Source organism: Mus caroli, unplaced genomic scaffold, assembly GCF_978045245.1.
Source record: "Mus caroli unplaced genomic scaffold, Mus_caroli_1 scaffold_12, whole genome shotgun sequence".
NCBI lineage: Eukaryota > Metazoa > Chordata > Mammalia > Rodentia > Muridae > Mus > Mus caroli.
In genome coordinates, this window is record NW_028227267.1 from 102,976,421 (window position 1) to 103,048,509 (window position 72,089).

Sequence of the window (72,089 nt, forward strand, 5' to 3'; positions counted from 1 at the left end):
CCATTGGATGAAGGCCACAAAATTGATTAAATGTTTTATAGGCAGATTTAGTGCATATATAATTATTTTAAAATAATATTTTAATCACTTTTTTGAGAATTTCATAGAAGGTACTTTAACCATATTTACCCCTTTACCAACCCAACTTCATTGTTGTTTCATTTATGTTGTCTAAATATTCCTGTATTTGTCGATTCTTGACCTTATAGCACAAGCCATTGCTGTTTGTACAAAAATTTTTCCCCTGTGCCCATATCTTCGAGGCTTTTTCCCCATAAAATTACAAAGCTTCTGTAAGGCAAAAGACACTGACAATAAGACAAAAAGGCCACCAAGTTGGGAAAGGATCTTTACCAATCCTAAATCAGAAAGGAGACTAATATCCAATATATACAAAGAACTCAAGAAGCTGAGCTGCATAAAATCAAATAACCCTAATAAAAATGGGGTACTGAGATAAACAAAGAATTTTCAACTGAGGAATACCTAATGGCTGAGAAGCACCTGAAAAAATGTTCAACATCCTTAATCATCAGGGAAATGCAAATCAAAACAACCCTGAGATTCCGTCTCACACCAGTCAGAATGGCTAAAATCAAAAATTCAGGTGACAGCAGATGCTGGAAAGGATGTGGAGAAAGAGGAACACTCCTCCATTGTTGGTGGGATTGCCAGCTGGTACAACCACTCTGGAAATCAGTCTGGCGGTCCCTCAGAAAATTAGACATAGTACTACCAGAGGATCCTGCAATACCTCTCCTGGGCATATACCTAGAAGATGTTCCAACTGTAATAAGGACACATGCTCCACTATGTTCATAGCAGACTTATTTATAATAGTCAGAAGCTGGAAAGAACCCAGATGTCACTCAACAGAGGAATGGACACAGAAAATGTGGTACATTTATACAATGGAGTCCTATTCAGCAATTATAAACAATGAATTTATGAAATTCTTAGGCAAATGGATGGATCTGGAGGATATCATCCTGAGTGAGGTAACCCAATCACAAAAGAACTCAAATGATATGCACTCACTGATAAGCAGATACTAGCCCAGAATCTTAGAATACCCAAGATACAATTTGCAAAACACATGAAACTCAAGAAGAAGGAATACCAAAGTGTGGATACTTCGTTTCTTCTTAGAATGGGGAATAAAATATCCATGGAAGGAGTTACAGAAATAAAGTTTGGAGCTGAGATGGAAGAAAGCACCAACCAGAGACTGTCCTGCCTGGGGATCCATCCCATATACAACCACCAAACCCAGACACTATTGCATATGCCAGCAAATTTTGCATACAGGACCCAGATATAGCTCTGTCTTGTTAGGCTATGCCAGTGCCTGGCAAATGCAGAAGTGGATGCTCTCAGTCATCTATTGGATGGAACACAGGGTCCCTAATGAAGGAGCTAGAGAAAGTACCCAAGGAGCTAAAGGGGCCAGCAACCCTATAGGAGGATCAACAATATAAACTAACCAGTACCCTTCAGAACTGTGTCTCTAGTTGCATATGTAGCAGAGGATGGCCTAGTTGGCCATCAATGGGAGGAGAGGCCCTTGGTCTTGCTAAAATCATATGCCCCAGTACAGGGGAATGCCAGGGCCAAGAAGCAGGAGTGGGTGGGTTGGGGATCAGGGTGGGAGGGACAGTATAGGGGACTTTCAGGATAGTATTTGAAATGTAAATGTTCTGATTCTTATGTGTCAGGAGGAATTTCTTATTTAGTGCATTTGAAATGTAAACGAAGTAAATACCTAATAAAAAATTGGAGAAAAAAAAAAGAAATAGGTATTCATTTAAGGCTTTCCTCCACTAGATATGAAGCATTGTTCAGAAAATAGACAACCAGATAAAGTATTCCTCAACGATTCTGCTCATTCTACTTCCAAACCAATCCAGATCCTCATCTCATATATTTTCTTGTTGTCTAAAATAATAATGTATACAACTCCTACTTTCCAAGGTGATCTTCCCAACAAAGTTGTTTAAATATCTTGATGAATGAATAAATTAATTTTTCAAGATAAAAATGTAAATGAAGAAAATATTTAGTAAAAAAATGAAATGTAATAAATAAATATTCCTGTATGTTGTGCCTTTCTTGGAGTATAGTCAACCTCCAAAAAGTTATACCCTTAAAAACAGCTGAGTCTTGCTCTCATAGCAGTTATATAATGCTTAAAGCTTTTCAGCTACAAGTAGCTTGTTGTGTTTATCAAACCATGCTCAAGTTTGGTCTGTCAAGTTTGTTCTGTCATATGCATGCTATCACAATAATTGTGAGTTTGTATGTGTAAGTATCTTGTTCCATTTGGAAAACACGGTTTCCTTGTAATCACCCACCACCTCTGGCTCTTATAATCTTTCCACATCTTCTTCAGTGAAGACCCCTGAGCCTTGAGAAGGGAATGATATGTATGTCAGGTTTAGGGCCGAACATTCAGAAACCTTTTCTCTATATTTTAGGGTCCTGTTAATTGCAATTTACTACATGGAGAAGATTCTCTGATGAAAATTGTAAGATGATCTGATCAATATGGATAGTAATAAGTTACTTGAGATAGCTTTAATATATGCCCATTTAGTAGGAAAATAGTATTGGGTTATTCTGTTGGTCTTAGGAACTGTCTAGCCCTTTTAATAGTATGAGGCATAGGTTCTATCTCATGGAGCACACTTTGGATCCAATTAGGAATTGGGTGATTACTCCAATGAATTTATGTCACTGTTAGATTTTTTCCATCTATTTCAAAGCTTTATTATTTTTTATTTTGTAATTGTAAGGATTTTCATTATTTTTTTCTATCTTGATTGTTGTTGTAGTCTGAGGTGTTAATTGTCCAGTCAAAATTTCATGATAAGATAGATAAGGATAGAGATATAAAATGAGATATTCTGTATCTTGTCTTAGACACATATGTAGGAGATGGCTTCAGCTGTTCTCAGGTAAGCCTCCTCTTAGTGTATTTATTAGGTTGAAAATAGCTCAATGTTTTTTCTCAGATTTGTTCGACATTATCTAAATATCTCTTCTAGTTTTATTTCTGTTGTTGATAAACTATACTGATCATAGGCAATTTATGGGAAAGGGTTTCTTTTAGCTTACAGTTCAGAATAAAGTTCATCGTGTGACAGTGGCAGAGCCTGTTGTAACTAGTCACATCTTATCCAGAGTCAAAAGTAGAGAGAAATAGATATTCTCATGCTTATACACTCATTTAGTGGCTTGTGTCCACATTAAGTTATTTAATCTTTTTATTACATGTAATTATTTTTAGTTATAGGTACATGTGTGCTTCTACATGTAGAGCTGTGTACAGAGTCTACAGAAACCAGAATAAGGTAGTCAATGCTCTGTGGCTGTAGTTACAGGTGATTATTACCCATGTGGAGCCTGGGAACCAAACTTGGGTCCGCTATGAGACCAATGAAGTTCATTAATTTATGACTCGCTTCCCCACATATGTTTTTTTTTTAAAGGATAACATTTTTTTAAAACATTTAAAAAATGTTTGTGTGTGTGTCTGCATGTGTGTGTGTGCCACTTGTGTGTCAGTTTGTCTGTATGTGCATGCATGTGAGTACACATTCCTATGGTGGTCAGATGTAACAGATCATCCTGGAATTGGAGTGCAGGTTGTTGTAAACCACGTAACACTGATGCTTGAAAGCTACCTAAGATCATTTTCGAAATCAGTGCAGTCTCCTAAAGGCAGAGCCATTTCTCCAGATCATAATTTTTCCAGTTTTATACAACTAAGAAGTCCCTACTTCAGGAATGGAGCTGCCCACTATAGGCTGAATCATCCAACATCAAATAATTTATGTATCGAAATGCATATGTATCAAAAGATGGCCTAGTCGGCCATCACTGGAAAGAGAGGCCCATTGGACTTGCAAACTTTATATGCCCCAATACAGGTGAATGCCAGGGCCAAAAGAATGGGAATGGGTGGGTAGGGAAGTGGGGGGGGGGATATGGGGGACTTTTGGGATAGCATTGGAAATGTAATTGAGGAAAATATGTAATAAAAATAATTTAAATAAAATAATCCCACACAGATATGCCCACAGGCCAAAACAATCTAAACAATCTGTCATTTGAAAGTCTGTTTCCCATCTGCGGGAACCATCTTCATTCCCGGATCCTGTCAAGACTCTCATAGGTGAGAGTGTAGACTACAGAACCTAACAGCTTCTGGGACAGGCAGGAGCCACAGAGATTCTGTGGCAGACCCCATTTCAGGCTCCAGACATCAGGGCACCTTCCCTGCCAGAGGAGAGGTGTCCACCCCGCATGGGAGGGCTTTGCTGGAGCATCTGCAGGGGTCATCTTCCTTCCCGGATCCTGCCAAGACTAGTCTACACAGGTGAGAGTGTTGACTACAGAAGCTAACAGCTTCTGGGACAGGCCCTGTTTCGGGCCTTCATCTTCTGCCAGGAGGCAAGTCCGAACAACAGATATCTGTGCAGCTTCTCTGCAAGAGGAGAGCTTGCCTGCAGAGAGTGCTCTAACCACTAAAACTCAGGAGAGAGCTAATCTCCCAGGTCTGCTGGTAGAGGCTAACAAAATCACAAAAGGAACAAGCTCTAACCAGAAACAACTATAACAACTGACTCCAGAGATTACCAGATGGTGAAAGGCAGACATAAGATTCTTACTAACAGAAATCAAGACCACTCACCATCATCAGAATCCAGCACTCCCACCTCAGCCAGTCCTGGGTACCCCAACACACCGGAAAAGCTAGACCTGGATTTAAAGGCATATCTCATGATGATGGTCGAAGACATCAAGAAGGACTTTAATAACTCACTTAAAGAAATACAGAAGAACACTGCTAAAGAGTTACAAGTCCTTATAGAAAAACAGGAAAACACATCCAAACAGAAGATGGAAATGGTTAAAACCATACTAGACCTAAAAAGGGAAGTGGACACAATAAAGAAAACCCAAAGTGAGGCAATGCTGGAGATAGACACCCTAGGAAAGAAATCTGGAACCATAGATGCAAGCATCAGCAACAGAATACAAGAGATGGAAGAGAGAATCGCAGTTGCAGAAGATTCCATAGAGAATATTGGCACAACAATCAAAGAAAATGAAAAATGCAAAAAGATCCTAACTCAAAACATCCAGGAAATCCAGGACACAATGAGAAGAATAACCTACAGATATTAGGAGTAGATGAGAATGAATATTTTCAACTTAAAGGGCCAGCAAATATCTTCAACAAAATTATAGAAGAAAACTTCCCAAACCTAAAGAAAGAGATCCCCATGAACATACAAGAAGCCTACAGAACTCCAAATAGACTGGACCAGAAAAGAAATTCCTTCTGACACATAATAATCAGAACATTAAATGGACTAAATAAAAATAGAATATTAAAAGCAGTAAGGGGAAAAGGTCAAGTAACATATAAAGGCAGGCCTATCAGAATTACACCAGACTTTTCACAAGAGACTATGAAAGCCAGAAGATCCTGGAAAGATGTTATACAGACACTAAGAGAACACAAATGCCTGCCCAGGCTACTATACCCAGCCAAACATTCATTTACCATAGATGGAGAAACCAAAGTATTTCACAACAAAACCAAATTCAAGATAGATAAACCCTTAGGCAGACTCACTCGAGGGCACAGGGACAGCATCCTAATTAACAAAATAGGAAATGAAAAGGGAGACATAGCAACAGATCCTCAAGAAATTTAAAGCACCATCAGATCCTTCTACAAAATGCTATACTCAACAAAACTGGAAATCTGGATGAAATGGACAACTTCCTAGACAAATACCAGGTACCAAAGTTAAATCAGGATCAGATTAATGATCTAAACAGTCCTATATCCCCTAAAGAAATAGAAGCAGTCATTAGAAGTCTCCCAAACAAAAAAAGCCCAGGACCAGATGGGTTTAGTGCAGAGTTCTATCAGACTTTCAAGGAGATCTACCCACTTCATTCTATGAAGCCACAATTACTCTGATACCTGAACCACAGAAAGACCCAATAAAGATAGAGAATTTCAGTACAAGGAGATAAGAATGGATCAATTCACATTCTTCTGCATGAAAACTGCCAGTTGTGCCAGCACCATTTGTTTAAAATGCTGTCTTTTTCCCACTGGATGCTTTTAGCTCCCTTGTCAAAGATCAAGTGACCATAGGTGTGTGGGTTCATTTCTGGGTCTTCAATTCTATTCCATTGGTCTACCTGTCTGTCACTATACCAGTACTATGCAGTTTTTATCACAATTATTCTGTAGTACGGCTTTAGGTCAGGCATGGTGATTCCACCAGAGGTTCTTTTATCATTGAGAAGATTTTTTGCTCTCCTAGGTTTTTTGTTATTCCAGATGAATTTGGAGATTGCCCTTTCCAATTCGTTGAACAATTGAGTTGGAATTTTGGTGGGGATTGCATTGAATCTGTAGATTGCTTTTGGCAAGATAGCCATTTTTACTATATTAATCCTACCAATCCATGAGTATGGGAGATCTTTCGATCTTCCCAGATCTTTAATTTCTTTCTCCAGAGATGAAGTTCTTATCATACAGATCTTTCACTTCCTTAGTTAGAGTCACACCAAGGTATTTTATATTATTTGTGAATATTGAGAAGGGTGTTGTTTCCCTAATTTCTTTCTTAGCCTGTTTATCCTTTGTGTACAGAAGGGCCATTGACTTGTTTGAGTTAATTATATATCCAGCTACTTCATTGAAGCTGTTTATCAGGCTTAGGAGTTCTCTGGTGGAATTTTTAGGGACACTTCTATATACCATCTCCAAAAAGTGATATTTTGACTTCTTCCTTTCCAATTTGTATCCCCTTGATGTCCTTTTGTTGTCGAATTTCTCTGGCTAGGACTTCAAGTACAATGTTGAATTGGTAGGGAGAAAGTGGGCAGGCTTGTCTAGTCCCTGATTTTAGTGGGATTGCTTCCAGCTTTTCACCATTTACTTTGATGTTGGCTACTGGTTTGTTGTAGATTGCTTTTATGATGTTTAGGTATGGGCCTTGAATTCCCGATCTTTCCAAGAATTTCATCATGAATGTGTGTTGTATTTTGTCAAATGCTTTGTCAGCATCTAACGAGATGATCATGTGGTTTTTGTCTTTGAGTTTGTTTATATAATGGATTACATTGATGGATTTCCGTATATTAACCCGTCCCTGCATCCCTGGAATGAAGCCTACTTGGTCAGGATGGATGATTATTTTGATGTGTTCTTGGATTCATTTAGTGAGAATTTTATTGAGTATTTTTGCATCGATATTCATAAGGGAAATTGTTCTTAAGTTCTCTATCTTTGTTGGGTCTTTCTGTGGTTTAGGTATCAGAGTAACTGTGGCTTCATAGGATGAGTTGGGTAGAGTACCTTCTGTTTCTATTTTGTGGAATAGTTTGTGAAAAACTGGGATTAGATCTTCTTTGAAGGTCTGATAGAACTATGCACTAAACCCATCTGATCTTGGGTTTTTTTTTGGTTGGGAGACTTCTAATGACTGCTTCTATTACTTTAGGGGATATAGGAGTGTTTAGATCATTAAACTGATCCTGATTTAACTTTGGTACCTGGTATCTGCCTAGAAATTTGTCCATTTCACCCAGGTTCTCCAGTTTTGTTGAGTATGTCCTTTTGTAGAAGGATCTGATGGTGTTTTGGATTTCTTCAGGATCTGTTGTTATGTCTCCCTTTTCATTTCTGATTTTGTTAATTAGGATGCTGTCCCTGTGCCCTGTAGTAAGTCTTCCTAAGGGTTATCTATCTTCTTGATTTTCTCAAAGAACCAGCTCCTCGATTGGTTGATTCTTTGAATAGTTCTTCTTGTTTCCACTTGGTCGATTTTGCCCCTGAGTTTGATTATTTCCTGCTGTCTACTCCTCTTGGGTGAATTTTCTTCCTTTTGTTCCAGAGATTTTAGGTGTGTTGTCAAGCTGCTAGTGTGTGCGCTCTGTAGTTTCTTTTTGGAGGCACTCAGAGCTATGGGTTTTCCTCTTAGAAATGCTTTCATTGTACCAAATAAGTTTGGGTATGTTGTGACTTCATTTTCATTAAACTCTAAAAAGTCCTTAATTTCTTTCTTTATTCCTTCCTTGACCAAGGTATCATTGAGAAGAGTGTTGTTCATTTTCCATGTGAATGTTGGCTTTCTATTATTTATGTTGTTATTGAAGATCATTCTTAGTCCATGGTGATCTGATAGGATGCATGGAATAATTGCAATATTTTTGTATCTGTTGAGGCCTGTTTTGTGACTTATTATATGGTCAATTTTGGAGAAGGTACCATGAGGTGCCGAGAAGAAGGTATATCCTTTTTTTTTTTTTTAGGATAAAATGTTCTGTAGATATCTGTTAAGTCCATTTGTTTCATAACTTCTGTTAGTTTCACTGTGTATCTGTTTAGTTTCTGTTTCCACATCTGTCCATTGATGAAAGTGGTGTGTTGAAGTCTCCCACTATTATTGTGTGAGGTGCAATGTGTGCTTTGATCTTAACTAAAGTTTCTTTAATGAATGTGGTTGCCCTTGCATTTGGAGCATAGATATTCAGAATTGAGATTTCCTCTTGGAAGATTTTACCTTTGTTGTATATGAAGTGCCCCTCCTTGTCTTTTTTGGTACCTTCGGCTTGGAAGTCAATTTTATTCGATATTAGAATGGCTACTCCAGCTTGTTTCTTCAGACCATTTGCTTGGAAAATTGTTTTCCAGCCTTTCATTCTGAGGTAGTGTCTGTCTTTTTCCCTGACATGGGTTTCCTGTAAGCAGCAAAATGTTGGGTCCTGTTTGTGTAGCCAGTCTGTTAGTCTATGTCTTTTTATTGGGGAATTGAGTCCATTGATATTAAGAGATATTAAGGAAAAGTAATTGTTGCTTCCTATTATTTTTTGTTGTTAGAGTTGGCATTCTGTTCTTGTGGCTATCTTCTTTTAGATTTGTTGAAGGATTACTTTCTTGCTTTTTCTAGGGGGGTGTAGTTTCTGTCCTTGTATTGTTTTTTCTTTCTTTTTTTTTTTTCTGTTACTATCCTTTGAAGGGCTGGGTTCCTGGATAGATATTGTGTGAATTTGGTTTTGCGTGGAATACTTTGGTTTCTCCATCTATGGAAATTGAGAGTTTGGCTGGGTATAGTATCCTGGGCTGGCATTTGTATTCTCTTAGTGTCTGTATAACATCTCTCCAGCATCTTCTGGCTTTCATAGTCTCTGGTGAAAAGTCTGGAGTAATTCTAATAGGCCTGCCTTTATATGTTAGTTGACCTTTTTCCCTTACTGCTTTTAATATTCTATCTTTATTTAGTTCATCTGTTGTTCTAATTATTATGTGTTGGGAGGAATTTCTTTTCTGGTCCAGTCTATTTGGAGTTCTGTAGGCTTCTTGTATGTGCATGGGCATCTCTTTCTTTAGGTTTGGGAAGTTTTCTTCGATAATTTTGTTGAAGATATTTGCTGGCCCATTATGTTGAAAATATTCATTCTCATCTACTCCTATTATCCATAGGTTTGGTCTTCTCATTGTGTCCTGGATTTCCTGGATGTTTTGAGTTAGGATCTTTCTGCATTTTGCATTTTCTTTTATTGTTGTGTCTATGTTCTCTATGGAATTTTCTGCACCTGAGATTCTCTCTTCCATCTCTTGTATTCTGTTGCTGATGTTCACATCTATGGTTCCAGATTTCTTTCCTAGGGTGTCTATCTCCAGATTTGTCTCCCTTTGGATTTTCTTTATTGTTTCTATTTCCCGTTTTAGATCTGGGATGGTTTTGTTCAATTCCATCTCCTGTTTGGTATTGTTTTCCTGTAACTCTCTAAGGCATTTTTGTGTTTCGTCTTTAAAGGCTTCGAGCTGTTTACCTGTATTTCCTTATTTACTTCTTAAAGTCCTCCATCATCATCATAAGAAGTGATTTTTAGATCCATTTCTTGCTTTTCTGGTGTGATGATTATCTCAAATGTTTGCTGTCTTCAATATATCTGATTGTAGCCTGTCCTTCCTATAATCCCAGTTGACTCAGGACTCCTCAGAGTCCAGCTTTCTCTGTGATACTTTGCTTGTGGGCTCCTGTGAACCTGAGATTCTGGGTGTGTCAGAGTTCTTGGCCGTCAAGTTCCTCTGAGACCCTGAAATACTGGTGTGACCAAGCTCCTTTTATTGTGGGATCCTGTTGTCAAAGATCCTGGGCGTGTTACAGTGTGTCTCCTTTGAGAAGCATGGAGCTATCTTTTCAGTGGTCCTAAGATGGTGTGGAGAGTCCTCTAGGGATGGTAGGGGTGTCTGCCAACTCCTCGTACAAGGTGACCTCGTACTGGTACCAACAGGTAGGGACTTGTGACCCTGGTCAGGCTGGTTTTCTGCTTCCCTAATGCTGCCTCAGGTCCCGCACAATTGGACTGGAACAGAAGTTGTGTTCTACTCACCAGTGGTCCTAAGATCACGAGGAGAGTCCTCTAGGGACCTTGGGGGTGTCCTCCAACTCCACACTCAAGGTGACCCAGTGCTGGCACCGACCACAAGGGACTTGTCCTGGCTACTTTTCTAAACAGAATGAGTTTTATTTTTTGCAGTGTTTGATGGTTTATATTGCTCAGTTCCACAAAGGTCAGTGCACTCGCCTGTCCCTGAAGCAACTTCCTCATCTCTTTACCCAATCCAATTTGTAGTCATGTCTCTAGTTTAGAATTTGTCCAGTCTTATCTCCTGTTGTAATTACTTAGGTGTTTTTCTTAATTTCTTTACTGGATTCTTTTGAGAAAAAATGTTTATATTTTTCCTTATGCCTGTCAGAATATTTTTGGCATAGAGTCAATAATTACGTCTCAAATAAAAGTATTAAGGTAATAAATAACTGGAAAGAAACTGATTTCATATTTATTAATGAGGTTCTTTTGTTGTTGGATCTCATGGGCATTTTCAGGGCTGTTACAATGTGACTTGCTCACAACAGTCTCTAAGTGTTATTCCGGAGGGTTCTAGAATTACAATATACTAAATGTACTTTTAAGATCCTGTAAGGTGTTCCAAAATATCACAGATCCTAGACTTAAAAAACAATGTTAATGATATTAATATAGGAAACACATACAGTAATTTGGATGTTTGCCTACATGTATGCACAATGTTAGATGTTTTATTAAATTATTATACCTTTTTTCCCCAAACAATGGAACACATTTGTGTTACAGAATATTAGATAATTTGTCAGCAACACATGTATTGCTACAGGTTATAATGGTAAAGATTATAAATTAAAGCACCCATGAGTCAGTTAACTCATCTGGTACTATACCTGAGTGAAAAATCAGCATTGGATTTGATCTCCCAGCTTGTCATTTATTACTTTCTCGCAAAAGTATGGGACTCAGGTGGTCAGACACCAATGATTACATTCTTCCTGAATTGTTCATAAGGCATGCCACAAATGCATAGGATCTGCTGGATGAAATAAAAAATCCAGTAGAGTGAGAGCCAATTTTAGTAACCCACATCAAAGGCCAATCTGTTTGTGATGTTTCACAAATGCTTGACAGACTAAGCACACACCTCCTAGGAGTAACTGTTAGACCAAGGAGCTAAAAGCAGTCCTTGAGCTCTAAAGCTTCTTAACGAATTCTCCTTATGAAAACACGTAGGGACCAGGGTGCCTTGCCAGAGGAGTCTCCGGACTCCCGCTAGGACCCACACAGGATTCCCCACGGGATCCTAAGACCTCTGGTGATTGGAACACAGCTTCTGCTCCAATCCAATTGAGCGGGACCTGAGACTGTATTAACTAGGGAAGCAGGCAACCCGGCCTCTGCTGGGGCACAAGTCCCTTCCGGTTCACTCGAGCACTCGGTGCCTTGCCAGTGGAGTCTCCGGACACCCGCAAGGACCCACACAGGATTCCCCATGGGATCCTAAGACTTCTGGTGAGTGGAACACAACTTCTGCCAGGAGGCAGGTTCGAACACCAGATATCTAGGCACCTTCCCTGCAAGAATAGAGCTTGCCTGCAGAGAATACTCTGACCACTGAAACTAAGGAGAGAGCCAGCCTCCCAGGTCTGCTGATAGAGGCTAATAGAGTCACCTGAGGAACAAGCTCTAACCAGAGACAACTAGCTTCAGAGATTACCAGATGACGAAAGGCAAACGTAAGTATCCTACTAACAGAAATCAAGACCACTCACCATCATCAGAATGCAGCACTCCCACCCCACCTAGTCCTGGGCACCCCAACACAACCGAAAATCTAGACCCAGATTTAAAAGCATATCTCATGACGATGGTAGAGGACATCAAGAAGGACATTCATAACTCACTTAAAGAAATACAGGAGAGCACTGCTAAAGAGTTACAGGTCCTTAAAGAAAAATAGGAAAACACAACCAAACTGGTAGAAATCCTTAAAGAAAAACAGGAAAACACATCCAAACAGGTGATGGAAATGAACAAAACCATACTAGAGCTAAAAAGGGAAGTATACACAATAAAGAAAACCCAAAGTGAGGCAACGCTGGAGATAGAAACCCTAGGAAAGAAATCTGGAACCATAGATGCAAGCATCAGCAACAGAATACAAGAGATGGAAGAGAGAATCTCAGGTGCAGAAGATTCAATAGAGAACATAGACACAACAATCAAAGAAAATACAAAATGCAAAAGGATCCTAACTCAAAACATCCAGGAAATACAGGACACAATGAGAAGACCAAACCTACGGATAATAGGAGTTGATGAGAATGAAGATTTTCAACTTAAAGGGCCAGCAAATATCTTCAACAAAATAATACAAGAAAACTTCCCAAACCTAAAGAAAGAGATGCCCATGCACATACAATAAGCCTACAGAACTCCAAATAGACTGGACCAGAAAAGAAATTCCTCCCGACACATAATAATCAGAACAACAAATGCACTAAATAAAGTTAGAATATTAAAAGCAGTAAGGGAAAAAGGTCAAGTAACATATAAAGGCAGGCCTATCAGAATTACTCCAGACTTTTCATCAGAGACTATGAAAGCCAGAAGATCCTGGAGAGATGTTATACAGACACTAAGAGAACACAAATGCCAGCCCAGGTTACTATACCCGGCCAAACTCTCAATTACCATAAATGGAGAAACCAAAATATTCCACGACAAAACCAAATTCACACATTATCTTTCCACGAATCCAGCCCTTCAACGGATAATAACAGAAAAAAAAACAAAACAAAAAACAAACAAAAAAACAATACAAGAACGGAAATCACGCCCTAGAAAAAGCAAGAACATAATCCCTCAACGAACCTAAAAGAAGACTGCTACAAGAACAGAATGCCAACTCTAACAACAAAAATAAAAGGAAGCAACAATTACTTTTCCTTAATATCTCTTAATATCAATGGACTCAATTTTCCAATAAAAAGACATAGACTAACAGACTGGCTACACAAAAAGGACCCAACATTCTGCTGCTTACAGGAAACCCATCTCAGGGGAAAAGATAGACAGTACCTCAGAGTGAAAGGCTGGAAAACAATTTTCCAATTAAATGGTCTGAAGAAACAAGCTGGCGTAGCCATTCTGATATAGAATAAAATCGACTTCCAACCCAAAGTTATCAAAAAAGACAAGGAGGGACACTTCATACTCATCAAAGGTAAAATCCTCCAAGAGGAACCCCCAATTCTGAATATATATGCCCCAAATGCAAGGGCAGCCACATTCATTAAAGACACGTTAGTAAAGCTCAAAGCACACATTGCACCTCACACAATAATAGTGGGAGACTTCAACACACCACTTTCATCAATGGACAGATCCTGGAAACAGAAACTAAACAGGGACACAGTGAAACTAACAGAAGTTATGAAACAAATGGACTTAACAGATATCTACAGAACATTTTATCCTAAAACAAAAGGATATACCTTCTTCTCAGCACCTCACAGGACCTTCTCCAAAATTGACCATAAAATTGGTCACAAAACAGGCATCAACAGATACAAAAATATTGAAATTGTCCCATGCATCCTATCAGACCACCATGGACTAAGGCTGATCTTCAATAACAACATAAATAATGGAAAGCCAGCATTCACGTGGAAACTGAATAACAGTCTTCTCAATGATACCTTGGTCAAGGATGGAATAAAGAAAGAAATTAAAGACTTTTTACAGTTTAATGAAAATGAAGCCACAACTTACCCAAACCTATGGGACACAATGAAAGCATTTCTAAGAGTGAAACTCATAGCTCCGTGTGCCTCCAAAAAGAAACTAGAAATTGCACAAACTAGCAGCTTGACAACACATCTAAAAGCTCTAGAAAAAAAGGAAGAAAATTCACCCAAGAGGAGTTGACAGCAGGAAATCATCAAACTCATAGGTGAAATCAATCAAGTGGAAACAAGAAGAACTATTCAAAGAATTAACCAAATGAGGAATTGGTTCTTTGAGAAAAACAACAAGATAGATAAACACTTAGCTAGAGTCACCAGAGGGCACAGGGACAACATCCTAGTTAACAAAATCAGAAATGAAAAGTGAGACATAACAACAGATCCTGAAGAAATCCAAAACACAATAAGATCCTTCTACAAAAGACTATACTCAACAAAACTTGAAAACCTGGACGAAATGGAAAAAATTCTAGACAGATACTAGGTACCAAAATTAAATCAGGATCAAGTTAACGATCTAAACAGTCCCATATCCCCTTAAGAAATAGAAGCAGTCATTAATAGTCTTCCAACCAAAAAAAGCCCAGGACCAGATGGGTTTAGTGCAGAGTTCTACCAGACTTTCAAAAAAGATCTAATTCCAGTTCTGCACAAACTATTCCACAAAATAGAAGTAGAAGGAAATCTACGCAACTCATTCTATGAAGCCACAATTACTCTGATACCTAAACCACAGAAAGATCCAACAAAGATAGAGAACTTCAGACCAATTTCCCTTATGAATATTGATGCAAAAATCCTCAATAAAATTCTCGCTAACCGAATCCAAGAACACATTAAAGCAATCATCCATCGTGACCAAGTAGGTTTTATTCCAGGGATGCAGGAATGGTTTAATATATGGAAATCCATCAACGTAATCCATTATATAAACAAACTCAAAGACAAAAACCACATGATCATCTCGTTATATGCGGAAAAAGCATTCGACAAGATCCAACACCCATTCATGATAAAAGTCTTAGAAAGGTCAGTAATTCAAGGCCCATACCTAAACATGATAAAAACAATCTACAGCAAACCAGTAGCCAACATCAATATAAATGGTGAGAAGCTTGTAGTAATCCCACTAAAATCAGGGACTAGACAAGGCTGTCCACTCTCCCCATACCTATTCAACATTGTACTTGAAGTCCTAGCCAGAGCAATTTGACAACAAAAGGAGACCAAGGGGATACAAATTGGAAAAGATGAAGTCAAAATATCACTTTTTGCAGATGATATGATAGTACATATAAGTGATCCTAAAAATTCCACCAGAGAACTCGTAAACCTGATAAACAGCTTTGGTGAAGTAGCTGGATATAAAATTAACTCAAACAAGTCAATGGCCTTTCTCCACACAAAGAATAAACAGGCTGAGAAAGAAATTAGGGAAACAGCACCCTTCTCAATAGTCACAAATAATATAAAATATCTTGGCGTGACTCTTACTAAGGAAGTGAAAGATCTCTATGATAAGAACTTCAAGTCTCTGAAGAAAGAAATTAAAGATCTCAGAAGATGGAAAGATCTCCCATGCTCATGGATTGGTAGGATCAACATGGTAAAAATGGCTATCTTGCGAAAAGCAATCTACAGATTCAATGCAATCCCCATCAAAATTCCAACTCAATTCTTCAACGAATTAGAAAGAGCAATCTGCAAATTCATCTGGAACACAAAAAACCTAGGATAGCAAAAACTCTTCTCAAGGATAAAAGAACCTCTGGCGGAATCACCATGCCTGACCTAAAGCTTTACTATAGAGCAATTGTGATAAAAACTGCATGGTACTGGTATAGTGACAGACAAGTAGACCAGTGGAATAGAATTGAAACCCAGAAATGAAGCCGCACACCTATGGTCACTTGATCTTCGACAAGGGAGCTAAAACCATCCAGTGGAAGAAAGACAGCATTTTCAACAAATGGTGCTGGCACAACTGGTTGTTATCATGTAGAAGAATGGGAATCGATCCATTCCTATCTCCTTGTACTAAGGTCAAATCTAAGTGGATCAAGGAACTTCACATAAAACCAGAGACACTGAAACTTATAGAGGAGAAAGTGGGGAAAAGCTTTGAAGATATGGGCATAGGGGAAAGATTCCTGAATAGAACAGCAATGGCTTGTGCTGTAAGATTGAGAATTGACAAGTGGGACCTCATGAAACTGCAAAGCTTCTGCAAGGCAAAAGACACCATCAATAAGACAAAAAGACTACCAACAGATTAGGAAAGGATCTTTACCTATCGTAAATCAGATAGGGGACTAATATCCAATATATATAAAGAACTCAAGAAGGTGGACTCCAGAAAATCAAATAACCCCATTGAAAAATGGGGCTCAGAACTGAACAAAGTATTCTCACCTGAGGAATACCAAATGGCAGAGAAGCACCTGAAAAAATGTTCAACATCCTTAATCATCAGGGAAATGTAAAGCAAAACAACCCTGAGATTCCACCTCACACCAGGCAGAATGGCTAAGATGAAAAATTCAGGTGACAGCAGATGCTGGCGAGGATGTGGAGAAAGAGCAACACTCCTACATTGTTGGTGGGATTGCAAGCTTGTACAACCACTCTGGAAATCAGTCTGGTGGTTTCTTAGAAAATTGGACATAGTATTACCAGAGGATCCAGCAATACCTCTCCTGGGCATATATCCAGAAGATATCCCAACCGGTAAGAAGGCACATGCTCCACTATGTTCATAGCAGCATTATTTATAATAGCCAGAAGCTGGAAGGAACCCAGATGCCCCTCAACAGAGAAATGGATACAGAAAATGTGGTACATTTACACAATGGAGTACTACTCAGCTATTAAAAAGAATGAATTTATGAAATTTATAGCCAAATTGATGGACCTGGAGGGCATCATCCTGAGTGAGGTAACACAATCACAAAGGAACTCACACAATATGTACTCACTGATAAATGGATATTAGCCCAAAACTTAGGATACCCCAGATATAAGATACAGTTTGCTAAACACATGAAACTCAAGAAGAATGAAGACTGAAGTGTGGACACTATGCCCCTCCTTAGAATTGGGAACAGAACACCAATGGAAGGAGTTACAGAGACAAAGTTTGGAGCTGTGAGGAAAAGTTGAACCATCTAGAGACTGCCATATCCAGACACCCATCCCATGATCAGCATCCAAACGCTGACACCATTGCATACACTAGCAAGATTTTGCCGAAAGGACCCAGATATAGCTCTCTCTTGTGAGACTATGCCGGGGCCTAGCAAACACAGAAGTGGATGCTCACAGTCACCTAGTGGATGGATCACAGGGCTCCCAATGGAGGAGCTAGAGAAAGTACACAAGGAGTTAAAGGGATCTGCAACCCTATAGGTGGAACAACATTATGAACTAACCGGTACCCGAGAGTTCTTGACTCTAGCTGCATATGTATCAAAAGATGGCCTAGTCGGCCATCACTGGAAAGAGAGGCCCATTGGACATGCAAACTTTATATGCCTCAGTACAATGGAATGCCAGGGCCAAAAAAAATGGGAATGGGTGGGTAGGGAAATGGGGGGGTGGGAGGGTATGGGGTCTTTTGGGATAGCATTGGAAATGTAATTGAGGAAAAGATGTAATAAAAATTAAAAAAATAAAAAAAAGAAAACACATAGGTCATGCAGTACTAGTCTCATGGTTACAATATTTTTCCTCCTAGGTGTGTCATCCAAGGTGAAGCCTAGATAAATGAAAACGGGAGACATAAAAAGCAATAGTGGCATCTAGACCCTTTCCCCTAGAATTAAAGCAATCTATTTTATAGAATTTTTTTCAAACTTTCTTGAATTTTTTCCCCTATGGATAGAAATTATATCATTAGTATTTGACATTATTTAATTTATTAGAAAATTCAAATTTTTTAATGTCAAATCAATAAAGTAGTTAATGTTTGTACATTACTATTCTCATTGTTGTAACAAAATACATGACAGAAGAAACATAAAGGAAGAAAAATTGTGGGTCATATCCAAGAGTTTTCACTCTGTGTGAGGGCCTGTTAGAGTTCATGCCATCACAGTATGGTAGGTATGGCAGGTTTCAGTCTATGACAGTAGTAAAGGCCTGGTGAAGTTCAGGACATCACAGTAGGGAGGGCATAGCAGAGTTCATGTCATTGCAGCATGCTTGGATAGGGAGTACAGAGGCTATTCATCGGACTTCCTACATTTCCCTCTCTTATTCAGTCTGACACCCTACCCCTTGGCATGGTTCACCCACGTATGGGGCAGCTTTTCTCTTTTCAGTTAAACATCCTTTTCAAAGTCCTTAAAAGTATGGCAAAAAGTGATTCTAAACCCAGACAAGTTTACAATGGAAATTACCCATCGCAGTGCAGAAAAGTATTGTATACACATTTCATTGCATCCTGAAATCAAGATACCCTCCCAACATTGCTTTTGAACTCTTTGGAAAAATAGGCCCAAAAATCAGTTGATATTATAATGTATCTTTTCTATTTTATGTATTCACCTACAGTTTGGAATAATAATAATAATAATAATGCAGTTTTGAAAATTTAATGATATAAACTATACGTGAGAATCACGTGATGGACGTTATGAGTGGCAGAGTGCTGCACTTCAGCAGAGTTCCTGCTTTCTTTGTTCTGGAAACAGCAGAGGACCACTGCTTCTTGTAGGTTCCTACAGCATAATGATGCTCCTGGGCCAGAAACTGTAAGCAACTGATGTGAGCATTATGTTATCACAGAAGATTGTAAAGAATTCATTTGATAATGTAGCTATGGCCAGGAATATTAATATTTTAAGTTGTTATTAATGCCCTTTTCTAGGGTAGCTGGTCTTTCAGAGTTTCTTTGTGTATCTGACTTTTATCTTTCCACAGTTCAAAGTGTAAATGAACAAGATAGAAATAGTACTTATGTAGAAAAATGTATGTATCTTTGTTTGCTTGTATATGTACATTTATATTCCTTTTAGTGTTTGAATGAATAATGACATAAAAAGTATCTGAAGAAGAAAGGGTTTGTGTGTGTGTCCCTGTACGTGTTCATTGAATCATGCCACAGCAAGATAATGTAAAACATCTTTATTCATTAACACTGTATATTGATGCTTATATATTGATACCATGTATTTACCTTATTACTAGTATCCCCATTGCTAATATTACAATGTACTGTTTTCATGATTTTACAAAGAACCATTACTTTTCTCCTAAAAATAACTAAACTCAATATTTTATCAGAGATATACAGAGAATATTTAGACAAGCCGAATACTTATCCTATTTCAGTAAAGTGGTTGTCCAAAATTGTGGGGTACTGTAGCAAATAGATAGAGGTTCCCAGAAAGATAAGCAAAAGGAGTAATGTTAATAAGGTGCTTGCTTGCAGTGCTTCATTAGATGTCTCTGTGATTGTGTTGTTCTCCATCTTTCCATTTATACACATCTAGACAAACAGCTGTTTAATCTAAACTTGAAAGCTAATGCTAAAACTGAGTTGCCACAAAGGAAATGAGACTAGAGGACACTGGCCTGCCATCTCACTTCAGTTAGAATAATTATCAAGAAAACAAGAACAACTAATCTAATGCTGGTTGCTGGTGCTGATGAGAAGCAAGATTCTTTTTTTTTTTTTTTTGAGAATTCTTACACATAGATGGAGACATGAATTAGTGTAGTCGCATATAAGTCAGCATGGTGTTTCCTCAAAAAGCTAAAAAGTAGAATTAACATGTGGCTCAGCTATATTCCTTCTCTCTCTCTCTCTCTCTCTCTCTCTCTCTCTCTCTCTCTCTCCCTCTCTCTCTCCCTCTCTCTCGCTCTCTCTCTCTCTGTATATGTGTAATGTGTGTAACTATATCCATAGATATAGACAGATATAAAATGATCTAAATCAGCATTTCACAGACAGTTGGAAATCCATTATGATTCTATTCACAATAGCCAAGTTATAGATTATAATAGCCAAGTTAAAGATCAACATAGAGTTCCAGATAATAAAACAGATTAACAATATCTCTATCTCTATACAACAAAATTCTGTCCAGTAATTATGCCATTTGCAGGAAAAAAATGAATGAATCAGAGATCATTATGCTAAGTAAAAGAAATCAAACTCAAAAGGGCAGGTATTATATTTTCCTTCAAGAATAGAAATTGATGTATCTCTCCGTGTTTGTATGTATATGTGCATGTATGTTTCTGTTAGTGTTCAAATGTGTGATGAGACAGAAAAGTATCTTAAGAAAACAGGAAGGAGGTGTCTATACTATAGTGTCTGGATTAAAACGTAGAAGATGCTTAGTTAATGCACTTCCTTTCAAGTCTGAAAACCTGCGTTTGATCCCTGGGAACACATAATAGAAGGAGAAAATTGAATCCTGTTAGTTGTTCTCTGACCTCCATATGAATATTGTGGCATGTGCTCTGACCCAAGTAAGTGAATAAGTGTAATCATATACAATTTGGCAAACATAGAGGCTCCAGGTTTAGTGAGAGATTTCTGGTCTCTTTTTATGCACACACACAGAGAGAGAGAGAGAGAGAGAGACAGAGACAGAGACAGAGACAGAGAGACAGAGACAGAGAGAGACAGAGAGACAGAGACAGAGAGACAGAGAGACAGAGACAGAGAGACAGACAGAGAGACAGAGACAGAGACAGAGAGAGAGAGAGATTCACGTGCTGCAGCAAGAAACCATGTATGTAGGCTTAAATAAAGTTCAAGCGATTAGGATTTGTGGTAAGCCACTGCTAAACAGCATAATAATTTGGGTGAAAACATATAGTTAATTACTTATTACTTGATATCTACTCACCTACCTGTGTACTCAGCATCCACTCACCGTTTACATCTTTGCAAAATATTTGCTGTAGTCAAAGCTATTCTCTGCCTGCCTATCATTCAGCTACTTCTTATCCCACAACAAGATGCAACAAGGACATGGTGATTCTGGAAAACAAAACAAAAGCTAAAACAAAGACAACCCCCTTCTCCACCAACACTCCAAACCAAATAAAAACAAAAAACAAAAAACAAAACTGTGGAACTGAATTTGTTGTTCAGGTGTGCAGGAATTTTTACCTACAGCCTGAATGTGATGTCATCCATGTAGCTTTTCCCTAAGATTATCTGTGCATCAACATGTAGACCACACAGTGAAGGGCATTCAACTCTGTGGAGTAAGTCATACGTTCCTCTATGCAACACCTCCTTTGTAGAGAGGAGCATGCTCGCTGAGAACCATCATGTGTATTTGTAAAAGGCCAAATGGTTTGGTTAGACTTTGGCGTCTCTTTACACAGTGGGAGAGCTGATAAGACAGCAGATACTGAAAGCAATACCACAAAGTAAGAAAGCAGTAAGATGATCGTGAAGCTCAATGGGATTGGAGACCTCCTAACTTTGGGGGTTAGCGAAAAGTATGCACGTGGCTCTGCATGGGACTAATCATTGGCTGATATTACACACAGGCTTCGTGAAATTGCTTCTGAGATGTCTGCAATGGATACTGAATGAGTACCTGGAACGCTGAGAGAAGCCCCCAAATTCCAGGAAACGACCTTTGTTGGCTGTCCAAAGTTTTGCTTTCTCTTGAGAGTTTTTCTTTTCAAATCCAGTTCTTATCAGCCCCAGATGAGGGGATTTGCCTCTCAGCTGCACTATAAATCATCATTAGAACTGGTTGTGATGGTTTCTATTTATTTGCTTGTGTTCCATACTGAAATGTCTTTCTTTGCTAATTTTCTCTTCTTTCTTTGCATTGCACTGGTCATCAATCACAAAAGCAGCCTGGCCATTCCTCTCTGTCTTGCTTCAGTGAACTCCTACCTTTCCTGCCTGCTAACCCCTCACTGGAATGTGCACGGTCTCCGAGCTGGTCTGTGCCCCTATTCACCTCTCTCAATGAGCCTCCCTTCCTGGCACTGAGCTGCAAGGCAATATTTTCCATCTGTTGAATGAAGAGCATGACACAAACAGTTTGATATGGTTTCAGAGACCACAGCAAACCAGCGATGCACAACTCACTTTTATTCCACAAGCCTGTGGGAGCCCACAGGGATAAGAAGCCTTTCTGCTAGGCTGAACACAGCTTGGCGTTCAGAAACTACTACGACTCCCAGAAACTCTCAATATGTTTCATATTCAAGCCAGAAACAGTGTGGTTTAAAATAATCTAAAGATGCATCTAATCGGAAGTTATCCTGAAACATGTGTGCGAGCTTCTCTTTCATACTCCAGCTGTTTTAATTCCATGGGATGTTTACTGGATGGGGGATAATCCTGTGTTTATTATGCAGTAGCAAGGAAACAGTGTGTTTTCCAAAGGGACCTAGAAGGCTTTCGAAGAGAGTGAGATTGGGTCATCATGAGGTCAAACTTTGGCGTCTCTGATAACATCACATTCTCAAATTTGGTCATATTTTCCTTTATATATAAAACATTTTGAAAATCTGTCTGATGGCTGCCCCTTTTTGATATAGGGATGCTCGTTGGGACCCTATTAAGAGAGTGTTCATAAGGGCACAAAACAACCTTCACAAGTATTTTCTTAACACCATGGGGCTTAAGTAAATTTTAATATAGACAACTTTAAAGTTATATACTCACTGAAAATGTAATTGCTAGATATTGATAGTAGTTTCATGAGCTTTAAGGGTCAAAATACAACAGAAATGATGTTGGTAAGAGGTAACATTTCTTAATAGATAATTACCTGTTCAAAACAGTCCAATTGCTATCAATTTGTTAAGACTCAAGTGACACTTCTCCACATGGTTTAAAGACTTATAACGAACTTGTATGAGACAGTACCACTAACTCATGTTAAAATAACCAAAGATTGTAGTCTACCACGTTACCTTAACGAAACCTATTTTCTTTGTCTGAAATGCCCTTCTAGCAACTTACACATCAAAATTTCTGTATTAAAACATTACCTAAACTACTTTCTTTCATTTTTTTAATCCCCTCTTTTATTGAAAATAGATTTCTCACTTACTATATCCCAATTATGGCTTACTCGTTCCAGTTTCCCCATTCGGTCTCTTACTAGACAACAAATGCGTGACTAAGCTATAATAATAGAATAAAAATGTAAAAAAAAATTAGCACACTGGAATAGGACAAAACAAACAAAAGGGCAAGATCCTAAGAAAAGGCACGTGACATTGCCACAAATGCAGAGCTATCTCCCACTGATAACCACTTGCAAATGAAAATGTAGCTTCCTCCAATGTAGTCTCACTGGGGAAAGAAACTAGTCTTAAGTGTAAGCTGCATGGCCAGCAGTAGATGGACAACAGAACACAAAGTCAAGAGCATCTTTGGAGATCCCTTGTCTGATAATGTCATGCTATGGAAAATTTGTTTTGTTTTGTTTTGTTTTGAACGTTACATTTTAATTTTCATTAGTTTTCTAAGTCTTCCCCTTTTGGTGAACTCTTTCTTATATGTTTCCATATGCAGAATCCAAGTCTTCTTTTAAGTCTGAAGAGGAATTATACCATTAATTATACAAAATTGGTTCACAACTGCAGTATTGATACCTTTCATTGAATGTACACTGTTTTCAGACTCTCTTATTCGATCTCCATGGGTTTGGAAGCACCTGAGATTATTTTCATTTACAATTCAGAAACAGCTTAGGAAAGATTGCCAGCCGTGCTGCAGATTCCCCATCCTATCTGATATGTGGGACTTGGGTCCAAATGTGCCCAACTACTAAGGCTAGTTTTCTTTGCTCTCTCTTTTTACTTTTTGTAGATGAATAGGAATTGACTCCTGGGCCACAATTTCAGTTTTTTTTTTTCGTGCTCAGATTTCTTTAGCCTTGTCTTGGTGTTACCAGTAAATTAGATTTCAATAATTTACTTAGTTTTTGGAAGTAGGAATGAAATTTCTGTTGCTCTGTTTACATATTTGTTTTAGAGTCTACAACTGTTATAAATGAAACCATTATATGAACAAAATATTTAGCCTCTTTATGGAATTTATGTGTACAAACCAAGATGTTAAGCATAGTCATTCATTATACTACAGATCAGTTGATTTATTCATTGAAATACCTGTTGCTACCACCTTCTCTCACATGTTGACTTTTAATGCTTATTTTAGAAATTAAAAGGAATCTGAATTCTTACATGTTGGATGTGCTTTTTTTGTTACTATTCCATTGCTTTAGGGATTTTTATTTAAAAAAATTTTTTTTTTTTGAGACAGGGATTTTCTGTGAATCCTTGACTGTCCTAAAACTCTCTCTGTAGACCAGGCTAGCCTAGCCTAGTTTTGATTCTGATTCTTATTTTTCCTCCTCCTCTTCCTCTTCCTCCTCCTCTCCTCTTCTCCCTCCTCCTCCTTCTTTTTTCTTCTTCATCCCAACAAGTTGTTTCATTATTTTTTTTTAATATTTTTTATTGCATATTTTCCTCAATTACATTTCCAATGCTATCCCAAAAGTCCCCCATAAAGCCCCCCACTTCCCTACCCACCCATTCCCATTCTTTTGGCCCTGGCATTCCCCTAAATTGGGGTATATAAAGTTTGCAAGTCCAATGGGCCTCTCTTTCCAGTGATGGCCAACTAGGCCATCTTTCAATACATATGCAGCTAGAGACAAGAGCTCCGGGGTACTGGTTAGTTCATCATGTTGTTCCAACTATAGGGTTGCAGATCCCTTCAGCTCCTTGGGTACTTTCTCTAGCTTCTCCATTGGGAGCCCTGTGATACATCCAATAGCTGACTATGAGCATCCACTCCTGTGTTTGCTAGGCCCCGGCATAGTCTCACAAGAGACAGCTATATTTGGGTCCTTTCAGCAAAATCTTGCTAGTGTATGCAATGGTGTCAGCGTTTAGAAGCTGATTATGGGATGGATCCCTGGATACGGCAGTCTCTAGATGGTCCATCCTTTCATCACAGCTCCAAACTTTGTCTCTGTAACTCCTTCCATGGGTGTTTTATTCCCAATTCTAAGAAGGGGCATATTGTCCACATTTTGGTCATTATTCTTCTTGAGTTTCATGCGTTTAGCAAATTGTATCTTATATCTTGGACATCCTAAGTTTTGGGCTAATATCCACTTATCAGTGAATACATATTGTGTGAGTTCCTTTGTGATTGTGTTACCTCACTCAAGATGATGCCCTCCAGGTCCATCCATTTGGCTAGGAATTTCATAAATTCATTCTTTTTAATAGCTGAGTAGTACTCCATTGTGTAAATGTACCATAATTTCTGTATCCATTCCTCTGTTGAGGGACATCTGGGTTCTTTCCAGCTTCTGGCTATTATAAATAGGGCTGCTATGAACATAGTGGAACATGTGTCCTTCTTACTGGTTGGGACATCTTCTGGATATATGCCCAGGAGAGGTATTGCTGGATCCTCCGGTAGTACTATGTCCAATTTTCTGAGGAACCGCCAGACTGATTTCCAGAGTGGTTGTACAAGCTTGCAATCCCACCAACAATGGAGGAGTGTTCCTCTTTCTCCACATCCTTGCCAGCATCTGCTGTCACCTAAATTTTTGATCTTAGCCATTCTGACTGGTATGAGGCGGAATCTCAGGGTTGTTTTGATTTGCATTTCCCTGATGATTAAGGATGTTGAACATTTTTTCAGGTGCTTCTCTGCCATTCGGTATTCCTCAGGTGAGAATTCTTTGTTCAGTTCTGAGCCCCATTTTTTAATGGGGTTATTTGACTTTCTGGAGTCCACCTTCTTGAGTTCTTTATATATATTGGTTATTAGTCCCCTATCTGATTTAGGATAGGTAAAGATCCTTTCCCAATCTGTTGGTGGTTTTTTTGTCTTATTGATGGTGTCTTTTGCCTTGCAGAAGCTTTGCAGTTTCATGAGGTCCCACTTGTCAATTCTCAATCTTACAGAACAAGCCATTGCTGTTCTATTCAAGAATTTTTCCCCTGTGCCCATATCTTCAAGGATTTCCCCCACTTTCTCCTATATCAGTTTCAGTGTCTCTGGTTTTATGTGAAGTTCCTTGATCCACTTAGACTTGACCTTAGTACAAGGAGATAGGAATGGATCAATTCCCATTCTTCTACATGATAACAACCAGTTGTGCCAGCACCATTTGTTGAAAATGCTGTCTTTCTTCCACTGGATGTTTTTAGCTCCCTTGTCGAAGATCAAGTGACTGTAGGTGTGTGGGTTCATATCTGGGTCTTCAATTCTATTCCATTGGTCTATTTGTCTGTCACTATACCAGTACCACGCGGTTTTTATCACAATTGCTCTGTAGTAAAGCTTTAGGTCCGGCATGGTGATTCCACCAGAGGTTCTTTTATCCTTGAGAAGAGTTTTTGCTATCCTAGGTTTTTTGTTATTCCAGATGAATTTGCAGATTGCACTTTCTAATTCGTTGAAGAATTGAGTTGGAATTTTGATGGGGATTGCATTGAATCTGTAGATTGCTTTTGGCAAGATAGCCATTTTTACAATGTTGATCCTGCCAATCCATGAGCATGGGAGATCTTTCCATCTTCTGAGATCTTCTATAATTTCTTTCTTCAGAGACTTGAAGTTTTTATTATACAGATCTTTCACTTCCTTAGTTAGAGTCACGCCAAGATATTTTATATTATTTGTGACTATTGAGAAGGGTGTTGTTTCCCTGATTTCTTTCTCAGCCTGTTTATTCTTTGTGTAGAGAAAGGCTATTGATTTGTTTGAGTTAATTTTATATCCAGCTACTTCACCAAAGCTGTTTATCAGGTTTAGGAGTTCTCTGGTGGAATTTTTAGGGTCACTTATATATACTATCATATCATCTGCAAAAAGTGATATTTTGACTTCATCTTTTCCAATTTGTATCCCTTTGATCTCCTTTTGTTGTCGAATTGCTCTGGCTAGGACTTCAAGTACAATGTTGAATAGGTATGGAGAAAGTGGACAGCCTTGTCTAGTCCCTGATTTTAGAGGGATTGCTTCAAGCTTCTAACCATTTACTTTGATGTTGGCTACTGGTTTGCTGTAGATTGCTTTTATCATGTTTAGGTATGGGCCTTGAATTCCTGTTCTTTCGAAGGCTTTTATCATGAATGGGTTTTGGATCTTGTCAAATGCTTTTTCCGCATCTAACGAGATGACCATGTGGTTTTTGTCTTTGAGTTTGTTTATATACTGGATTACGTTGATGGATTTCCGTATATTGAACCATCCCTGCATCCCTGGGATGAAACCTACTTGGTCAGGATGAATGATTGTTTTGATGTGTTCTTGGATTCGGTTAGCAAGAACTTTATTGAGGATTTTTGCATCAATATTCATAAGGGATATTGGTCTGAAGTTTTCTATCTTTGTTGGGTCTTTTTGTGGTTTAGGTTTCAGAGTAATTGTGGCTTCATAGAATGAGTTGGGTAGAGTACCTTCTGTTTCTATTTTGTGGAATAGTTTGTGAAGAACTGGGATTAGATCTTCTTTGAAGGTCTGATAGAACTCTGCACTAAACCCAACTGGTCCTGGGCTTTTTTTGGTTGGGAGACTCTTAATGACGGCTTCTATTTCTTTGGGGGATATAGGGCTGTTTAGATCATTAACCTGATCTTGATTCAACTTTGGAACCTGGTATCTGTCTAGGAACTTCTCCATTTCATCCAGGTTCTCCAGTTTTGTTGAGTATAGCCTTTGGTAGAAGGATCTGATGGTGTTTTGGATGTCTTCAGGATCTGTTGTTATGTCTCCTTTTTCATTTCTGATTTTGTTAATTAGAATGCTTTCCCTGTGCCCTCTAGTGAGTCTGGCTAAGGGTTTATCTATTTTGTTGATTTTCTCAAAGAACCAGCTCCTTGATTGGTTGATTCTTTGAATAGTTCTTCTTGTTTCCACTTGATTGATTTCGCCCCTGAGTTTGATTATTTCCTGCCGTCTACTCCTCTTGGGTGAATTTGCTTCCTTTTGTTCTAGTGCTTTTAGGTGTGTTGTCAAGCTGCTAATGTGTGCTCTCTCTAGTTTCTTTTTGGAGGCACTCAGAGCTATGAGTTTTCCTCTTAGAAATGCTTTCATTGCGTCCCATAAGTTCGGGTATGTTGTGGCTTCATTTTCATTGAACTCTAAAAAGTCCTTAATTTCTTTCTTTATTCCTTCCTTGACCAAGATATCATTGAGAAGAGTGTTGTTCAGTTTCCACGTGAATGTTGGATTTCTAATATTTATTTTGTTATTGAAGATCAGCCTTAGTCTATGGTGATCTGATAGGATGCATGGGACAATTTCAATATTTTTGTTTTGGCCTGTTTTGTGCCCAATTACGTGGTCAATTTTGGAGAAGGTACCATGAGGTGCTGAGAAGAAGGTATATCCTTTTGTTTTAGGGTAAAATGTTCTGTAGATATCTACCAGATCCATTTGATTCATAACTTCTGTTAGTTTCACTGTGTCCCTGTTTAGTTTCTGTTTCCATGATCTGCCCATTGGTGAAAGTGGTGTGTTGAAGTCTCCCACTATTATTGTATGAGGTGCAATGTGTGCTTTGAGATTTACTAAAGTTTCTTTTTTTTTTATTTTTTTAATATTTTTATTACATATTTTCCTCAATTACGTTTCCAATGCTATCCCAAAAGTCCCCCATAGCGCCCCCCACTTCCCTACCCACCCATTCCCATTCTTTTGGCCCTGGCATTCCCCTATATTGGGGCATATAAAGTTTGCGAGTCCAATGGGCCTCTCTTTCCATTGATGGCTGACTAGGCCATCTTTCGATACATATGCAGCTAGAGACAAGAGCTCCGGGGTTCTGGTTAGTACATCATGTTGTTCCAACAATAGGGTTGCAGATCCCTTTAGCTCCTTGGGTACTTTCTCTAGCTTCTCCATTGGGAGCCCTGTGATACATCCAATAGCTGACTGTGAACATCCACTCCTGTGTTTGCTAGGCCCCAGGATCGTCTCACAAGAGACAGTTATATTTGGGTCCTTTCAGCAAAATCTTGCTAGTGTATGCAATGGTGTCAGCGTTTAGAAGTTGATTATGGGATGGATCCCTGGATATGGCAGTCTCTAAATGGTCCATCCTTTCATCACCGCTACGAACTTTGTCTCTGTAACTCCTTCCCTGGATGTTTTGTTCCCAATTCTAAGAAGGTGCACAGTGTCCACACTTTGGTCTTCATTCTTCTTGAGTTTCATGCGTTTAGCAAATTGTATCTTAAATCTTGGGTATCCTAAGTTTTGGGCTAATATCCACTTATCAGTGAATACATATTGTGTGAGTTCTTTTGTGATTGTGTTACTTCACTCAAGATGATGCCCTCCAGGTCCAACCATTTGGCTAGGAATTTCATAAATTCATTCTTTTTAATAGCTGAGTAGTACTCCATTGTGTAAATGTACCATAATTTCTGTATCCATTCCTCTGTTGAGGGACATCTGGGTTCTTTCCAGCTTCTTGCTATTATAAATAGGGCTGCTATGAACATAGTGGAACATGTGTCCTTTTTACCGGTTGGGACATCTTCTGGATATATGCCCAGGAGAGGTATTGCTGGATCCTCCGGTAGTACTATGTCCAATTTTCTGAGGAACCGCCAGACTGATTTCCAGAGTGGTTGTACAAGCTTGCAATCCCACCAACAATGGAGGAGTGTTCCTCTTTCTCCACATCCTCGCCAGCAACTGCTGTCACCTGAATTTTTGATCTTAGCCATTCTGACTGGTGTGAGGTGGAATCTCAGGGTTGTTTTGATTTGCATTTCCCTGATGATTAAGGATGTTGAACATTTTTTCAGGTGTTTCTCTGCCATTCGGTATTCCTCAGGTGAGAATTCTTTGTTCAGTTCTGAGCCCCATTTTTTAATGGGGTTATTTGACTTTCTGGAGTCCACCTTCTTGAGTTCTTTATATATATTGGATATTAGTCCCTTATCTGATTTAGGATAGGTGAAGATCCTTTCCCAATCTGTTGGTGGTTTTTTTGTCTTATTGATGGTGTCTTTAGCCTTGCAGAAGCTTTGTAGTTTCATGAGGTCCCACTTGTCAATTCTTGATCTTACAGCACAAGCCATTACTGTTCTATTCAGGAATTTTTCCCCTGTGCCCATATCTTCAAGGCTTTTCCCCACTTTCTCCTCTATAAGTTTCAGTGTCTCTGGTTTTATGTGAAGTTCCTTGATCCACTTAGACTTGACCTTAGTACAAGGAGATAGGAATGGATCGATTCGCATTCTTCTACATGTTAACAACCAGTTGTGCCAGCACCATTTGTTGAAAATGCTGTCTTTCTTCCACTGGATGTTTTTAGCTCCCTTGTCGAAGATCAAGTGACCATAGGTGTGTGGGTTCATTTCTGGGTCTTCAATTCTATTCCATTGGTCTATTTGTCTGTCACTATACCAGTACCATGCAGTTTTTATCACAATTGCTCTGTAGTAGAGCTTTAGGTCCGGCATGGTGATTCCACCAGAGGTTCTTTTATCCTTGAGAAGAGTTTTTGCTATCCTAGGTTTTTTGTTATTCCAGATGAATTTGCAGATTGCACTTTCTAATTCGTTGAAGAATTGATTTGGAATTTTGATGGGGATTGCATTGAATCTGTAGATTGCTTTTGGCAAGATAGCCATTTTTACAATGTTGATCCTGCCAATCCATGAGCATGGGAGATCTTTCCATCTTCTGAGATCTTCTATAATTTCTTTCTTCAGAGACTTGAAGTTTTTATCATACAGATCTTTCACTTCCTTAGTTAGAGTCACGCCAAGATATTTTATATTATTTGTGACTATTGAGAAGGGTGTTGTTTCCCTGATTTCTTTCTCAGCCTGTTTATTCTTTGTGTAGAGAAAGGCCATTGATTTGTTTGAGTTAATTTTATATCCAGCTACTTCACCGAAGCTGTTTATCAGGCTTAGGAGTTCTCTGGTGGAATTTTTAGGGTCACTTATATATACTATCATATCATCTGCAAAGAGTGATATTTTGACTTCATCTTTTCCAATTTGTATCCCTTTGATCTCCTTTTGTTGTCGAATTGCTCTGGCTAGGACTTCAAGTACAATGTTGAATAGGTATGGAGAAAGTGGACAGCCTTGTCTAGTCCCTGATTTTAGAGGGATTGCTTCAAGCTTCTCACCATTTACTTTGATGTTGGCTACTGGTTTGCTGTAGATTGCTTTTATCATGTTTAGGTATGGGCCTTGAATTCCTGATCTTTCCAAGACTTTTATCATGAATGGGTGTTGGATCTTGTCAAATGCTTTTTCCGCATCTAACGAGATGACCATGTGGTTTTTGTCTTTGAGTTTGTTTATATACTGGATTACATTGATGGATTTCCGTATATTGAATCATCCCTGCATCCCTGGGATGAAACCTACTTGGTCAGGATGGATGATTGTTTTGATGTGTTCTTGGATTCGGTTAGCAAGAATTTTATTGAGGATTTTTGCATCAATATTCATAAGGGATATTGGTCTGAAGTTTTCTATCTTTGTTGGGTCTTTTTGTGGTTTAGGTATCAGAGTAATTGTGGCTTCATAGAATGAGTTGGGTAGAGTACCTTCTGTTTCTATTTTGTGGAATAGTTTGTGAAGAACTGGGATTAGATCTTCTTTGAAGGTCTGATAGAACTCTGCACTAAACCCATCTGGTCCTGGGCTTTTTTTGGTTGGGAGACTATTAATGACTGCTTCTATTTCTTTGGGGGATATAGGGCTGTTTAGATCATTAACCTGATCTTGATTCAACTTTGGAACCTGGTATCTGTCTAGGAACTTCTCCATTTCATCCAGGTTCTCCAGTTTTGTTGAGTATAGCCTTTGGTAGAAGGATCTGATGGTGTTTTGGATGTCTTCAGGATCTGTTGTTATGTCTCCTTTTTCATTTCTGATTTTGTTAATTAGGATGCTTTCCCTGTGCCCTCTAGTGAGTCTGGCTAAGGGTTTATCTATCTTGTTGATTTTCTCAAAGAACCAGCTCCTTGATTGGTTGATTCTTTGAATAGTTTTTCTTGTTTCCACTTGGTTGATTTCACCCCTGAGTTTGATTATTTCCTGCCGTCTACTCCTCTTGGGTGAATTTGCTTCCTTTTGTTCTAGTGCTTTTAGGTGTGTTGTCAAGCTGCTAATGTGTGCTCTCTCTAGTTTCCTTTTGGAGGCACTCAGAGCTATGAGTTTTCCTCTTAGAAATGCTTTCATTGCGTCCCATAAGTTTGGGTATGTTGTGGCTTCATTTTCATTGAACTCTAAAAAGTCCTTAATTTCTTTCTTTATTCCTTCCTTGACCAAGGTATCATTGAGAAGAGTGTTGTTCAGTTTCCACGTGAAGGTTGGCTTTCTATTATTTATTTTGTTATTGAAGATCAGCTTTAGTCCATGGTGATCTGATAGGATGCATGGGACAATTTCAATGTTTTTGTATCTGTTGAGTCCTGTTTTGTGCCCAATTACGTGGTCAATTTTGGAGAAGGTACCATGAGGTGCTGAGAAGAAGGTGTATCCTTTTGTTTTAGGGTAAAATGTTCTGTAGATATCTGCCAGATCCATTTGATCCATAACTTCTGTTAGTTTCACTGTGTCCCTGTTTAGTTTCTGTTTCCATGATCTGTCCATTGGTGAAAGTGGTGTGTTGAAGTCTCCCACTATTATTGTATGAGGTGCAATGTGTGCTTTGAGATTTACTAAAGTTTCTTTAATGAATGAGGCTGCCTTTGTATTTGGAGCATAGATATTCAGGATTGATAGTTCCTCTTGGAGGATTTTACCTTTGATGAGTATGAAGTGCCCCTCCCTGTCTTTTTTGATGACTTTGGGTTGGAAGTCAATCTTATCTGATATTAGAATGGCTACTCCAGCTTGTTTCTTCAGACCATTTGCTTGGAAAATTGTTTTCCAGCCTTTCATTCTGAGGTAGTGTCTATCTTTTTCTCTGAGATGAGTTTCTTGTAAGCAGCAAAATGTTGGGTCTTGTTTGTGTAGCCAGTTTGTTAGTCTATGTCTTTTTATCGGGGAGTTGAGTCCATTGATATTAAGAGATATTAAGGAAAAGTAATTGTTGTTTCCTGTTATTTTTGTTGTTAAAGTTGGCATTCTGTTCTTGTGGCTGTCTTCTTTTAGGTTTGTTGAGGGATTACCTTCTTGTTGTTTCTAGGGCGTGGTTCCTGTCCTTGTATTGGTTTTTTTCTGTTATTATCCTTTGAAGGGCTGGATTCGTGGAGAGATAATGTGTGAATTTGGTTTTGTCGTGGAATACTTTGGTTTCTCCATCTATGTTAATTGAGAGTTTGGCTGGGTATAGTAGCCTGGGCTGGAATTTGTGTTCTTTTAATGTCTGTATAACATCTGTCCAGGATCTTCTGGCTTTCATAGTCTCTGGTGAAAAATCTGGTGTAATTCTGATAGGCTTGCCTTTATATGTTACTTGGCCTTTTTCTCTTACTGCTTTTAGTATTCTATCTTTATTTAGTGCATTTGTTGTTCTGATTATTATGTGTCGGTAGGTATTTCTTTTCTGGTCCAGTCTATTTGGAGTTCTGTAGGCTTCTTGTATGTTCATGGGCATCTCTTTCTTTAGATTTGGGAAGTTTTCTTCTATAATTTTGTTGAAGATGTTTGCTGGTCCTTTGAGTTAAAAATCTTCATTCTCATCTACTCCTATTATCCGTAGGTTTGGTCTTCTCATTGTGTCCTGTATTTCCTGGATGTTTTGAGTTAGGATCTTTTTGCATTTTCCATTTTCCTTGATTGTTGTGCCCATGTTCTCTATGGAATCTTCTGCACCTGAGATTCTCTCTTCCATCTCTTGTATTCTGTTGCTGATGCTTGCATCTATGGTTCCAGATTTCTTTCCTAGGGTTTCTATCTCCAGTGTTGCCTCATTTTGGGTTTTCTTTATTGTGTCTACTTCCCTTTTTAGGTCTTGTATGGTTTTGTTCATTTCCATCATCTGATTGGATGTGTTTTCCTGTTTCTCTTTAAGGACTTCTACCAGTTTGGTTGTGTTTTCCTGTTTTTCTTTAAGGACTTGTAACTCTTTATCCATGTTCTCCTGTAGTTCTTTAAAGTCCTTCTTGATGTCCTCTACCATCATCATGAGATATGCTTTTAAATCCACGTCTAGTTTTTCAGGTGTGTTGGGGTGCCCTGGACTGGGCGAAGTGGGAGTGCTGGGTCCTGATGATGGTGAGTGGTCTTGGTTTCTGTTAGTAAGATTCTTACCTTTACCTCTCGCCATCTGGTAATCTCTGGAGTTGTTATAGTTGTCTCTGTTCAGAGGTTGTTCTTCTGGGGATTCTGAGTATCCTCTGTCAGCAGACCTGGGAGACAGGCTCTCTCCTCTGAGTTTCAGTGGTTAGAGCACTCCCTGCTGACAAGCTTTCCTCTTAAAGGGAAGGTGTACAGATATCTGGGGTTTGGACCTCCTCCTGGCCGAAGAAGAAGGCGGAAAACAGGACCTTTCCCAGATGCTGTGTTGCTTTGGGAGGTCACAGAAGCTGTAGGCTTCTGTGGTACACACTCTCAGCTGTGCAGACTAAGTTCCTAAGTTCAGTGGAGTCCTGGATCCAAGATGTGCTCCCTGCTCCTGAGGCAGAGGGCTCCTGTGCAGGGCAGACCACTGTCTTCCAGCTAGGAGGGTGCTGGATGTCTGTGGCCCCAAAAGGGTGCTGCCTCAGCAGCTCTGTGGCTCCCGCCTGTCCCAGAAGCTGTCTGCCTCTGTGGTCCTCACTCTAACCTGTACAGACTAAGTTCGGCGGAGTCCCGGAGCCAAGATGGCGCTCCCTGCAGGGCAGGTCACTGTTCTCCGGCTGGGAGGGTGTCGGATGTCTGCGGCCCCAAAAGGGTGCTGCCTCAGCGGCTCTGTGGCTCCCGCCTGTCCCAGACGCTGTCTGCCTCTGTGGTCCTCACTCTGACCTGTACAGACTAAGTTCGGCGGAGTCCCGGAGCCAAGATGGCGCTCCCTGCAGGGCAGGTCTCTGTCCTCCGACAGGGAGGGTGCCGGATGTCTGCGGCCCCTAAAGGGTGCTGCCTCAGCAGCTCTGTGGCTCCCGCCTGTCCCAGAAGCCGTCTGCCCCCGTGGTCCTCACTCTGACTTGTACAGACTAAGCTCAGCGAGTCCCGGAGCCAAGATGGCGCTCCCTGCAGGGCAGGTCACTGTCCTCCGACTGGGAGGGTGCCGGATGTCTGCGGCCCCAAAAGGGTGCTGCCTCAGCGGCTCTGTGGCTCCCGCCTGTCCCAGAAGCTGTCTGCCTCTGTGGTCCTCACTCTAACCTGTAGACTAAGTTCGGCGGAGTCCCGGAGCCAAGATGGCGCTCCCTGCAGGGCAGGTCACTGTCCTCCGACTGGGAGGGTGCCGGATGTCTGCGGCCCCTAAAGGGTGCTGCCTCAGCAGCTCTGTGGCTCCCGCCTGTCCCAGAAGCCGTCTGCCCCCGTGGTCCCCACTCTGACCTGTACAGACTAAGCTCGGCGGAGTCCCGGAGCCAAGATGGCGCTCCCTGCAGGGCAGGTCACTGTCCTCCGACTGGGAGGGTGCCGGATGTCTGCGGCCCCAAAAGGGTGCTGCCTCAGCAGCTCTGTGGTTCCCGCCTGTCCCAGAAGCTGTCTGCCTCTGTGGTCCTCACTCTATCCTGTAGACTAAGTTCGGCGGAGTCCCGGAGCCAAGATGGTGCTCTCTGCAGGGCAGGTCTCTGTCCTCCGGCTGGGAGGGTGCCGGAAGTCTGCGGCCCCAAAAGGGTGCTGCCTCAGCGGCTCTGTGGCTCCCGCCTGTCCCAGAAGCCGTCTGCCTCTGTGGTCCCCACTCTGACCTGTACAGACTAAGCTCGGCGGAGTCCCGGAGCCAAGATGGCGCTCCTTGCAGGGCAGGTCACTGTCCTCCGACTGGGAGGGTGCCGGATGTCTGTGGCCCCAAAAGGGTGCTGCCTCAGCGGCTCTGTGGCTCCCGCCTGTCCCAGAAGCTGTCTGCCTCTGTGGTCCCCACTCTAACCTGTAGACTAAGTTCGGCGGAGTCCCGGAGCCAAGATGGCGCTCCCTGCAGGGCAGGTCACTGTCCTCCGACTGGGAGGGTGCCGGATGTCTCCTAAAGTTTCTTTAATGAATGAGGCTGCCTTTGTATTTGGAGCATAGATATTCAGGATTGATAGTTCCTCTTGGAGGATTTTACCTTTGATGAGTATGAAGTGCCCCTCCCTGTCTTTTTTTATGACTTTGGTTTGGAAGTCAATCTTATCAGATATTAGAATGGCTACTCTAGCTTGTTTCTTCATACCATTTGCTTGGAGAATTGTTTTCCAGCCTTTCATTCTGAGGTAGTGTCTATCTTTTTCTCTGAGATGAGTTTCCTGTAAGCAGCAAAATGTTGGGTCTTGTTTGTGTAGCCAGTTTGTTAGTCTATGTCTTTTTATCGGGGAGTTGAGTCCACTGATATTAAGAGATATTAAGGAAAAGTAGTTGTTGTTTCCTGTTATTTTTGTTGTTAAAGTTGGCATTCTGTTCTTGTGGCTGTCTTCTTTTAGGTTTGTTGAGGGATTACCTTCTTGTTGTTTCTAGGGCGTGGTTCCCGTCCTTGTATTGGTTTTTTTCTGTTATTATCCTTTGAAGGGCTGGATTCCTGGAGAGATAATGTGTGAATTTGGTTTTGTCGTGGAATACTTTGGTTTCTCCATCTATGTTAATTGAGAGTTTGGCTGGGTATAGTAGCCTGGGCTGGAATTTGTGTTCTTTTAGTGTCTGTATAACATCTGTCCAGGCTCTTCTGGCTTTCATAGTCTCTGGTGAAAAATCTGGTGTAATTCTGATAGGCTTGCCTTTATATGTTACTTGGCCTTTTTCTCTTATTGCTTTTAGTATTCTATCTTCATTTAGTGCATTTGTTGTTCTGATTATTATGTGTCGGTAGGTATTTCTTTTCTGGTCCAGTCTATTTGGAGTTCTGTAGGCTTCTTGTATGTTCATGGGCATCTCTTTCTTTAGATTTGGGAAGTTTTCTTCTATAATTTTGTTGAAGATGTGTGCTGGTCCCTTGAGTTGAAAATCTTCATTCTCATCCACTCCTATTATCCGTAGGTTTGGTCTTCTCATTGTGTCCTGTATTTCCTGGATGTTTTGAGTTAGGATCTTTTTGTATTTTCCATTTTCCTTGATTGTTGCGCAGATGTTCTGTATGGAATCTTCTGCACCTCAGATTCTCTCTTTTATCTCTTGTATTCTGTTGCTGATGCTCGCATCTATGGTTCCGGATTTCTTTCCTAGGGTTTCTATCTCCAGTGTTGCCTCATTTTGGGTTTTCTTTATTGTGTCTACTTCCCTTTTTAGGTCTAGTATGGTTTTGTTCATTTCCATCATCTGATTGGATGTGTTTTCCTGTTTTTCTTTAAGGACTTGTAACTCTTTAGCCATGTTCTCCTATAGTTCTTTAAGTGAGTTATTAAAGCCCTTCTTGATGTCCTCTACCATCATCATGAGATATGCTTTTAAATCCAGGTCTATCTTTTCAGGTGTGTTGGGGTGCCCTGGACTGAGCGAAGTGGGAGTGCTGGGTTCTGATGTTGGTGAATGGTCTTGGTTTCTGTTAGTAAGATTCTTAAGTTTACCTCTAGCCATCTGGTAATCGTTGGAGTTGTTATAGTTGTCTCTGTTCAGAGGTTGTTCTTCTGGTGATTCTGAGTACCGTCTGTCAGCAGAACTGGGAGACAGGCTCTCTCCTCTGAGTTTCAGTGGTTAGAGCACTCTCTGCTGACAAGCTTTCCTCTTAAAGGGAAGGTGTACAGATATCTGGTGTTTGGACCTCCTCCTGGCCGAAGAAGAAGGCCGAAAACAGGACTCTTCCCAGATGCTGTGATGCTTTGGCAGGTCACAGAAGCTGTCAGCTTCTGTGGTGCAGAGTCTCACCTGTGCAGACTAAGTTCCTAAGTTTGGTGGAGTCCTGGATCCAAGATATGCTCCCTGCTCCTGAGGCAGAGGGCTCCTGTGCAGGGCAGACCACTGTCTTCCAGCTGGGAGGGTGCCTGATGTCTGCAGCCCCAAAAGGGTGCTGCCTCATCGGCTCTGTGGCTCCTGCCTGTCCCAGCCGCTGTCTGCCTCTGTGGTCCTCACTCTCACCTGCGCAGACTAAGTTCGGCGGAGTCCCGGATCCCTGTTTCATTATTTTATAGCTGTAGATGAAATTTATTTATTGAACCATGTTATTTGTAAGCAAACTAGGCTAAGATATTTGGGTTAAGTTAATTTTTATGTAAACTATATAGAGAAAAGGGGAAGTGACTTAAAAACAGTGTAAACTCTAGCTTTCAAGCTAAAAAAAATTGCAAAGTTTTCTATCTGAAATTTATATGAAAATATTGTCCCTCTGACACAGTGAAAATTATGGTTATTTAGATATGTGTAATGTATTTATTTCTTTTTGTTAAAATTTAGTTTTCAAAATATATGTGTATTGGTTAGCTTTTGTCAGTTTGATGAGAAACTACAGTCACATTGGAAGAAAGAAACACAACCAAGAATTGGTTCCATGAGAGTGGCCTGCAGGCATGATTTTGGGACATTTCTTCCATTGCTAATTGATGTCAGGAGGACTGTTACTTGTAAGCTAAAATAAACTTTTTTTCTCTCCAAATTGTTTCTTTTTTTAATTTACTTTTTAGAAATTAGATATTTTCTTTATTTTCGTTTCAAATGTTATCCCCTTTCCTAGTTTCCTCTCTGAAAATCCCCTATCCCCTCCCCCCTCCACCTGCTCCCCTACCCACCCACTCCTGCCTCTTGGCCCTGGCATTCCCTTGTACTGGGGCATAGAACCTTCACAGGACCAAGGGCCTTTCCTCTCATTAATGGCCAACTAGGCCATCCTCTGCTACATCTGCAGCTAGAAGCACGAGTCCCACCATGTGATTTCTTTGATTAGTGGTTTAGTCCCAGGGAGGATCCATCCCATAAACAACAACCAAACCCAGACACTATTGCAAATGCCAACAAGATTTTGCTGACAGGAGCCTGATATAGTGGTCTCCTGAGAGGCTCTGCTAGTGCCTGGCAAGTACAGAAGTGGATACGCACAGCCATCCATTGGATGGAGCACAGGGTCCCCAATAAAGGAGCTAGAGAAAGTACCCAAGGAGCTGAAGGGATTTGCAGCCTTATAGGAGGAGCAACAATATGAACTAACCAGTATCTCCAAGTTGTTTTTGATTATGGTGTTTGTCATGGAAACAGACAAGCAAACTAGGACTACATGTCTAGAGGCTGGTAGAATGGCTCAGCAGGTAGACATTTGTCTCCATCCTGATGATCGGAATTCTACCCCTAGAATCCCTGGGGGAGGAGGGAACTGACCTCCACCCACCACATGTATACACACACGCAGTGTAAACATAAATTTAAAAACAATGTGGGGGTCCTGAGTTCAAATTCCAGCAACCACATGGTGGCTCACAACCATGCGTAATGAGATGTGACGCCCTCTTCTGCTGTGTCTGAAGACAGCTACAGTATACTTAGATATAATAATAAATAAATCTTTCAAAAAATGTGTCTAACGATTTCATGTAACTTACTTTGCTCATACATGTGCATGTATACTTGTGTGTGAGTTTATTGAATTAACTATGTAAATGACCAAAATATTTCAATTTGTTTTTTATTTTAAAGGTTATAAAATTATAAAAAATTAAAAGTTCTCCATGGGGCACTGGTTAGAGAGGATCATGGGCTCAGGGTGGAGAGTAGGGGAGACCGCCTTCGTTTGTGCTCAGATGCAATGGTCCCTGCTGGACTGGTCACCGTCATTCATCACCACTGAAGACAGTTTTAATTTTCTTTGCTTTTCTGCTTTAGTTTCCATTGTGCCATGAGCAATCCCAGAGCACGGAATGTTTCAATGTAAATGGGAAAGGACTTGTTACTCTAGCTTCTAAGAACTGTTATAGGCCATAGTTAGTTAAAATTCATCATTATGATTTATTTTGTTTTAACAGTGCATCAAATATATTTTTTTCCGTTATATTCAATCTACCTAAATTGATTACCATTGTGCTACTTGGATTCTCCCCTTAAGTGCATACAGATGATTTCATCTTTTACATTGTGAAGCAGTAATCGTTGTACATTTCACACTCTGCACTTACCAAATGGTATCTTGGGTATTTGCATCCTTATTTCTTATTGATGAAACACGTGTCACACCAACAACATATTGTCAGCCCATATTCTTACTTTTCAATCTCTGAGGAGTGTTTAAAATTAGGATTATTTAGTTATAGTTGATTAGTTTAAAAAAATGTGTTTTAAACTATAGTAACATTGAATTTCCAAAGGCTATCCTGTGATTTCCTACATGTGAACACTTCCTTGGAGCCTTCACAGAGGCTCTCAGATACGAACAGGAAAAGCTGATTCTCATTACTCTTTTGAAGTTGAGACTGCAAACAGAAGATAAGAGTCGGAAATTGCTTACATCCGAGCCAGCTTCCTATCGTCATTAATGAAGTTATCTTTATCTCTATGGGCTAATAGTTTGTTATTCTGACTGGATATAGAAAGGTGAGTTTTAAAAGGATATCTTTGTCTTTTTTGAGGTTACTATCATAAACATTCCATAAGCCACAAAAGTGAAAATATAAATCTACTGCACACTTTGAAGTTCACTTAAGAATTCTTTTTTTTTTTTTCACATATTAGTCTTGAATTTGTTTATGTGACGATGCCTTTTATGGGACTGGAATTCAATTGATATTATAAAAGAAGCTGAATTTTTGCTGTTTGGATGCTAAAAGACCATAGTTTCAACATATATTGCTGGACAAAAACCTGTGAAATTATGAAAACAAACAAACAAAACCCCAAATCTCAACACCAATAAAAGAACAAACAGACTCAAAGTCTACTTTTGTGAAATGTATTGACAATTAGGAGTTTTTATTGACAATTACCTTGAATTTGTTTACAAAATATCTCACTGGGAAATGTAACCTTAGTGTTCCTTTCTGGAGACAGGTGTCACTATCCCTTTCCTATCTTTTCCAAATTCAGAGAAACATCTGCAGAAAGCCATAATAATTTTCTTGGTTGTACTTGGCCTCCCAGAGTCACCACCTAACCACAGTCACCCATCCACAGTTCATCCAACTTGACTCTATTCTTCTCCATCCCAGTGAAATAGGACTGAGTTTTATCCACTGGGTTAGTTAGAAATGGTGGTACATAGAGATGGCCGTGTGCGAATCTCATGACTCTAAACGTTCTGTACCACCCAGCCAGTGATTCAAGTATTTCAGAAAGAAGAACTCTCAATTTTCCCTGTCATGTTTCCTATGCTTTGTAGACTGCCTTGTTTTTTTAATTTAATATACCTGTGCATTGCAATATATCTATAAACTGAGTACAAAGAATGAAATACTTCATGGTGTCTTTTCCAGCATATCTGTCATTTAATCTTAGTTTAGGATGTATACAAGTTTCCAGCACAACGACCATGGAAATGCAGCGGACTCTTCGTGAACTCCTTCCTTGTTATGCATTTGAAACAGGATACAACTACTGAAATTCTCCCTAAGAGCTTACTTACGACCATTTCGCCCTGGAAATAGGATTTTGGATTTAAAATATTCTTAATAGTTTCTATAAGATATAAATATAGTTCTTTTTCTGTTTGTTTTATGACTTCATTCTACTTGGTTACATGCTATAATTAATCATAAGAAAAATATAACTCCTCTCAGTGGACACTTTTTTTTTCTGCAATTGTAGAGATTAAGCATAGCAAAAATTTGACATTTTTAAAGGCACAGTCTGACTTTTAGCATAGACTTGCCTCAAGCTCACTTAGAGTACACATGTGCATAACTGGATTTACTACTTAAACATATATACATTTTCTAATGAGTTATTTAATAGGTTAATTACCTAAATAGTTAGTATTGTAATTTTAAAAGTTCAATTAGGCATATAATATTAAAGACAAATATATCCATGAATCCCAGAGGGTGAATCAACATATGAAGTGGATTTATGCCTTGGTTTTAAGAAATCTGTTCTCATAAATTGAGTTACTTTTGAACAATGAATTATCAAATAATGTTACAACAATAGATTATAAAATGAAAGCTCTTGAAGTGACCTCAGACTTCGTGGATTTAAAGTGTAAAAAAATCAGGTGGAGAATATTATTTTCTTATAACAATTTGTTTAACCATATTTTACATTAAAAGTGCTATAGTATATTTATGGATAGTATTTCAACAAGGAAATATGTTATTAACTGCTTGTTATTTTAACACTGCATTCACTTATCAAGTTAACAAGAACAGGGTTTTTAAGTAGGTCAATTGTATTTAATATGCTAGCAACTCTGAGAAACATGCAAAATTGCAATTTCATTAAGATGCAAGTTTTATGTAGAGCAAACAAGAAGCAAATATTACATGATAACATATTACCAAGTGCTAAATTTTGGTTAGTAAATTAGTAACAAAATTTAACTGAAAGATCACTAAAATTAGTGTTTAGGAAATTCAATAGATACTGATGGGATTTCTCAAGAAATGAGTATTGGAGTTCATGTCAGTATTTATTTTTTATTCTTTTCATTTTCAGCCACATTACTGGAATTTTGCTGCATTTAAAAAATAGTATATATCTGAACAATACAATGCACGTGATGGGGAGAGATTCCAAGTGAATTCATAGAAAAAGAGGTGCTAAGGAGACAGGGCTGCAAAGGACAGAAAGAGCATACTCAATCTTATTTTAACTTTCCATGCGAGACAAAAGAAAGATTAAGTCTCGATCATGTCTATGTTCTGTTTTGAGGGTCTTCTAAGGCACAAATGAATTATATATTTCACAGTTTTATGTTATTCTTAGAGTTCAAAACTATCTTTGTTATTTTAATACATTCCTAATAACTGTTTTTGCATTTATTTACATATTTTCAGTTTGATAATTTTCATCTTCTTTAATTTTGTCTGTTTCATGTGATGGATGCAGGTCCTTTATAACAGTTTACATACAGATATTTTTCTAATGTGTCACTGACTAGAATATAGATAATTATTATTGGATGTTTGTCATATGTAATACCTAGAAGTATCATAAATCCTCTCTCTTTCTCTCTGTCTCTCTCTCCCTCTCTCATGTGCACACACACACACACACACACACACACATACCACCACCAACAAAAACAAATAACAAAAATAAAACCATCAAAAATAGCTCCAAAAAACCAAAACTCAAAAACCTCACCACATACCCTAAAGAGCCTCAATGACCCAAGGTCTTTTATGAGATGATACTAGACTCTGCTGGCCAGTGTAACCAGTTATAAGACTTACAAATGTTTTTATAAATAATGCACAGATGGATATGGATAAAGTGAAGTATGTATGTCTGGAAGGCCAGAGCCAAGTTCAATGATGTCTTCACATGCATTTTTAAAAACTATGTCAAGGATGAAGCAGATTAAGAGACCATCCTACACTGGAGTACCAGAACCAGATGCAAGAAAGTCTCTGGTTCTTCCTAGGTACAACGTTGACTGTTGTTATTTATATTTGCTATTAGTCCAGAGGCCAAGCAGTACTTATTTCTGTTGCCTGATGCCTTAGACAGGACTAGTGACCGAATAGGAATTACTTCATGCTCTGTTTATGAATATAGAGTAATATCATGATGTCTTTCAATATCTGTGGTTCAGTTCTGTGTTTACTGACTAAAGTAAGAAATAAAAGGCAGGAGCAAAAAACCATAGATGTGAAGCCAAATGGAAATACAAAATATTAAGCTACTAACATGGGTTTGAAATTTTGACTAAATGGTTCTATGGCTACCTTTATTTATTGTAAACATGTCAAGACCAGCAATAGGTCAGCTATAGATATGTAAATGCATCCCTCCCTTAGTCTATTAAACTTAAGTCTTTTATGTAATGACATACTATGAGAAATTTCAGAAAGCATAAAATAGATCACATAGTTTCCATGATACAGGTATATGAATAGTGATTATATAAGTGTAAATGTAATCTGTACTTCTACTTAGGATGTACAAGAACCTTCTCAAACTAGATCCTGGCCACACTTAAAATCTCACATGGTACCGTATCTCTGGATGCACATTGACTTCAACCCAAATGCAGCCATTCACAGCTTCAGCACACATACTCTTAAAACACGTTTGTATTTCTGAGACTTTAGCGTTCATACACTGTACTATATCATATTCTTTTTCTTCAGCAACCTGAATAATGCCTATTGATGCTGATCACTGTTGGTTAAATAAATCCATGACATATACATATATTGCTCATTAAGTGGCCATATCTTTTCATCAATTTTCATGATAGCAATCTGATTTGAGATAGGGCCAAAGGGCATGTAGATGTAGCTCAGTAGCAAAGAAGTTTCTTAATATGTGTATGAGGCATTGAGTTTGATCAGAGTATTTTATTGCCTAAAAATACAAAACAGTTAGATGCATTATATAACCAAGACTCTTCTGATGTTTAAAAAAAAGTGATTTTTACATCAAGCTCTTTTTTTTAAGGTTTATTTTTTATTAGATATTTTCTTCATTTACATTTCAAATGCTATCCTGAACGTCCCCTATACCCTCCCCCTACCCTGCTCCCCAACCTACCCACTCCTGCTTCCTGGCCCCGTCATTCCCCTGTACTGGGGCATATGGTCTTCACAAGACCAAGGGCTTCTCCTCCCCTACATATGCAACTAGACACAGTTCTGGGGGGGTACTGGTTAGTTCATATTGTTGATCTTCCTATAGGGTTGCAGATCCCTTTAGCTCTTTGGTTACTTTCTCTAGCTCCTTCATTAGGGGCCCTGTGTTCCATCCAATAGATGACTGTGAGATTCTACTTCTGTATTTTCCAGGCACTGGCATAGCCTCTCAAGACATAGCTATATCAGGGTCCTGTCAGCTAAATCTTGCTGGCATATAAAATAGTGTCTGGACTTGGTGGTTGTATATGGGATGGATCCCCAGATGGGGCAGTCTCTGGATGGTCCTTTCTTCTGTCTCAGCTCCAAACTTTGTCTTTCAATCCATGGGTATTTTGTTACCCATTCTAAGAAGGAACAAACTATCCACAGTTTGGTATTCCTTCTTGAGTTTAATGTGTTTTGCAAATTGTATCTTGGGTAGTCTAAGATTCTGGGCTAATATCTGCTTATCAGTGAATGCATATCATGTGTGTTCTTTTGTGACTGGGTTACCTCACTCAGGATGATATCCTCCAGATCCATCCATTTGCCTAGGAATTTCATAAATACATTCTTTTTAATTGCTGAGTAGTACTCCATTGTGTAAATGTACCACATTTTCTGTATCCATTCCTCTGTTGAGGGGCATCTGGGATCTTTTCAGCTTCTGGCTATTATAAATAAGGCCGATATGAACATAGTGGAGCATGTGTCCTTATTACAAGTTGGAACACCTTCTGGGTATTACAAGTTGGAACACCTTCTGGGTATATGTCCAGGAGAGGAATTGCTGGATCTTCCGGTAGTACTATGTCCAATTTTCTGAGAAACCGCCAGACTGATTTCCAGAGTGGTTGTACAAGCTTGCAATCCCACCAACAGTGGAGGAGTGTTCCTCTTTCTCCACATCCTTGCCAGCATCTGCTGTCACCTGAATTTTTGATTTTAGCCATTCTGAGTGGTGTGAGGTGGGATCTCAGGGTTGTTTTGATTTGCATTTCCCTGATGATTAAGGATGTTGAACATTTTTTCAGATGCTTCTCGGCCATTCGGTATTCCTCAGGTGAGAATTCTTTGTTTAGCTCTGTAGCCCATTTTTAAATAGGGTTATTTGATTTTCTGGAGTCCAGCTTCTTGAGGTTTATATATATACATATACATACATATATATATTGGTTTTAGTCCTCTATCTGATTTAGGATTGGTAAAGACCCTTTCCCAATCTGTTGATGGCTTTTTGGTCTTATTGATGGTGTCTTTTGCCTTACAGAAGCTTTGCAGTTTTATGAGGTCCCATTTGTCGATTCTTGATCTTACAGCACAAGCCATTGCTGTTCTGCCCAGGAATTTTTCCATTGTGCCCGTATCTTCAAGGCTTCCCCCCCCCCCACTTTCTCCTATATAAGTTTCAGTGTCTCTGGTTTTTTTTTTGTAATTTATTTATTTTTTTAGGTATTTTCCTCGTTTACATTTTCAATGCTATCCCAAAAGTCCCCCACACCCACCGCCCCCAATACCCCACCCACCCACTCCCCCTTTTTGGCCCTGGGGTTCCCCTGTACTGGGGCATATAAAGTTTGCAAGTCCAATGGGCCTCTCTTTCCAGTGATGGCCGACTAGGCCATCTTTTGATACATATGCAGCTAGAGACAAGAGCTCCGGGGTACTGGTTAGTTCATATTGTTGTTCCACCTATAGGGTTGCAGTTCCCTTTAGCTCCTTGGGTAATTTCTTTAGCTCCTCCATTGGGGGCCCTGTGATCCATCAATAGCTGACTGTGATCATCCACTTCTGTGCTTGCTAGGCCCTGGCATAGTCTCACAAGAGACAGCTATATCTGGGTTCTTTCAGCAAAATCTTGCTAGTGTATGCAATGGTGTCAGCGTTTGGAAGCTGATTATGGGATGGATCCCTGCATATGGCAATCACTAGATGGCCCATCCTTTCGTCACAGCTCCAAATTTTGTCCCTTTAACTCCTTCCATGGATGTTTTGTTCTCTATTCTAAGAAGGGGCAAAGTGTCCACACTTTGGTCTTTGTTCTTCTTGAGTTTCATGCTTTTAGCAAATTGTATCTTATATCTTGGGTATCCTAAGTTTCTGGGCTAATATCCACTTATCAGTGAGTACATATTTTGAGAGTTCCTTTGTGATTGGGTTACCTCACTCAGGATGATGCCCTCCAGGTCCATCCATTTGCCTAGGAATTTCATAAATTCATTTTTTTAATAGCTGAGTAGTACTCCATTGTGTAAATGTACCATATTTTCTGTATCCATTCCTCTGTTGAGGGGCATCTGGGTTCTTTCCAGCTTCTGGCTATTATAAATAAGGCTGCTATGAACATAGTGGAGCATGTGTCCTTCTTACTGGTTGGGGCATCTTCTGGGTATATGCCCAGGAGAGGTATTGCTGGATCCTCCGGTAGTACTATGTCCAATTTTCTGAGGAACCGCCAGACTGATTTCCAGAGTGGTTGTACAAGCTTGCAATCCCACCAACAATGTAGGAGTGTTCCTCTTTCTCCACATCCTCGCCAGCATCTTCTGTCACCTGAATTTTTGATCTTAGCCATTCTGACTGGAGTGAAGTGGAATCTCAGGGTTGTTTTGATTTGCATTTCCCTGATGATTAAGGATGTTGAACATTTTTTTAAGGTGCTTCTCAGCCATTCGGTATTTCTCAGGTGAGAATTCTTTGTTCAGCTCTGAGTTCCATTTTTTAATGGGGTTATTTGATTTTCTGGAGTCCACCTTCTTGAGTTCTTTATATATATTGGATATTAGTCCCCTATCTGATTTGGGATAGGTAAAGATCCTTTCCCAATCTGTTGGTGGCCTTTTTGTCTTATTGACGGTGTTTTTTGCTTTGCAGAAGCTTTGCAATTTTATGAGGTCCCATTTATCGATTCTCGATCTTACAGCACAAGCCATTGCTGTTCTTATTAAAGAATTTTTCCCTTGTACCCATATCTTTGAGGCTTTTCCCTACTTTCTCCTCTATAAGTTTCAGTGTCTCTGGTTTTATGTGGAATTCCTTGATCCACTTAGCCTTGAGCTTTGTACAAGGAGATAGGAATGGATCAATTCGCATTCTTCTACATGATAACAGCCAGTTCTGATAGTACCATTTGTTGAAAATGCTGTCTTTTCCCCCCCTACTGGATGGTTTTAGCTCCCTTGTCAAAGATCAAGTGACCATAGGTGTGTGGGTTCTTTTCTGGGTCTTCAATTTTATTCCATTTATCTACTTGCCTGTCGCTGTACCATTACCATGCAGTTTTTTTGTTTGTTTGTTTTGTTTTTGTTTTGTTTTGTTTTGTTTTGTTTTGTTTTGTTTTGTTTTATCTCAATTGCTATTTCAAACAGCTTTTGGTCAGGCCTGGTGATTCCACCAGAGGTTCTTTTACTGTTGAGAAGAGTTTTTGCTATCCTAGGTTTTTTGTTATTCCAGAAGAATTTAAAAATTGCCCTTTCTAACTCTGTGAAGAATTGAGTTGGAATTTTGATGGGAATTGCATTGAATCTGTCCATTGCTTGTGCAAGATAGCCATTTTTACTATATTGATCCTGCCAATCCATGAGCATGGGAATTCTTTCCATCTTCTGAGATCTTCTTTGATTTCTTTCTTCAGAGACTTGAAGTTGTTATCATGCAGATCTTCCACTTCCTCAGTTAGAATCACACCAAGGTATTTTATATGATTAGTGACTCTTGTGAAGGGTGTTGTTTCCTAATTTCTTTCTCAGGCTGTTTATTCTTGGTATAGAGAAAGACCATTAACCTTTTTGAGTTAATTTTATATCCAGCTACGTCACTGAACCTGTTTATCAGGTTTAGGAGTTCCCTGATGAAATTTTTATGGTCACTTATATATACTATCATATCATCTGCAAATAGTGATTTTTTTCTTCCTTTCCAATTTGTATCCCCTTGATCTTCTTTTCTTGTCTAATTGCTTTGGCTAGGATTTCGAGTACTATATTGAATAAGTAGGGAGAAAGTGGGCAGCCTTGTCTAGTCCCTGATTTTAGTGGGATTGCTTCTAGTTTCTCTCCATTTAGTTTCATGTTGGCTATTGGTTTGCTGTATATTGCTTTTATTATGTTTAGGTATGGGCCTTGAATTCCTGATCTTTCCAAGACTTTTATCATGAATGGTTTTGGATTTTGTCAAATATTTTCTCAGCATCTAACAAGATGATCATGTGGTTTTTATCTTTGAGTTTGTTTATATAGTGGACTATGTTGATGGATTCCGTATATTAAACCATCCGTGCATCCCTGGAATGAAGCCAACTTGATCACAATGGATGATCATTTTGATGTGTTCTTGGATTCGGTTAGCATGAATTATGTTGAGTACTTTTGCATTGATATTCATAAGGGAAATTGGTCTGAAGTTCTCCTTTTGTGTTGGGTCTTTATGTGGTTTAGGTATCAGAGTAATTGTGGCTTCATAAAATGAATTGGGTGGAGTACCTTTTGTTTCTATTTTGTGGAATAGTTTAAGGGTAATTGGAATTAGGTCTTCTTTGAAGATCTGATAGAACTCTACTAAACCCGTCTGGTCCTGGGCTTTTTTTTTTTTTTTTTTTTTTGGTTGGGAGACTGTTAATGAGTACTTTTTCTTTAGGGGATATGGGCCAGTTTAGATCATTAATCTGATCCTGATTTAATTTTGGTACCTGGTATCTGTCTAGAAATTTGTCCATTTCATCCAGGTTTTCCAGTTTTGTTGAGTATAGCCTTTTGTAGTAGGATTTGATGATATTTTGAATTTCCTCGTGTTCTGTTGTTATGTCTCCCTTTTTATTTCTGATTTTGTTAATTAGAATACTGTCCCTGCGCCCTCTAGTTAGTCTGGCTAAGATTTTATCTATCTTGTTGATTTTCTCAAAGAACCAGCTCCTGGTTTGGTTGATTCTTTAAATAGTTCTTTTTGTTTCCACTTGGTTGATTTCAGCCCTGAATTTGATTTACATCATGCTCTTTTGAGTAACAGCAAATTACAAAAATATCAACCTTTGATAGTGATGAATCCTTTTTAGAATGCTGTTCCTAATAGTGATAACTCCTGATGGGATAGTATGTTTCTGACAATAATTTCTGTTTTTTTAATGAATACTGAAAAATTCTGATCAACAGTCTAACACTTTTAGTTCTTACAAACTATGCTTACAGCATGTGTTAAGAAATCACCAATCACAATGAAGCTCATGTGGGATAATTACCACTATAAGCATTATCTCTATGTCAAACATCTGTAATATGATTTCATGGATGTGGTTATTTGAATGAAAATGGCCAGTCCCATGTAGACTCATAGGGAGTCACATTATTGGAGCTGTGGCCTTTTTAGAGTAGGTGTGGTCATATTTGAGGAAAGTGTGTCACACCTACTCACAGAAACAAAACATGGTTTTAGAGAAGAGTCTAGTCATGAATAAGAACAAAGACAAAGTCTTGAAGATCCCTTAATTTTATTCCATGAAAGTCAACAAACCTATAATCTGTCACTGTTCTTGACAACCAAATTTGTTTTCTGAAAATGTTAACTGCTCCATGAAACCAGAGAATTCAATTAGGGTTTGGGGTAATCAATTATCATGAAATTAGTATGTTTTCGGTGGTTTAATTTGGAATCTGAATTTGTTAGAAAAAAAGGTAAAGGTGTGTCACTTCAATATGAGTCTATCAGGTCATCGAAGGCTTTCAGAATGTATTTAGGTATTGGGAAACACAACCAACAGCCTGGAAAGATGTTAACATTTAGTGACAGCTTTGGAAAGCATATAGAGAAATGGTCACTTTGTGTCAGATGATGGAATATCGTTATTCACACTGTCAATGTGATGTCAAGGAATGCTGCAAACAAAGACTCAGATTAATAAGAGAGAGGTCAGACCACGAGCTATGACAGAACGGGTGCCATATCATGATTCTAGACATTTCTGTTACCTTGGATAAGGACTGTTAGTTTATGTGTGGGTGTTTGCAGCATTCATTATTATTGTTTACTTCAAAGTCTTTCAGATGAGTGGATGAATTAGAGAATTCATAGAAAGAGTGAAAGAAATGCCTGATACTTATTGTTTGCTCTTTTAGCAGTAGTTCGTATTTTAATGCTTTTTTGTTTACATAAAAGCATTCTCCATTAAAATACTTGAAAAATATACAGGGATATTTTGAGTCTCTCTATTTTAAACTGCCAGGCAGAACAAAGTACCTGGTGAATGGTTGTTCAGTCACAGCCCATAGGAAATTGGTTTCAGTGAAGAAAGGAAATTCATCATCAGACTGGAACAACTGTCGGCCTCCGCGATTGATTTTTGTGAGTGAGGAACGATTACTTTACCCAAGGTTGTTCCAGTGAGAGCGTTACAAGGAGGTTGTCTGGTAGTTAAGTCTGTTTAAAAAGATTTTTCTGTAAACACGCTTAAGTGCTTCCTGTTTCAGACTAGGTTTTGCTGAGTGACATGGCTCTGTATAGTGCGAGTGTCTGGCGCTTACAATGCAGGAAGCCATAGATCATTCTTAATGAATAAATCATGTGCGTGCCTGCTGTCAGGTTTGCTGATTCTCCAGCAGAAGCCAAAGCTAGTGCTGTGATGATACTATCAGTAGGCAGAACCTGTGGTCAGCTATGGAGCACCTGATGTAGCAGTAACATCTGTTCCAATTCACGTTTCTTTTTTTCTTTCAGAGTGTGGAAGCACAATTTTAAAGTTAAAGTAAAATGTATCCAATTTTAACCATAAAAATTTTATGTAAGGGAATAAAGCATCCAAAAAATGCATAAGTAGCATTATATAGTCTATATAACCTCATTGTTTGAGGCAGGCCATTATCTTAGTCCTTATTTAAATTGAATTGGATTTATGTTAAAAACTGAAGTTGCAGGGCCATGTTAGGGTTGCATTTAAGGGCAAGGAAAGATGAGAGGCAAAATAAAACAAAACAAAAGAAATTAAAAAGTTAAAAGCAAGGATATCTTGAATTTCTCAGAAAATGGATGGAACTAGGAAATATCATCCTGAACAAGGTAACCCAGACCCAAAACAACATACTCACTTGTAAGTGGATATTAGTCATAAAGTATAGGATAACCCATGCTATAATCAACAGAACCAAAGAAGCTAAATAATAAGGATGGTCCAAGGTAAGATGGTTGAATCTTTATCAGAAGGGGTAACAAAATAGATATTGGAGGCTGGTAGAAGGAGGGAATTGGGTAGAAAAGGGGATTGAGAGGGGAATGGGGATGTTGAGGGAGAGGCATATGTAGGGAGAGCATGGGAGAGAGAAGGGAGACTGGCTGACGGGGGAAATCTCTAGAACTTGCCAGAGATCTGGGATAGGCAGAGGTTCCAGAGGGGCAAGTCTAGCTGAGATTTCTAGCAGTGGGAGATATGGATCCTGAAGTGACCACTTCCTGTAACCAGGAAGTACTCCCAGTGGAAGTTATTGCTAAGGACGGTAACCTACCCACAAAACCTTCCACCCAAAATGTGTCCTGCCTACAAGACGTACAGGGAGAAAGATAGAACAGAGACTGAGGGAATGGCCAACTAATAAACAGCCCAACTTGAGACCCATCTCACGGGTAAGAATCAATCCCTGACACTATTAGTGATACTGTGTTGTGCTTGCAGAAGGAACCTAGCTTAACTGTTCTCTGAGAGGCTCTTCCTAGCAGCCAAGCAAAAGAGATGGAGAAACTCCCCCAAACATTAGAAGAAGCTTGGGGAGTCTTAAAGAAGAGTTGGGAGAAAGATTGAGGGACCCAAAGAGGACAGAGACTCCACATGAAGAACAACAGAGTCAACTAACCTGGACCCTTGGGGGCTCCAAGAGACAGCAATCAAAGAGCATTCTCAGGCTGGACCTAGGCCCCTTCACATCTGTAGCAGATGAGAAGCTTGGTCTTCATGCAAGTCCCCCAGCAACTGGAGAAGGGGCTGTCCATGAGCCTGTTGCTTGCCTGCCCGTGGATCCCATGTCCCTATATGGGCAGCTTTATCTGGCCTCAGTGGGAGAGGATGTGTCTAGTCCTGAAGCAACTTGATTTGTGGGCGTGGAGGTATAGGGAATGGGGGAATGGGAGATGGGGGAGTTGACATTCAGAAGGGGGCTTCCCTTAAATGATAAGGGGAATGTGGAATGAAGGGAGGACTTGCATGAGGGATTACTGGGAAGAGAGGAAGGGTTGATATTGAGTTGTAAAGTGAATACATTTTAAAAATTAAAAAGATAAAATGTTTCAGAACTTGTCTTCAAAAAAAGAAAAGTTTCAATTGATGATTCATTTTTAGAAGATAAACAGATTATTTAAATTTTTAAAAATTTATTAGTCTCTCATAAATTACATCCTGACAGGAGTATTCCAACCCCCCATCCACTTCTCCTCCACATCTCTTCAGAAAAGGGCTGGCCTCCCATAGATATCAACCAAAGATGGCATATCGATTTGCAATAAGACCAGGTCCCTCCTATCGTTATGTCTGGACCTTCAACCTACAATTTGTTCTGCTTAAAAATAGATTATTATTAAGAAATGGATAAATCAAATATATAAAAATCAGCTTAGGCTAATTTTTTACTAACTTACATCAATTTCACACACAGAAATCTTTTATAAGTCGATACTTAGTTTCCTTTTGAAGTCAGGTTGAACAGTAGAAACAGAACCCAAAATGGGGAAATTCTCACTCTAAAACAATTTTATTTTGTCCACAGTTGTATGTTTTCCCAGTGTATTAGATCTAAATTACAACAAAACTGATTTCTCCACTTAGCAAATATCAGTATCTTATTATAAAAATTGGCTTTAGTATGAATTTATTAATATAACAATTCAATGACATAATGGTGAATAAAGACTATTTTATAAGCATACTTGCCCTAATAACTGTTTGATCCACATCCTAAAGAACTTGTATTAACCTAGTTAGAAGAGTTAAGTTAATATATTTTTACAATACAGTATGATAATAGCCTATAATAAAGACACTTATCGGACACCAGTGGAGCACAGACCAGGAGCCACTGCATAGCAGAGAGTGCTGCTAAAGGTCTGACTATAGTAGAGTCCTGTTAGAAACACACAGGACATTAGAAGTCCATGGATGGTACTGATCACAAGTGGACTTGTGGGTTAAATGAAAATGTCTTAGTTATGACTAGAAGGTGGGAAGATAGAAGGTGGGAAGGGACAGTGGAGAATTGTAGTTACAAGAGACGTGTAAACAGACAGGCAATTTTCAAAAGGTGTGCTTTTGCCTGACATGGTGACACACACCTTTAATCTCAGCACTTGGAAGGCAGAGGCAGGCAGATTTCTGAGTTCAAGGCCAGCCTGGTCTACAGAGTTCCAGGACAGCCAGGGCTACACAGAGAAACCCTGTCTCAAAAAACCAAAACCAAAAAGGTGTGCTTTCACCTTGGGATGCTGAGATGAGAGACAGGACACAGTTAAAGTTAAATGATGAACTATGGACTGTGGAACTGAAGCTGTATTTTTACTAGGTTACAAATCTAAAGAGGTTCAAGACTTTGAGAAAACCTTAAAACACATAAGTGCTTGTGCTATGTAGATCATCCTTTTAAAAATTACACACAATGAACAAATACTTAAATGTACATACAGTTACATATATATGTAGATATACATATATACACACAATACACTATAGGAATAAATTAATTCACCCACCTGGAAACATATTTTTAAAGACAGAGGAACATAGCCACATAAAATAACTAGAGAAACAGTGTCTACTTTCTGACACTTTTAGACTTATAAGAGTTCTGTGCTTATTCTTAAGTTAAGATCATAGGAAATATTGAGAGTGCCATTTATATACAAAACTAAGAGTATTTCATTTAGTTTTTGTTATAAAACTCATTCTTAGCTTTGGAGAACTTGATCTGGAAAATTAATTGTCCTTGTGGTTTTAGTCAGCCACTGGTTATGGACCACCTTTAGGTGATAATTCCTAGAGTGTATTTAAAAGTCCATGCTGAGAGTAGACACATGAACAATATGCGTTCAGATGAGACATTATATTTTAAAGTGATTTAATTGGCAGTCTGAATAGTCTCCCAGATTTTCTTGGTGTCAAAGAATAAGCTAGCCGCTGTCTACCTGCTGTTAAGCCAACTCCCTGACTGGTGATAACACTGAAGGACAAAAATCTAAAGTTTTTAGGGGAAACAGTCCCACAGATGCTGAAGTGTGAGCATGAATCAAACATAATGGAGTCTCAACTCACTAATGAAGCACTGCTTTATATTGGATTGTGACCATGCTTATGTAAGTTAACCTCTGATATATATTTCCTTTAATAAAGCCAGAGAACTAATGCAGTGGGCTATCTTGTTCCATTACAAAGTTTTCTGTGTTAAAAGTGAAATATTTTTCTTTGTTTTGGTTCAGGACTGTGGTTAAAAAGATGAGCTTTCTCCAGAGATATCTATAGCACTGGTATGTGGTCAGGAGGGCTATCCCATTGACACAAATCTAGAGGTTGGGCTCATTTCTCTTTCATTTGCCATCTAGATAAAGCTCTTATAAGGTCTTTGTAAGGGGCTAAAGCCCTGCTAATAAACTTGCCTGATTCTATATGCTGTGGACAGACCATATATCATTTTAGATTGATATCCCATTCCTTCCAAAGTACTGAAGACCTAAGCAGAAAACTAAATAAAGGCCTGAGTTGCATCTTTATGTGGTATATTTGAGATGTGCTAGAACATCATCCTTGGTAAATCAGACTTGTTTATTCTGTAAAGTGATTGGCTTGACTTGCTTTCCATAAAATTGTGTATTATTTTAGTATCTCTGTGTTGTTGAGAGCAAAGCTGTTTTCATAGATGAGATTGAAAACTTCTCCAGTGTTAATTTGTTTTTGGACACAATTCTTCTCAACTAATCTGAAATCATATTAACCATGATCCTTATCCACTTTCCAAATGAAATCCTCACCAGCAAACATAGAGCAGGGAAGCAGCCATGGGTACTTTTTACAAAGACAGATTTCTCAGGTTAGTTATGTATACTAACATATTATGCACAAATATCAATACCTTGACTTCTTCCTTTTCAATTTGTAACTCCTTGATCTCCTCTAGTTGTCTTACTAATCTAGCTAGAATTTCAAGTACTACATTTAATAGATAAAGAGAGAGTGGGAAGCCTTGTATTTCATTTTAGTGGAATTGCATTAAGTTTCTCTCCATTTAATTTGATGTTGGCTATCAGTTTGCTGTATATTGTGTTTAAATGAACACCTTATATAACTGATATCTTCAAGGACTTTTAACATGAAGGGGTGTTAGATTTTTTTCAGCACCTTATGAGATGATTATGTGTTTTTTCTTTCAGTTTGTTTATATGCTAGGTTATATTGATGGGGTTTCATATATTGAACCATCCCTGTATCCTTGGGATGTAGCCGATTTGATCATAGACATCATGAAATTTGTAGACAAATGGGTTTTTGTAGAAAAAAAATCATCTTGAGTGAGGTAATCCTGATCCAGAAAGATTCATATGGTATGTACTCACTTATTAGTGGATATTAGCAATAAAGTATAGGATAACTGTACTACAATCCACAGACCCAGAGAAGCTAAGTAATAAAGAGGGCCCAAGAAAGGGAAATAGAATAGACATCAGAAATGGAGGGAACTAGATGGTTGGGGGTGCGGTGGGGGGTAGGAAGTGGGGAGGAGAATGGGGTGGGGATCAGGTGGAAGGAGAGCATGGCTGCTGGGTGAGGTGGAGTGAAGAGAGAGCTGGGAGAGAGAATGGATGTTGGGGGGCAGCATCTCTGGGACAAGCTGGGGACCTGGGATAGGAGAGGTTCCTGGGAGTCTATGTGAGTTTCCCTAGCTGAGACTCCTAGCAACAGGGAATTTGGAGACTGAAACGACCACCTACTGTAACCAGGTGGGACTTCCAGTGGAGGGAGAGGGCACCAACCCATCTACAAAACCAAAATTTTTCCAGCCTATAAGCTGGACAGAGCAAAGATTGAGGGAATAGCCAGCCAGTGATTTGCCCAACTTCCAACCTAGCCCATGGGAGAGAACCAACCCCTGACACTATTACTAATACTCTGATATGCTTGCAGACAGAAACTGCATAACTGTCTTCTAGGAGGCTTCTTCCAGTAGCTGATGGAAACATGCAGAGATCCACAGCCTATCATTAGGCAGAGCTTAGGAAGTCTTATGGAAGAATGGGAGCAGGAAGGGGTCAAGGACAAGTAGACCTACAGAGTCAACTAACCAGGGTCCATGGGGGACACAAACTGAACCACCAGTCAAAGAGCATGACCTAGGCCCCCTACACATGTGTACCTGATGTTCAGCTTGGTCTTCATATGGATCCCCAACAATTGGAGCAGGGTTGTCTCTGACTCTATCATCTGCCTTTGGATCCCTTTCTCCTACCCAAGTTGCTTTGTCTGGCCTCCGTGGGAGAGGGTGTGCCTAAATCCTGCTGGGACTTGAAGTGCTTGGGCAGGATGGTCCCACTCATGGGAGCCTCCTTTTCTCTGAGGAGAAGCTGGGAGATGGAGAGAGGGAGTGTGAGCGTGGGACTGGGTTAAGGGGGTGCTGCAATGAGAATGTAAAATAGAAAATAAATGCAAAAATGAAAAGAAATTCTCATAATCTCTTGTTAGAAATACTAGGTTTGATTATTTTAGGAATTTTCATAAACTACAAATTAGCTACAAGTAAGGTTAACCTCCTTATAATTTCCCAATTTATTTTAAACAAATCATCATTTTAGATAATTAAGTAATGCTAGAGGGCTTTTCTAAGGCTATAGTCATTTCACAGACCCATTTACATAAAACTAGAAATGCATCCCTGTGACTTTCCATAGGGGGATATAAACATCTATTCACTCCAGACAGGGCACCTACAACAACACTATATAGCAACAATTCTCCCTAGGTCCAACTCTCTCTCTGAGGGAACCAGCAAGGTTATTTGGATTTTTTATAGAAGCGTGAATGACATAAAAGCACCAAAAAGCCCACTCAAGCACAGATGATTTCCTGTGACAGCTGTATCCCTGGAGGACTGAAGGATTTGCAGGCACCTTGATGAGTTAGGGAGTCTCATTGCTCCAGTGATTGTTGACTGCTTTTCAAACTCAGAGAGGAGGAGTTTTAACAAACTTGTCACTTTCAGATGTTTCCTGACCCTGTAAGCTATACTTACTTTCAGAATCCCCCATCACCTTCTAGGAAGAAGTGTTTAAATTTGGAGGAAGCCGGCAATATGTATATTTACAAAACTGTTTTTGAACACTGACCAATACCATTTGGTTCTAAAGCATTTTATAAGAAAGAAGCCATAGTGCTCCCAAGGAGTGATTGCCTTTCTACCTGTCTCCTTATGTCTTTCAGCAATCCAAGCATCTTGACTGACTCTTTTTTTTTTCTCTCCACAAAAGAATTTATGAACGTTCTGATTACCATAAACTCTGTGTAGTATGGTTGAAAAGTATAGTTGATGAACTCTCATTATGTCATTTAGTAGTATAATATTCCCAAAGAAGGGAGGAATGACAAGAGGATGAGAACAAAGGTGATGACTACAATTGGGTCAGAAGGATCAATAAGACCAGACTGATGACAGAAAAAAAAAAAAAAAGCAAATTGGGCTGAGCTTTAGAAATCATCACTGATGGTTATTCTGAGCTGGGCTCAAATTTGATTATTTTATGTAATTTATTAAATAGGTATAATATTACTTTCTGCCCACAGATCTTGCTACTTGTCTTAATTATACAATTTAAAAGAGGGGTGGTGGCTTTCAAACTCAGATCTACCGAATCTCAAATATAAGTTTACCAGAATTACATATTTTCAGAAAAATAAACAGAAACAGCAAGGCTACTTTCAACATACACAGGCTATGTTGCTGTCTGCATGAAAGAATCCTGTTGCAGTAAATCTCTCCAACCCAGATATGCCTCGACAATGAAAACACAACACAGTTAATATGATTACATGTTGTGGACATAGATTGGGCTGATCTACCGATACACTACTATATTCCACATCTATGAGACCCCTTAGAACTTGCAGTTTCTCCAGGCCATGTGCTTCTGCTCAGCTTTTCTTCTTCTTCCTCCTCCTCTGAAGCCTCTCCCTCTTCCATTTTCCCTTCTCTCCCTCACCTTCTGCTCTGCCTTCCCTTTTATTTGCCCAACCATCAGCTCTCCTTTATTTTACAAATTAAGGTGGGAAGCAGGTTTACAGGAAATCACCTGAGTGCTGACTCTTTCCTTGTTCACAACCACTCACAGGAGAACAGAATTAACATCAAATATAATTAGCCCCAGGGCTATCCACAACAGAACCCTGGTTATCAGTTCACAGAGTCATGTGATAAATGACAATATTTATCAAAATATAAACTATGGTGATATTTTATAAACACCTAATTACACTTTCAGAAGTCTGAGCATATGCCCGTTTTTAAAAAATGCTCATGAATACAGCCACAGTGTGTACATATACAGACATATGTATTTCAGTATTTTTACAGTTTTAGATTTGAGCATAGGCTCTCAGTTGTACCAGCTGAGTGTTCTTCCACAGAATGGATATCCTCAGCTCTCCCTTTATTTCTGTTTGTGAAATGGGATTTCACGAGTTTGCCCAGGTTGCTATTTTAATTATTCTCCTGTCTTTAGTCCCCAAGAAGCTGAGATTGTACCTTCAGACTCTATAGAGCCTGGATTTCTTTATTTTTTTCAATCATGAAATAGTAAACATAAAAATATCTATATTGTATTAAAAGTCATTGGAATTTGAAGTTAAGAATTACTTCTTTGTTAGTGTTATAGCCCACAGAGCAAGGACCTTAACTGAAAACAGTATTTATGTTCAAAGTTTGAAGACATAATGAAAAATTTATTACAAAGTTTTAATTTATTTGTAACTACAAATGAGAATTTATTGCCTTATTAAAATGAAAAATGAAAGTTAAGATCAATATAATTGATAACCAAAGTCTCTCTCTTGCTCGCTCTCTCTCTCTCTCTTTGTGTCTTTCTCTGACACACACACATATGCAAAAGAAACAAAAAAAAATCTAGTGAAATTTATTGTCAAGATCCACCATGTATCTTCCTATTGAAAGGTGTATATATATATATTAGGCATGTAATGGAAGCATATATTTTAAAGTATTTGTATCTATTTAAGAAGTAGGTTTTCTTTCTGAAAGCACTATTTTAATTTTAGAGTGACTTTTCTCTCCTCTCAGATTTCTAATACTGTATTACCAAAAATCAAATGCAAACATACATGTGTCTTATTTTGGCTACCACTAAAGAGCTTTATACGATCCTTTCCGACTTTTAGGTGTGCTGCTTCTGAATGCTGTCAAGTTGCCTGTCACTGATACAGCCCCTGTCAGAATGTGAAGTAAACATATATAATTTGTCAGGAATTCAGTCTAAGGAAGAAATGTGTTTGTAATGTATAAAATAAAACCTTTGCAAGTTCCAGATGACCCATGATGCTTTTCTCAGTGTAGGCAGAAGGGATAAATTGGAAAGAAACTGTCCTTGAAGGATGCGTGGCTCTGAGCAGGAGACAGTTTGTTCCCAGAAAGAAGGGGACAGATTGATTTTGAGCATGTCTTTGGTTAGAAATCTACCATTCTTCTATTTACAGTTTTCACGGTTCATCCCCTCAATGGCCTTCATTTTTTTCCTAGGTATAATTTTTGATATTTTTCTTACTATTCATTAAAAAACAGTTATGTCCTAAGTTATTTCATTACACGACTTCTTTTAAAAATATAATGATAGGGCTGGAGCTATGGTTCAGCATTTAAGAGTACTGACTGCTCCCGAGTTCAATTCCCAGCAACCACATGGTGTCACACAACCATCTGTAGTGGGGATCCGATGCCCTCTTCTGGTGTATCTGAAGATTGCAACAGTGTACTCACATAAATAAATAAATAAAAAGAAAGAAAGAAAGAAAGAAAGAAAGAAAGAGTATCATAATAAACTAAAATACAGTCTTTTTCAAACACAGAAGAGTGACAGCTCTTTGAAAAGTCCATATAGTAGTCCAAAATTGTTACAGTGCCTTATGTCATGGTAGTTCTTAAAGATAGTTGAATATATTATAGTCAGATCCATATAAATGTTTATTAAAAGATTTATTTTATCTAATATGAGATATGTAAAATTTTAGATCCAAAAATACATATACATTGTGTTTGTGTAATAATTAAAATGGAATGTTCATTTAAGCTATTTTTTTCTTTGAAGTTTCTAACCTATGATATATATATTGAGTACTAGCTAATGTACAGATATTTGGATCCACTATTTATCTTTACTCATATATAGAACTTATAAGTCACCCAACCTAACAGGCAATTTTGACTCACTAAAACCATCTGTATGATATTAATAACATCATTGAAAGATACAAACATTCATACTAGGTTACTGGGGTCTGTTTTGCATAGATAAACAGCTACTAAGTTGCAATTCCAAGCTCCATTTCATATATTCATATACCATGAAGTCATCTGTACCAGTCAGTAATCTATTTAAGTGAGAATATAATAAGACTCTCAACCACTACATCTTTTAATGCTTTGATGGTGGCATTAATTATTGATTCTTCCAAGGGTTTGAGTGCTTTTAGCTTAGTATTTTGAAACCTAGTTGTGATGGCTATTCCCAGTTGTCAACTTAACTATATGTGGAATGAGCTACAATCCAGAAAAGGGGGGCACATGTGTGATCCAGATATGGAGGCATAGTTGCCATAAAAAGCTTAGGTCCAGGCAAGGTGGTACACACCTTTAATCCCAGGAGGCAGAGTTAAGTACATTTCTGAGTTTAAGGCCAGCCTGGGACAAAGCAAGTTCCAAGTAAGGCACACTTTAGGTCCATGAGGACAATAACACTTTTAGTCTGGACCATACCTTCTGCTGGAAGCCTACACAAGGACAATGGAAGAAGGAAGACTTCCTTCTTCTTCCCCTGCTTGCACTTACTTGCCAGCTCATCTGTTGGAACCTATGCCTTCAGGATTGTAGTTTCCACAGAAGACTAGCTGAAACACTTAGTCTTATGGGACTGAGTGACATAGCTGCCTATTACTGGATTAATTGGAATGTAGAGTACAAAACATTCCAATAATTTCCCTTAATGTATAGAGACATTATGTGAGCTTATATTTTCCAAAACTTACTTTAATAATGGTACTTAAGTGCTTTAGCCTCCATCCTAGCCAATCATCCACCAGGGGTAGTATAAAGGAGAAGTTAACAGGGCAAAGGAGGGTGTAGACCTGTTTAGGAATAGTGAATCCAATATTTGTTATCAGGATATCAGCAGTTCAGTTCACACAATTCAACAGCAGTAGCTTGATCCCCTTGCAGATACCACTCAGGAATCAGTAACAGCAGTTTGATCCAGGAGAAACCAAAAGGTTCTGCCAATCATCCCAAGTTTGAGGAAGTGGCAAGAAGCTGACAGAACACCATTAGACATCCTTTGGTGTGTCCCTCTTTATGAATTCATGACAAACTATGATCAGCAAAGAAGAAAAGACAAGCCAATGCCACAGTCATCAGTGAAGACCAGTGCCAGGAAAACCCAACGAAGACCAGCAAAGGGTGACAAGGTAAACCAATGCCACACACTATTATCCACTGTCTGTTGGGTTATATTTATATCCTTTCCAAACATCATGTGTTCTCTTAAGCACCTGCTCTAGTAAAACATCACATGACCATTTCCTAAGTAGCTTCCCCAAAACCCACCACACATGTAAGTCCTCAGAGAAACATCATCCCACATGTCTGCTTCAATAAAAACATCCCCTCATAAGACATTTTCCAGAAAAACATCACATGACACAATTGAGTCTGCTGAGAAACCAGGAATTTCCACTTCAACATTCAATAACTTCTGTGACTGTAGAGAACCCTAACTAAGATAATCGTGTACTTTCTTGTAAATGTCATTCTTCATGGTAAACATGCTGACTCCATGAGTGGAAAAGACAACCTAATGGTTACATTCATTTTTATAATCACAATTCTCAGGAAGTGATATATATCCAAAGGTTATATAAATTGAATATATTCTGCTACTAAATAAAATAAGTAACTTGAAAAAATACTTGAAAAAATGCTTGATCAGATAGCAAACATGAAACAAGAAGAAAATAGTGATTATTATCATAAGAGAAAATAGCGAGGCAAACCCTATCATATCCTCATTTTAACTTCAGAGTAGAGGAGACAATGTTAACACTGCAAGAATAATGCTCTTGTGAGTACTCAAGACAGAGTAATTGTAGGAAGATGCACAGACAACTAGAGATCTTTAGGAGAATTTTTTTATGTAGCATCTATCAGAGACTCAATCAGCATGTGTGAAAACTCTGTCAGGCAGAAATGAACCACCTGAAAGCAAACAAAGGAAGAATACCTGGAGCTCATCCAGAATTAGCATCAAAATGTGTCCCAGCAGTCATGCGAAGTCCTCACAGTAGAAAGAACATTTGTAGTGTACTCAACAGAATGTTGTCTAAGTTGTGAGGAATTGGCTCTAGTCTAAGCACTGCCCCTAGTCCTCTAGGAGATCTCAATGCACGACCAAATTTATTGAGTTGTATCTGAGTGATGTAAATGTATTCCAGAACAAAGTTTGAGAATATAGAATTACAAAAATAGCCAACACCCAGTTAGGTAAAAATTTCAGTATACAGCATCCAGTAAAAAGTTATCAGGCATGCAAACAGTCAGGAAAATACAGCACATAATGAAAAAATTAAATCAGTTGAAACTGATCCAGATGTCAGGATTGGCAAGTAAGGACATTAAAACAGTTATTACAACTGCATTCCACATGGTCTAAAGGAAAAAGGAAAAACTGAGTGTGTTAAAAAGAAAAGAAAGATACAAAAAACTGTGCCCAAACTTTCACAGGGGAAAGTGCTACAATTTCTGAGATGCATAAAGCAGTGGACCTTATGCAAAGCAGATTATGTTATGTGGAAGAAATATTTAGTGAAATGAAGACACAACAACAGAAGTCATTCTGACAAATGCACATAAAATATACATATGTGTTTATGTGTGTGCAAAGATGTTTGATTTAAAAACAAATACCATTAATGAGCTTTGGAACAACATTAAACACAGGTTTAATTATAACTGAGTGCATGGAGATTGGTCAGGAGGTCAAAGAAAGAATTCTAAAAAAGCATAATTGAACACATAATAACATAAAATTTAATTCACTAAAAACTCTATGCCCACAGTTGAAAAACTCCCAAGTGATTTCAGTCATAAACAAAATAGCATGTTCACAAATATACACACAAAACACCTAGATATATGATCATCAAATTGGCCCAACCCTAAGAAAAACAGACAGTATATTCTGAAGCATTCCCACCCCAGAAAGTTCCAGAAGGCTGATTCTGATTTGGATTACCTTCAATATAGGCTGGAATATGAAATCAAGACTAATCACCCACATTCAGCAGGAGAGAAAAAGGCAGTTGCAATTTTAAAGGAATGTTCAACAATAAAGTCTCGATATCAAGCTTTATATGCATGCATTAAGGGAGTTTCTGTTGAGCAAAAAAGAGGCCAAGAGCTGTATTTGTGCTATTTTTGTACAATGACCATGGTACAAGAACTACAAAAGCAAACAAACCTAGAGCTTACTCTACCGACCGAAGAAGAGAAAGCTGTGACAGGGCAGTTAAAGTCTCACATTCCAGACTTATAAAACGAAAATTTAAAGAGGAACTCTGATGGAGAAAAGGTCAATTCCAAGGAGATTCCAAGACGTCGAGAGGTTGGGGGCTGATGAGGAACCTTGAGATTTTCCTTGAATGAGAGGATCATGATGCATTTCATATCAGAGAAAACTGTAAGAAGGGTAGATAGAGATCCTAAAACTGAACACTGAAAGGATGGGATGGGAATAAAGAAATGTAAATTCTGAAAAAAAAAGAAGTAAAATTATAACAAAAATAGTACAAAGTCTGGGAGGAAAATGAGTCTATTGATTTAAGTCACTTGCATGGAAATGGATAACTGTCCTTTATACATGTTTGAGAGATGCTTGTCTTAATCTATTGTTATGATGATAAGTCAGTAGGTGTTGGTTTAAATATTTATTAAATAATATTTATTTTAATATTTATTTAAAAAAAAGTAGTAGGTTTCACCTATGCTCTATTATGTGCCCAGCCCTGTCATCTTGACTTGATAATGGAACTGGATTTAACCTTTTGAGTGGGTCTTAAATCTAGTTAGAAAGTGATTGATCACTGGCACAGTATTCTTGTGTCTATTGTACCAGTGGGAAATATCAAGCCAGGCCTGTCATCATTGTAGCTTGTTGGAGAACCCTGCTATTAAGGTTGTACTCCACCATGTCAGGTTAGCTAGTTCTTCCAGTTCAGCACAAAATGGAGGACTCCTTTCCTCAATAGGGCTTCCACTTCCCTGCCCGACCTTGTCTGAAGAATGTCTCTGAGTACAGATACATGAACTTACGTGTAGGATGACCTGCAGAGAACTTCCTGCAAGCACGGCATAAGTCAGCCTGTAAGTTTTGTTCTCTCCTGCCTGTCTTATAACTAGGCACTGCGTTCTGACCAAACATCCCTTCTCACTTGTAACCCTGAGAGCCCTTGTATAACCCGGAACAATAAAGTAGAGTTGTTTCACGGAAGCTTTCTCCAGGAGTCCTTCTGTCATTCTTATAGCCTTCCGAATCCTGCTTGCTATTTCTTTTCCCTCTGCCCTCATGGGCAAGTGGCCTGTGATCCCAGAGGAAAATAGAGACCTGCAGTAGCTCACAGGATTCATAGGTAGGTACTCAAGTAGTGTATAACAACTTCTGCCACTAGAAAAAAAAGCAAAATTTTAAAAAGACAAGACAGGAAAATAAAAATAAAACATTATTATATATACTTCTTTTGGTTTTACTAGAAACGTAGGTCTTTTCTGACACTTTTCTTTTTTTTTTTAATATTTTTATTACATATTTTCCTCAATTACATTTCCAATGCTATCCCAAAAGTCCCCCATAGCGCCCCCCACTTCCCTACCCACCCATTCCCATTCTTTTGGCCCTGGCATTCCCCTATATTGGGGCATATAAAGTTTGCAAGTCCAATGGGCCTCTCTTTCCATTGATGGCCGACTAGGCCATCTTTCGATACATATGCAGCTAGAGACAAGAGCTCCGGGGTTCTGGTTAGTACATCATGTTGTTCCAACAATAGGGTTGTAGATCCCTTTAGCTCCTTGGGTACTTTCTCTAGCTTCTCCATTGGGGGCCCTGTGATCCATCCAATAGCTGACTGTGAACATCCACTCCTGTGTTTGCTAGGCCCCAGCATCGTCTCACAAGAGACAGCTATATCTGGGTCCTTTCAGCAAAATCTTGCTAGTGTATGCAATGGTGTCAGCGTTTAGAAGCTGATTATGGGATGGATCCCTGGATACGGCAGTCTCTAAATGGTCCATCCTTTCATCACAGCTACGAATTCTGTCTCTGTAACTCCTTCCCTAGGTGTTTTGTTCCCAATTCTAAGAAGGTGCACAGTGTCCACACTTTGGTCTTCATTCTTCTTGAGTTTCATGCGTTTAGCAAATTGTATCTTATATCTTGGGTATCCTAAGTTTTGGGCTAATATCCACTTATCAGTGAATACATATTGTGTGAGTTCTTTTGTGATTTTCTGACACTTTTCTATATGTAAAAAGACTGTTGTCCCTATCCCTAAAGTTGGAGTGGATGGTTTTGGTGATTTTTTTTGTGTTATGGTTGTATTTTTGTTTGTTTGTTTGTTTAATTATTATATATTGATAGATATTTATTTTTTGTTAAATTATTATATATTGATAGGAATTTAAGAATGTGTTGCTTAACTATTGTATATTGACAGAAATTATGATTTTGTTTAATTATTGTATATTGATAAAGATTTAAGATTGTGTTGCTTAATTATTGTATATTGATAGAAATTTAAGGTTGTTTCATTAGACTATAATTTGACTATCTTAAACATAAGGCTTTTGTTTAAAGTGTGATGTAAAGTTCTAATTTTGTGGTTCTTATATTGTTTCTATTGTGTGTACGTAGTGATTGCTAGTAAAAAGGACAATTTTTTAAAATAGAAATATGAAGTGGAAATTTCTGGTTTGTTTGGAGATACAATTATAACATGTGATGTTTTTCTGAAAACTGAGAGGATGTTCTTGATGAAGCAGACAAGTGGGAGGATGTTTTACTGAGACTAGATAGGTAGTGTTTTTCTGGAAGCTGCCTGGAAAAGGGGCATGTGATGTTTTGGTAGCACAGAAACTTGAAAGCACACAATGTTTGGAAAGGGTGTAAATATATCCCAATGGACAGTGGAAAGTGGTGTGTGGTGTTGTTTCAGCTTGCTACTCTTTGCTGGTCTTCCTTAGGTTTTGCTGACACTGGCCTTCGCTGACATTGGTGTGGCATTGGTTTGCCTTGCCTTCTTCACTGATCATCGTTTTTCATGACTTCATAGAAAGAAACACAACAAAGAACTTCTTGGGATAGTCCAGCAGTTTCTTACCACTTGTGCAGACTTGGGCCAATTGGCAGAGCCTTGTCGTTTTTTCTGGATCAAACTGCCATTGCTGATTTGTGAATAGGATTTGCAAGTGGATTGAGCTACTGCTGCTGATTTGTGTGAACTGAACTGCTGATGTCCTGACAAGGCAGATTGAATTCACCCCAAAGAACTGTTTCTAAACAGGTCCACATCCTCCTATGCACTGTTAACCTTTCCTTTCCACTGCTTCTGGTGAGTGATGGGCTAGAAGGGAGGTTAAAGCATTTAAAATTCCTTGTTAAAATAGGTTGTAAAAATTCTAATCTTACACTAGTCTATTAGTTTATCTTTTTTTTTCTAGAAATGATCCTACCTACTGTGCCATAGTTTATATGTGTAAGAGCTGGAAATGACAGTATCTCCTATGATTTCAAACCTTCTTTCACACCACTGCTCTAAACTTCCCATTCTCTTTTCCCAATTTTTAATGCAACTGAATCTAGAAATAGCTAATAGGCCTTCCATAACACTTTTGTCTTCTTTACGTATCCACAACCATGCCTTCTTTCACTGGTCTCCTTTATCCATGGCTCTCATTTGGCATCAACACATCAAAACACACCTCTTGCTGATGATCAGTTTCTGCATCAGTGTCATCGCTGCTTAGCACAAGTAGGGAAAATCCTACTCACATATGTGCTCAGACACATTCATATGTCTGCTGTTTTATGTTCTCTCCAATCAAATATTTGCTGTCTTACTCTCTCCCGAGTGACAGTTTACATCTTCTCTATTCTCATACTCCACAAATTAAAGCCTCTCTTAATCAGAAAGACGTTGGACTCAACCAGCTGAGATTGAGTCTCAACTTTTGTCCACTTAGAACTAATATATATATTAGTTAGGGCTTTTAGCATTGGAAGACTAAACAATCCTAATACTCTTACAGAAATTGTTCTGTAGTTATTTCTATACAGTAACTCTATTCCAGATCTAATATTTTTCTCTGTTATCATGAATTTTATTTAAAAAGACTATCAGAAATTTTATTTTATCAAAATATTTTATATAAAATGAGTTTTTAATTTTATTTTATTAAAAGATAAATACCGGTAATTGAGTAAGTACCAGTAGTAAATACTGGTATTTATTAGAGCCTAGTAATGTAGCTCTCTTATTAGTAATTGGTTACCTTGTTATTATTAAGTAATAATAAGAACTGATGTCAATTTACTTTTATTTTTACAAAAAGCATAGCTTAATTGATATGCATAAAAGATAGTAGTAACTTCAGTGTTACTATCTAGGCACAGTGATAGATCATAGGTAAGAAAATAGATTTTGTCTGAATAAATTATTCATAATGAAGAATATAGTTTAAAAGAATGATTTATAGGTTATATTATCACATATATATACATATTTAAAGTTAAACAGTATACAATATAAGCTATAAATAATATACCTTCAGGAAGACAGAACATCATGTTAAAATCTTTTTTGTCAGAGCTTCATTTCCAATTTTTCCTCCATATTTCTTTTTCATGGCCTCATGTTGCTGAGGTATTTATCTTTGTATATAGTTTTCAAAGAATTTCCATAAATTCCATATAATTTAGCTGTATATACACGTTGGTTTTCTTCATTGTATTTAAATTCCCTTAACTTTCTGTGGTGTTATTTTTCTTGTTATTTAACAGTATACATTTCTAATTCAATGGATACATTTAAATTATTTAACACAATATTAACTACTATGATTCTATTATTCTATTCCATTCATTTTCAAAGAAACAAACTTCCTTAATTTTTTATGCTTAAAAATGATTTAATAAGAGAGAAGAAGCAATCATTCTGGATAATTTCATCTTTGGATGTGGCTCGAAAATTTTGTGCAGCTATTGAAATCATTGGCTTGAAGATCACTCTCCTTTAAATTAAGGTAAATAAATGACTAATATTCTCCCTGTTATATAATTCCATGCTTAGTTTTTCTTAAATGACCAAACAATAGAAAATTAATAGCTCCATCTATTATCCAAACCAAGTAAGACAGTGATGAAAAGTAAATTACTCCTGAGACTATGTAAAATATTTCACCAAAGCTATTTTTATTTATCTGATAAGATAGACTATTTCTATTCTATGCAAGAGCATAAAATGAATAAAAATATTTTCTGGTTTTCCTGCCCATCAGCCCACAGGTAAATTACGGAAGAAAGCCCAAAATAATTTAGACATAGGTTGATGTGTGATATTTACGTGTATTGTGGAGTATGGGGTAGGAGGCAAAGAACCTTCCAAGAAAGAAAAGAGATCTAAGGATTCTTAAGATTTGTGGTAGTTGAGAGTGATGAAAACAGGCATGCCAATGAGAAGACTGATACAAGGTCACTGTAGAGGTGGGGTATAGACTGGGTCCTAGAAGGGTGTGCAAGGAAAGGAATGGAAGCTCTAAATCAAATATCCCAACTGTAACTGCACGCTTTTTTTCTTTACTTGTGGCTGAAGAAGAGCTGTTTCCTACTTAGTATCCAACTTTCAACAACTCTGTTTCTCTTCCTTTGCTTCCTGTCTCTCTTCTTCTGCAACCTCCTCCCCAAACCTCTCCATGCTTGAAGAATCAGACTTTCATTATATCCTCTACTCATACAGTTTGACATTCATAACACTTGCATAAATTGCTCAATGCATGGTGTCATGTTAGAGAACTGCCTCTAGGAACTGACAAAGTATTATTCAGTCCTGTTCGCTGCTGGGTATCCAGACCCATGACAGAGTGGAGATCAGTATTTGCTCTTAATTTAACATGTTTATTATTTAAAACTCTGCTGAAATGATTATGAAATAATGAGTACAAATAGGGGACAATTAGCGCTATTTTGTCAGGAAATAAGTTTTCCTCACGTACTGTATGAATTTAAAGAGACCTTAGAGATAAAAAATATTTAAAGGAAATTATAAATATAAAATTTCAAGAAAAAATATCAACTGCAGCATGAAAATGGATACCAAACTGTGGATACTTTGAACTGTGTATTAGCATAAAAATGTGTTAAAAAGAATACAGGATTTCTTGATCCTCACTTCACACTGTGAGAAATTAATTACAAAAGCCTTTAATGATTCAAGGGAAACCTGGGAAAAATCACATGACTAAACTTCCTTTAAGGTTGGGTAGTATCTGCAGAAAGAATGGAAGACCAAGGAAACAGAAAGATTAAAGAAAAGGGGTCGAAAGAATTATGGAGCTAGAAGAGAGTCACAGCCAGGACCACATCTGTAAGTGTTTGACATTGAAGGCTGAAGAGATGAGGGAGGATGAGCAGGGGTTAATGGTGCTTTTCAAAATACAGTTGAGATGGGCAAGGAAATAACATTAAAGATTTCAACAACTGTTCGGAAAATAAGATAGCTTGTTTAACCAGCTCTCTCAAGGATTCTGATCAAAGCTTAAGTAATTGGATGCTGGCTTGAAAGATGGCAAGCATTTTATTTTCTTTCAAAGAAAATAGCTTTGCAATGTATGAGACAGAAAAATTTATCTAATAAATTCAGTTGAATAAAAAATTGAGCAATCAAAGGAATCCCTGAGAAGGTAATTTAATGAGAAAACAGAGAGAGTATTATTTATTATAATTATTTTCATTGGCAACATTATAGTTTCTAGGAAAGGGTGAATAGAGGTAAAAGGCTTATGGCTTGTGACTTTTCAAATAATAATGATTAATATAATTTTTAAATTTGAGAATCTGTTGCTAAGTACCATTTGATGCCCACAATTAAGGAATTATAACGGCAATATCAGAGATTGAGGGTTTGGAACAACAACAACAAAACCTTGTCAAGATTATACAGTGCCTGTATATAGTGTCTATGATGTTCTATCCATTCGAGCTCCAAAACGTTCAACAAGAGCATAGTGCTGTTTCCTTGCAAAAGTCATCATTTCTTTAAGACAATGCAAAAGCAAAAAGGGAGGGATGCACACATATTTTCGAGTGGATGAGGAGCACAATTGTGTAAACATGAGTTGGGATGGTTTTAATTTTCTCAGTTGGAGGTGAGGTTATGTGCTAAGAGGGAGGGAAGTGGGCTGGCATTGGGGATTTGAGAGCCTTAGAAACATTTGGAACAGCTGCAGGGAAGAATGCTACAGGGAGTCAACAAGCGATAAATAAAGGAATTGCTGAGATACAGTGACAGCACAGTTGAGGTCAGTTCAATTGTTCGCTATTGTTGAGCGATTTGGTTTATGAATACTGAGAGAGGAATCAGACCAAAAAAAAATTGTGGTGGCTCAGAAAGCAGAACTCAAAACACTATGGAGAGGAGAGATCTTTAGAGTTTTAAATGCACCCTTGGCCTGATTAAATTTGTCTGGTTTGGGCAGAGGAAAGAGAAAGGACGGGGCTCAAATAGGAATGCAGCAACAAGCTACTACAGAAGATGAATACGGGTGGAAGGAGGATGGAGGAAAAGAGGAAGGATAGGAGAGGGCTGACTAATAACAAGATACTTGAAAGAAAATAAGAGTTAAAAGCCAAGACCTTACTCATTTTAATCATTCCAGTAATGGGAGAAGAAAGATCCAGGGTC